Here is a 69333-nt window from a genome sequence, read left to right as displayed (position 1 = left end):
GTAATCCCCACGCTTGGGAGGCGGAGACAGGAGGATCGCGCAGGTTCAAAGCCAGCCTCTCTGGCTTAAGAGACCCTGTTTCAAAAAGTGTGTGTGTGTGTGTGTGTGTGTGTGTAGCCCAAGAAGGGTTCCATCCCCAGTACCACCAAATAAATAAATAAATAAAAATTAAAAAAATAAAGAATATAAAATAGGGCAGGGGGTATAACTCGGAGGTCAAATGCCCCTGGGTTCATCCCCAGACCTGGAAAAAAGAAAAAAAAAAAGAAATATATAAAACCGGACTGAGGATATAGGTCAGAGATAGACTGCCCCAAGAAGAGCAGAAGGACAAGATGACAAAAGAGAAAGAAGAAAAAATGGAAGGAGAGATAGGAAGCTTTCTTTCAGGAAACTTGTGAGCAGAGAAAAGAGAGAGGAAGAGAGAGAGGGCACGAGAGAGAGGGCACAAGACTTTGAGGGCACAGGACCTGGGTTTTGGTAGATCCAAACACGGTTACGTAGCATTTACCTGATGAGGAGCAGGTGTCTGCCAGGTGCTGAAGGTCTGCAGATTTTAAAAAAAAAAAATGTAAGCCGGGCGTGGTGGTGCACACTTGCAATCCCAGCATTTGGGAGGCTGAGACCGGAGGATCGCGGTTTGTGGACAGCTTCAGCTACTTACTGAGGCCCTCTGCAAATCAGCGAGACCCTGTTTCAAAATAAAGAATAAAAATAGGGCAGGGGCAGTAGCTAGGAGGTCAAATGCCCTTGGGTTCCATCCCCAGACCCACAAAAAAATGAAATGAAATAAAATAATAATAATAATAATAATAATAATAATAATAATAATAATAGGGCAGGGGCAGTAGCTAGGAGGTCAAATGCCCTTGGGTTCCATTCCCAGACCCACAAAAAATGAATAAAATATAATAATAATAATAATAATAATAATAAATAATAATAATAATACCAACAACTTCTGGGAAAACCTAGAAGTGAATGACAGGCAGGAAATGAGACGTATAAACATGAGAACTGGCCCAGGTTAATAATACATTTCCTCCCTCACCTCCAAATCTGTCCCTGAAAAATACTTCAAAATTATCTCAGGAGCAAAATTGGATAATGGAAATTCTGGTTTTCCATATTCTAAGTGTGCTAAGTGTGGATTCATAGGTTTTCGTGGAAAACAAGGTCTGGAGTTTTAGTTTAGAGGAGCCTGGAGAATTAATACCATACACGTTAACACTGTTTCTATGGGAAAGTACTTTCAAAGACGGAACTGCCACCTTACAAACTAAGTGTAACCCAGTTACTATAGAGACAAATCTCCCAGCATCCAGGTTGGGGGATCCAGAGAAGTAGACTATGAGTAGCTCTGACTGCCACCTGTCTCCTACCGTTTCCTGAAATAAGTCACAGGATTACAGAACACCAGGAACAGGCAGGCTGATCGTTCTAAACCAAAAGCAAGAAAAAAATAAAATTGTAACGTTTTCCTTTAGAATAATCAGTGATTCTGAGAAAGTGGCTAGCTCAAAGAACAACAAAAAAGACAACCTGAAAACAATTAAAAGGATTTAAAAATTATTTATTCTTTTGCTTTTTATTACAATAAATATTTATCAATTAAAGAATTAAACAATTTTGAACTAAAACCTACCGCGTTACTTGTGGAGCTCAGAGCAGCTGACATGAACATAAATCCAGTTGGAAGGCCAAGGCTTCCAGAATCCAGTGACAAGAAACAGTCAGGTCTTGACTATCTGGGCTAGCAACCAGGAACAGTAATATAAATAACAAAAATGACACAGAAATGCACGGTCGTGCTCTATTGTACATCAAGTTTCTGAGACTTCACAACATTCTGGTGTAGTAATTTAAGCAAGCTGTAAAGCTCCATTTCGACACGAATGAGAATTCTCCCCAACAGAGCCCACGGGCACAACCGCTCCCAGAGCCGCCCCTCGCCAGAAATGGCCTCGGCCCTGGTGGGAGCAGCTGCTGCTCGAGAGCTGTGTTTATGGTTCACAGAATCCCTGGTGAAAGGGAAGTAGAGAGCGACATATAAAGAGATCTCCCAAGGACTGTGGGGAGCTGGCGGGAGAAAGGCTGACTGTGAGCCCCATGCACGCCGAGAAGGGTCTAATGAGGGCTTACCACTTGGCTGAGAACCAAAAGTCGGCTCCGTGTGTACACGATATCATACACATATATGCAGAGAATATGTGTGTAAATACTAAATATGTAAATACACAGAGTACACATAACCAGTTAAATAAATGTTGCATTATTTACTAAAAAACACTGCAAGTCCGAGACAGGACGGTTACTAATATGTTCAATTAAACTACTTGAAAGGGAAAAGGTGTCATTATGTCCCCTCACCACCCTAACATATTCTCTACTAGTAGCAAACACACTCTGCTCGCTCCAGCTAATTCTAGGTACCTGAGAAGAAATGCAATTTGTCCTCTGGTTTCAGAATACAGCAAAAAGCCGGCCGTGACAGGGCCGCGCTAAACAACCCAATGATCGGCTTGGCTGCGATTCCTGCCACTGCTCTCACCGTCACAGGGTGTGAGCCGTTACTCAGCAAACTGTTTCTTTTTCTACAACTGGCCACAAATCTAATCTATTTCGTCAAACAGAAAAGGAAGGGGAAAGGGTAGGGAGTGGAGTTTACCCCTCCACAGTTAACCGCTGGCTTTGCCTTCACCCTCAGGAAATGTTCTGTTGTTGTTAATAGGAATTCGGAGCTCGATACTGAATTCTGCTTTCTTGGGATATCCTGAAATGAACAAATCATCGCCTGGGCCTTTGCCTACTGAATGGCAGCTCCAAAGGGGATATCTAAACAAAAGTAACCTACAAAAAAAGTTAGTACTGTGAGCGGTCTTCTTCTGTAACCTGGCTAACAGTGCCAACTAACTAAACATGTTCCAGGTCAGGAACTTACTCTTTTGATATTAAAAACTGCTCAGTACGCCAGGTGTGGTAGTGCATGCCTGTAATCTCAGTACTTGGGAGGCTAAGACAGGAAGATCAGAGGTTAGAGGACAACCTCAGCAATGTAGCAAGACTCTAGGCAACCTATCAAGACCCTGTTTCAAAATAAAAACTAAAAAAAAGGTCTCAGGGTATAGCTTGGAGGAAGAATGCCCCTGAGTTCAATCCCCAGTACCATACAACACCCACACACAACCTGCTTGGTAAGAGTATCACAACCAAGGCTGGGCACAGTAGTGCACATCTGGAATCCCAGCTATTCAGAAAGTTGAGGCAGGAGAATCACAAGTTCAAGGCCCGTATGGGCAACTTAGTGAGACCCTGTCTCAAAATTTAAAAAGGCTCAGTGGTAAAGTGCTCCTGGGTTCAATCCCCAATAACAAAATAAAAGAATATCATAATCTAGAATTCATGGCCAATTGTGCATAGTTTAAATAAAAACCCAAATCAGTTCTATTTTTTTTTCTTTTTTTTTTTTTTTTGGTGGTACTGGGGTTCCTGGAAGCCCTTCTACCTCCAGGCTACGCTCCCAGACCTATTTTATATTTTTATTTGGAAACAGGGTCTCTTAAGCCAGAGAGGCTGGCTTCGAACCTGTGTGATCCTCCTGTCTCCGCCTCCCAAGCATGGGGATTACAAGCGTGCGCCACCACGCCCGGCATCAGTTCTAATTTTAATTGTTACTCATGGAAACTGCTTGAGAGACCTTGTGCCAAAGAGACACAAGATATCAATCGCATTTAGTCACTCTCTGGGGTCTTCAATACTGTCTCTGATTTCAATTTTAATGTCTCTGTGCGGCCAAAGCAAGCACTCTGTCTCTAATTTCAACGTAGCATCTAGGTCCTCTATGGCCATGATCCAATCTGCATGCTTTAAAAAACCGCACTACTCTGCTTTAGCCCAGCTTTCTAAGAATTCTTCTCTGAAGTGGAAGACAATGTGAATGGTCTGTGGGAGACCAGAACAACCCTTCTGTTGTGTCCAAACTGATTTTCCTAGAGACAAGCACTTGCTAAAGTATTCTAAAATCAGTTCAAACGTGCTTTGTAATTCTGAGAACTGGCCCTCCTGACCAAACGCAAGATAGTCCCTTGATCAGCCAACCCGTGAGAGGGCTCCAAGTAGCCACACTTCTTTTGCTATCCAAAATATGATCGTTTAAGATCAGTCCGTATAAAAGGCATTCCCTGCTTAGAAACAATCAAAAACCAGCTAGAGTACTATCTCTTACACGTTTGTTTATTAAAGAGCAAAGCATATTACTAGCATGCAGGTTAAAAAATAAGATTACATTTATTTTGCATTGTAGAAAACACTGGAAATGAATTAGCTAACAAATCCAATTTCCTGGCTTCCCGCAATGAAGAGCAAACATATCACCACTTTCTCTGAGAAATAGACAGCCATGATTTACCATACACCCTAAAGAAACGGACCGTTGTCAGTTATTTGTACCACTGCCAAAGATGAAGACCAAAATATACCAATCACACGGGTTACATAATTAATAAAGGAAAATCAGAAATTTCTGCAAGCGTCCTGAACTGCCCGGAGCATCATGCTTTCAAGTTTGACGGTGACTAACTTAACACTGTTTTACTGTTTAGACGGTCATTTTGATGTACCTGTTACGTGCTTCCTATGTGCCATATTAGTTAAAATTCTTCCTAGAGGGTTATGGAAGTGGCAGCAGCTCAGTAAGCTTAATTCACCCATAGGGTGTTCAAGAAAAGGACACGCTGCCTTACAAAGACACCTCACGGGACAAAGGAAATTCTGGTCTGACATTACACATTTCCTGGAGTGCTCGATCGAGTCCAGAACTGAGGCCCAGAAAAGGCCACTCTGCACACGGCCATCAGCACAGCCAAGGGCTTCTCCAGCTATTTTGGCTTGAGATGCAAAGGCCCAAGCCCCAGCCCACCACGTTTACTCTGCTCCGCGGACACAGTCCCCGTCCTTGACCACTCGAGAGACCTAAGGTGACCGGGGATCGGAGTGCCGCAGAACCTAGAAAGAACAAAGCCAGGCCTGAGTGGGCCGTCTCTGTCCAAGGTGGTGGCTAGTGGAGAGGAAACACAGGTGAATGAAGAATGAAAAAGGTGACTCACAAATAGGCTTCCAGTTAAAATATAAAGGGGAAGTGCCGGGCGTGGTGGGCACGCCTGTAATCCCAGCATTTGGGAGCCTTTGTAATTTAACCCTCCAGCTGAGACTGGAGGGTTGCACAGGTTCGAAGCCAGCCTCAGCTGCTCAGTGAAGCTCTCAGCAACTTAGTGAGACCCTGTTTCCAGGGGTCTGGGAGTATAGCCCGGAGGTAGAAAAGCCCCTGGGTTCCACCCCAGTACCAGAAAAATGTGTGTGTGTGTGTGTGTGTGTGTGTGTGTGTGTGTGTGAAGGGAAGGCGGGTAGGCATCTGATTTAAACACCTTCAGATTATCCTTTTATTCCCTATAGGCCACACAGTCTGTCTGCTTTGAAAAGCAAAGTATATTTCTTTGAAAACAAAATGCAGAAAACTTTCAAATGCCTAGAGTAATAAAGGGGGTCCCTTCTTCCCTTTAAAAAGGATAGCATGGGGCTGGGAATGAAGTTCACTGGTAGAGCCACATGCCAAGCGAGGCCCCAGCATCAGAAAAAAACAAAAAACAACATAAAACACCATGCCTTTGTTCCTCAACGTTCCCTGAATGTCCAGGCTCCAGGTCATCAGTAATACACTCTTTAGGTGTATCTACTTAAAATCTGGGTAATTCTAGACAAACACTCTTCTCAATACACAAAAATAAATGGCAAATTGGTAACAGCACTTTAACATCCTAGGCCATAGTCAGCATTCATTTTTCTTTTTAAAATTAGAATTAAAAATATTTTAATCATAATATTAAAATGCTACGGAAAAACATTTACTTTGCTATTTGAAAGTTATTCGCTCTATTACTTTAAAATTGAAACCCATAAGCTACATCTATTATTATTTGTAGAGGAAAGACACTTTAAATTGTGGCAAATTTCAAACCGTACACTGCGAGATCACAGATATCATGAAAGGATCACAAAAGTCATCCACAGCAAACTCCCTACAGGTTATTTGCAAACTTTTCTATCCCAAGTACCCCCTCGAATGCATGGGAAATATTTTCTGACAAGCCTTAAAGGGCATTTCTCTATCCTAACCTGAAAAGCAACTTCTCACAAGTATACGTAACTTTGGTTAGCAGAAACACAATGCAAACCTCCGGCTGGGCTAAGGCACTCTATTCTGCAAGTAGAGAAAACGTGCACGGATGCTCCTGACCGCGGCCCCGCTCCTGCCAGGCCGCTCGGCATGCACCGGGGAGAAAGGCTGGGGTGCGAGCTCACCCGAAATATCATGCAGAAGCTTCAAAGAGCTGTTCTGGTTTTAAAAGGTTACAGTAGTTGGCGTGACAGGAATGCAAAGAGCGACTGTTAACTGAGTCCTTGCATTAGCTGCTGTACCACTATGCTAAGTACGGGGCTCGTCAAGACAGCAGAGCAAGACGAAGCCAGCAGTGCGCACAGGCTCCCCAAGCCCAGGGCTCTGAGGCAGCTGCTCGGTCCCACTTTCCCCTGGTGACAGTCTCCTTTCTTTCGGCCGACAGCGTCAACAAAACTGACTAGGGCAAAATTCTTTACCACCACAGGGAAACATGTCAAGTGTGAGCACAAACAACTTCCAGACACAGTGGACGCAATAAAATGTGGGTAGAAACACATTTCAAAGTAAAATTACAGGATGCGGCCCTAATGTCAGAATTAAAGGGTAGTTTTTCAACTACATTGTACAAGGTGGGAAAAAAAAAAAAAAAACCTGTGGCCCAAATTATAAATATAAAACCTGTGTCATTTTATCAATAATTATCCGTTCTTTTCTTTCATACAAATTAATCTCATTCTTGGTGTATACAAGGTCAACAAAACAGTAAATGATTAGCTGAGGTATCTTAAAACAAAGTTTTGCCCCCGCTCCAAATGAACACTTTGAGTTCCGTCTTACAGATGGCGTAGAACAAGGCGTACAGAAGATTGTTACCTGCATTGAATTGGCTCACAGACATAGAATCACTGTCCACATTTTCCTGCATCAATTACTCATGAAAGTTACCAAATTCACCTAAACCGTTACCACTTTTTGTTTGTTTGTCTGTTTTTTGTGGTGGTGGCAATGAGGACTGAACCCAGGGTATCGCATCTCAAAGCTACGCCCCCAGCTCTAATGTTATTTCTATTTTGAAACAGGTTCTCAGCTGGCTGGTGAGTCTCACTATTTGCTGAGGCTGTCCTTGAGTCTGTGATTCTCCTACCTCGGCCTCCCCAGTGCTGGGATTGCAGGGTGTACGCCGCCACGCCTGGCTTACAAGTAAGTTTTAAAAATGAGCGAGCTCCTTAACTTGCTTCTAATAACCCTGATGACAATGATTAAAATTCAAAAATTAAGAAATTCAATCATCAATTACAGTTATCTTTTACAAAGCAGCAGAATGAAATTCAACAAAGGAATACACTAGAATATTTAACGATGGTCACATTCATAGATAAATAATGGTTAAGAATTTAATTACATATCAACACAGTGGTGCCTATTTTATCCAAGTGCAACCTGTCCAAAAGTAAAAAGGGTTTAAGATACACTCTTCATTCAAGCACATATTTCATTCAGGTGAAAAATAAAAGAAAATCAACAGGTATATTTCACCACCACCAAACTAAATGAAGACAAAGTCCAAAAGAAAGAGAAGAAAATATATACATTTATGAAAAGATGTAATATAAAATGACCACAATAAAGGGATTTTTTTGTGGTGTCAGTAAACCTTAAAAATAGAATTAGGTCATATTAAGGGAGTAAGTATTCAGTAAGGCATATATCAAAAGTTTCTTCAAATGGAGAAGTGGACAAGTTGGGGAAAAAGAGAATTTCTCTCTACTTTATGCCATTAAAACACACACACACACACACACACACACACACACACACACACACACACACACACAGCACCTCATCCCCCCGCAAAGAAAGTGAGAGAAAGCAAAGAGAGGCAGCCAGACGTCTGAGTCAGAAGACGGCTCCCGGTCACAGTGAGGTCCACGGGTCTGCACTCCCTCTTAGAAGGCAGCAGCTTACCTGCATCCCTCACAAGTACTTACCATGAGACTGAGGCTGCCACACACATCCTTACAACCACAGCCCCCAGGCACCAAACCCAGCAATCCTGAGCTGGGGGCGGGGGGAATGCCACATTTTAACAACAAACCATGACAATGTGTGTGATAATAACAATTATTCTCTACTCTGTATCAATAGAAGATTTCTCTTTAAAATAAAATTAAGCCGTTTATCAAGATCTGTTTCATAATAAGGAGAAGCAGAATCCTAGAGCATCTTTAGAGCCTGTGAGGACGAAAGGCATTTCGAAGGGAAAGAGAAAGCAGGATTTGGCAACTGCACACTGCTCTGCAGTCACTGGCATCTGGCTGAAGGTGACTTGCTTTTATCTTATCCCTGTATTCAATTTGGGCGGCCGATAATGTGCACAGCGAAAGGCCTATTATGAAATGCCAAACACAACAAACACATTGAGGTTTTCTGAATGTGTGACTAGTGTTCCTAAACCAATGTGGGGGTTTAAAAGTAAAAACAAAGCCTCTAACTCTGTATGAGCCAAACCATTATGGACTCATGAAGCTAAATCACTAGAGTTTGCTGGGCTAATGAACATTATGCTTAACCAAAATGTTACATGGCTTTACAAAAAATAAAATAAGCTGGGAGTTAGAAACTCCAACATTCCACAAGTTCAGATCACATGTTTCATCCCTGCTGTCCAAGTACCACACACACAGAGGAGGTCCCAAGTCTGTCGAGCAGATCAGTTTAGTTCAGTGGTGATGGATGAAATATTTACAGCATCTATTTACAGTACTTCTTTCTGAAGATTACAGGCCAATATTCTTTTCTTCCATTCCTAGTCAATCTGAGTTTGGTTTCTTCAACGAGAAAGGATAAATCTGAAAATGGTTGCTCAGCTGCTTTACCTATGGAAAACCAAACATGAGCGACAATGTCAAATGCGTACTTTATTTTTCTAAAAAGCACTCCGAATTCACCCCCTTGAGACAATACTTTACTGACATAGCAAAATCATCATAAATAACGAAGAGGTCATACTGGATTAAAACAGCTAAGGAAACAGCTATATAAAAGGAACTCGTAGGGCGGCCCGGGGGAGTCTGAACTTGCCTAGGTCTGCCTAGCTCCAAATCAAGTCTTCCCAGAGCCCGCTGGAAGAGAAATTCACATCTAAATTTACTGAAAAACTAAAGGACGACCTGATTCTGATATCCAGTCAACGGAATAATTACATGTAATAGCTGGACTCAATATTCAGCTTGATGGAACATTTCTCGATAATCATTCTTAATCCTGGTCAAACACTTTAAAACTGGTTCTGAGGATCTGGAGAGGCCACACTGACTGGGAGATCCCTAACGGGTAGCCAAAAGCTAAGCATATATTAAATTTGCACAAATAAGCTGGGTCTGGTGGCGCACACCTATAGTTCCAGTACCCAGGAGGCTGAAACAGGAGGATTGAAGGTTTGAGGACAGCCTCAGCAATGTTTTAAGACTCTTAGCCACCTTGCGAGACCCTGTTTCAAAATAAAATAAAAAGGGCTGGAGGTGTAACTTGGAGATAGAATACCCCTGGGTTCAATCCCCAGCACCCACCCTCCCCCCTGCGCGCTCGCACGCACGCACGCGCGCACACACACACACACACACACAAATTTACACACAAAAAAAGATAAACGATTATGTCCCACATCATCGGATTTATCATGGTTGTTTTTTCCGCAATAACTTCAACTGTTCGCTCCTAACAAGGGCTACTTTGGAGACAAATACCAAGAGAAGAAAGCCTAGGTGTGACAAGGAATAAGACACTACTAGACAAATGACAAGACAGATGACCCCATTTTTAAAAAAAGTGTGTGTAAGCCAGGTGTGGTGGAGCACGGTTATAATCCCCGTGTTTGGAAGGCCTCATGAGACAGGAGGATCGCGCAGGTTTGCAGCCAGCCTCAGCTACTTAGTGAGGCTCTCAGCTACTTAGTGAGACCCTGTTTCCAAATAAAATATAAAATAGGGCTGAGAGTATAGCCCAGAGGTAGAAAGCCCCTGGGTTCCATTCCAGGTACCATAAATAAATAAATAAATAAATAAATAAATAAATAAATAAATAAATGTGTGTGACAGTCCTTTCAAAACAAGAATACCAAATAGAAGCATTCTGAGAGTCATAACTGTGAATATCCTTTAAAATATTCTCATTTCAGCTGGGTGTGTTGGCATACATTTGTAATCCCAGCATTAGGGAGGTGGAGACCAGAGGACAGCCTCAGCGATTTAACGAAGCCCTTTGCAACTCAGTGAGACTGTTTCAAAAAATAAAAGACTAAAAAATGCTGAGGTGTAGCTCAGAGGTAGAATGCACCTGGGTTCAATCCCCAGCACCACCAAAATAATAATAATAATAATCTCATTCCTATGAAATTATTCTTTGAATATAAAACAAGTAAAAGAAAAACCATTATGCCAGGCTGTTCACACCAACATTATTTTAATGGTGGAAGTTTTGGAACAGCTTAAATTCTCAAAATAACAGGATTATGATTAGTAAATTAAGCAATCATTAAGATTATCTCCTTGGTGGAATATTGTACAACAATTAAAAAACATAATTATGAAACTATGCTAAAATATGTAAAATAACTAGATAAAAGCCAGGTATGATGGTGCAATTCTGTGCTGAGAGGCTGAGACAAAGAAGATCACAGGTTCGAGGACACCCTCAGCAACTTAGTGAGAATCTGTTTCAAAATAAAAAAAAAGGGGGGGGGGCTGGGGGTATAGCTCAGAGATAGAATGTCCCTGAATTCAATCCCCAGTACCACACATAAGCCAGAAATAAATAATAAATGGAAAACTGTTAAAGTGGGAGGAGGAAAATAAACTGCATGGTTCTTTTTTACTTTATCCATCCATTCATCCTGAAACTATTTTCTCATTTGAAAATATTAAGGTCTGGAGCTGGGCATGGTGGTGCACGCTTGTAATCCCAGTGCTTGGGAGGCTGAGACAGGAGGATCGCACAGGTTCAAAGCCAGCCTCAGCTACTTAGTGAGGCTCTCAGCAACTTAGTGAGACCCTGTTTCCAAATAAAAAATATAAAATAGGTCTGGGAGTATAGCCCGGAGGTAGAAAGCCTCTGGGTTCTGCCCCTAGTACCACCAAAAAAAAAAGAGAATATTAAGGTCTGAAAACCACTTGACAAATACACTTTCTTCTGTATTTCCCCCTTAACTATTATTCTGTTGATAAGGACATCAAGTAAAACCCAAAAAAACAGAAAAGCTTTCCTTTAGCCTGAGTGTCTAACTTCCCTTACTACATGGTTCACAGAACTGGGGAGAGAAGGGAAGTACCACAAAACCAATTTTCCTTTCTTTCTAAATTATGCTGAGCACTAAAACATCCCTAAAGCTAAAGCAGCAAGTGAAGAAGCAAATAACCAGGGGCTCGCGGTGCAGTGGCCAGTGCCGTGTGCGGGACTCACACACTGGGTTGGACCCAGCGGCGTTCCACCTGAGCTGAGCCTCCCGCCCTATTGTATTTATTTATTTATTTTACTTTGACACTGGATCTCATGAAGTTGCTGAAGCTGGCCGGGAACCCGAGATCCTCCTGTCTTGGCCTCTTAAGTACTAGAATTACAGGCCGGTGCCACCACACCCAATTTCCGTTTACACCGTAATCCCAGTATTTGGGAGGCTGAGAAAGGATTGCAGGCTTCAAGTCAGCCTCAACAACCTAGAAAGACCCTATTTCCAAATAAAAACTAAAAAGGGCTTAGGGTGTAGCTCAGAGGTAGAATTCCCGGGGTTCAATCCCTAGGACCAAAACACAAACAAATAAATAAAAACAGCAAAGGAGGTTATCTGGTCCCACTAATGATAAAAACACAGAACAGTTTATAATTCTACTCGACAAGAAAAAGGCTACATATATATCCACTTAAAATAAGAACTAATTTCCCATACTAATTATCAAGCTTTAAAATCACTTGTAGTCCCTGTGCCATAATCATCTGAGAAGCAGCATCGGAAATTACACAGCCGGATATTTAGGGAATACTCCCAAAGCTATCCAGCTACTACAGTAAGTAACTATCTTTCTTTTGAGACTTTTCCATTGTTTTTTCCAACTCTTACGGACAGCACCAGTTTTGCGTGCAATTACTCACCACCCGTACTCCGTAGTGGATGTGGGCCAGAGTGAAGACAGCTGTCAGCGCGTACAGGAGGGTGCTCTCCAGGTGAGAGGCTACTCCCAAGTTCACCGCCAAGACAATCAAGAAGAGAGGAACCAGCAGCCAGTTCAAAGTGGGGCACCGCGTGCTGCTCATCTGACAAACAATTAGCTGACACTTGAAGTTGGTTTAAAAAAGAAAAGAAAGTTTAATTGACAAAGCACATTCAAAAACAGTCACCCCAACACTTAAAAATTGGCACTCAGGAACTCGAGACAACACACCTACATCATTTAAGTTCAGTAATTCTCAACTACTAAAGGGTCCAATTGGACCCATTTCCCCACCCCAAACACACAGACTCTCAGAACGTGTCAGAAAAGACTGGCAGATATTGGCACAGTGGCACAGGCCTATGATCTGTTACTCGGTGGCTGAGGCAGGAGGGTCACAGGTTTGGCAACTCAGACCCTATCTCAAAATAAAAAGTTTAAATGGGCTGAAGATGTAGCTCAGTGGCAGAGCACTTGCAAAGTCCTGACTTCAATCCCCATCACCATCAAAACAAAAGAGGAGTTCAAAAGATAATTTAGTAAAGATGCAATAGAAGCATTATTCCACTCGTAACAACAGTTTGAACGGAAGAAATTTCCCTCAATTTTACTCTAAGCCAGGCTGGTGGTCCATGCCTGTGATCCCAGTACATGGGAGGCTGGAATAGGAGGATTGCAGGTTCAAGGCCAGCCTAAGCACCTTAGCAAGGACCTCCATAATTTAGTGAGATTCTGTTTCCAGATAAAAAGTAAAATAGGGTTGAGGGTATAGCTCAGCGGTAGAATGCCCCTGGGGTTCAATCCCCAGAGCCCCCCAAGACACGTGATTCTACGATTTTATGTGTGTGGTTGGGGGGAAGGTTCAAAATAGCTTCCTGCACCCACATACTACTGAATTTCTTCATGGTGATGAAGTGCTGCCTCTGATTCAGTGATCTATCCATATTTAACATCTCAACGCCTCTTTGGCTCCCTCTATACACCTTATGAACACTTCTTATACATTGCATTGATACTTTCAGATTTAGCCCTATAAAATTAGAACTTGGACATTAAACACATGTTATAGACTTGGAAACAAGCTCAGTGCTAAGTTAAGAATTAAAAAGTTATAAGATCCTATTGGTTACAAAGTGCAAAGCAATTTTCAGCATGTTCTGTTTCTTAGGTTATTAATTATTCTTTTAAATTTCTGATTTAAAATATCTTTAAAATTTATTTATTCTAATACTATGAGTTCTCAAATTATAAACTGTCATATTCCTAATATATATTGTAATTTTTTTTAAAATATCTTACTGTGATATTAGCAAAGGCTGTTCCAACCATAAAGTAGAATAATCTAGGATGTAACTCTAAAATATCTGAAGGTGACTGGAGGATCCAGGCCGTAGACAAAATGAAGAGCAAACATGGAGAAAAGAAGGGAACCATAGCTTCATAGATTGAACTGTGCTGCAAGGTGTTATTTTTATAGCTTCTGGAAAAAAAAGTAATACGAAAAAATTATTACATATAAAACTTGCCTTGTATAATACTTAGCCATTTCCAAAATACTTTTACATTTTGTACTTACAATAATCCTATGGCATAGAGAGAACCAACATTATTAACCCCCTTCACAAGCAAGCTAAGTGAGGATAAGACACAAATTTACATAACTTGCAAGAGGCAGGGCCCCTTGGTAGTAAAAGTCCTCTGATCCTACTGCCCTTTTTCTTCTTTAAATCAAACTACCGGTGCTGGGGCCAGCGAGGCCGGCATCGGAGCCTGCCATGAGACGAGGCCAGCATCAGAGCCTGCCGTGAGGTGAGGCCAGCATCGGAGCCTGCCGTGAGGCATGGCCAGTGCTGGGGCCTCCAAAGCCGGGATCGGAGCCTGCTGAGGGGTTAGGCCGGTGCTGGGGCCAGCGAGGCCGGCATCGGAGCCTGCCGTGAGGCAAGGCCGGTACTGGGGCCTCCAAGGCTAGGATAAGAGCCTGCCGAGGGGTTAGGCCAGTGCTGGGGCCAGCGAGGTCGGCATCGGAGCCTGCCGTGAGGCATGGCCGGTGCTGGGGCCTCCGAGGCCAGGATCAGAGCCTGCCGTGAGGCATGGCTGGTGCTGGGGCCTCCGAGGCCAGGATCAGAGCCTGCCGAGGGGTTAGGCCAGAGCTGGGGCCAGCAAGGCCGGCATCGGAGCCTGCCGTGAGACAAGGCCGGTACTGGGGCCTCCGAGGCCAGGATAAGAGCCTGCCGAGGGGTTAGGCCGGTGCTGGGGGCAGCGAGGCTGGCATTGGAGCCTGCCGTTTGAGGCATGGCCGGTGCTGGGGCCTCCGAGGCCAGGATCGGAGCCTGCCGAGGGGTTAGGCCGGAGCTGGGGCCAGTGAGGCCGGCATCGGAGCCTGCCGTGAGGCAAGACCGGTACTGGGGCCTCCGAGGCCAGGATAAGAGCCTGCCAAGGGGTTAGGCCGGTGCTGGGGCCAGCGAGGCCGGCATTGGAGCCTGCCGTGAGGCAAGGTCGGTACTGGGGCCTCCGAGGCTGGGATAAGAGCCTACCGAGGGGTTAGGCCGGTGCTGGGGCCAGCGAGGCCGGCATCAGAGCCTGCCGTGAAGCTGGGCCGGTGCTGGGGCCTCCGAGGCCGGGACTGGAATCCTGCCAAGGGGTTAGGCCGGTGCAGGGGCCAATGGCAAGCATCAGAGCCTGCCGTGAGGCAAGGCCACTCCTGCGGCCTCCAAGGCCAGGATTGAAGCCAGCTGAGGGGTTAGGCCAGTGTAGGGGCCAGTGAGACCAGAACCGGGGCCTCCCATGAGGCAAGGCCGCTGCTTGAGCCAGCGAGGTCTGGATCAGTCCACTGAGTAGCCAGGCCACTACTGGGGCCGTCAAGAGTGGGATCGGTACTTGCAACGCAGCATGCACAGAGAAATATCACAGAAAATATAAATCAGATGCTTCTCTTAATCAGCAATAACTAGGAGGAAAGGGGCAACAGGAAGAGGTTGAGCTATAGAAAGGGCCCTATAGTGAAGTAACTAATGTGACCAATCAGAGGGTATGTAATACTGGAGGACCGAGCCTCTTTAAAACGCAGGAGGTACATGAACAAATGTATCAAAGTTAATCACCAAAGAAGCGTGGGATGGAGGGAGGGGGAGGGAATGGGATGGGGGCTGGAGGAGGGCTAATTGTATGATGTGTGCTTGTATATCCTCTCAAGTCTTGTACTCCAATGTGATTGATATATGACTACAATACACCAATTTAAAAAATAAAATAATTAATTTTAAAAAAATCAAACTACCAACTCCCGTGTTTGGAATGTAAAGATAAATACAACTTGTTCTTTTTTTCTGAGATAATCTAGCAGTGGAAATAAAACGTACATGAAATATCAGAAAGGTACATAAGGGTGCTACTTTGATACAAAGCTACAGAGAAGTCCAAGTCAGCTGTAACTCATAAAGACCTGAGTGAGGCTGCCAATCACACCAACTGTTGTCTCTAGACACTCAGGAAGGAATCCAATGCGCTGCTCATCTGAACAGAGCCCAAATTCTAGTCCTGGTTCATGCCACTGATCACAGGACCATGGGCAGTATGTTTCCACCCAGACCCTCATCACTGGAGCTTCTGACTGGGTGAGGACTGAAAGAGTTCAAGTTTTATGGCTTCTATAAATGACTAAGAGCCACAATAAACGGGAAAGTTCATAGAGCTGGACGTAGGTAAGATTCTGTAAGAGATCTGAAATCTAAAGGATGAAATGGAAAGTACAACAAAGGGTTTCAAATAGAGGGAACAGGAGCAGAGGGAACAAGCCAGTGTAAAATTTCTGAGGAGGGAAACAGCAAATTATATTCAGGACACAGTAAGTCAATTCAAAGTGGCTGAGCAAAGGTGAAATGGCGCGCAGATCAGCCTGGAACTGCTAGGCAACTGCTGTTTCAGAAGGACCAGTCTAGTTTGGCCCTAACCTACACTCATTCAGGTATTTTGTTTTATGATCTTGACTATACTTACATATCAATACTTAACAGGAAAATAAATATTCTCTCCCTGTAGGTAGACTGACTCATAAAACCAACAAATTACAAAACTAGTGGCCACCAGGCGTGGTGGCGCACACTTGTAATCCCTGCGCTTGGGAGGCAGAAACAGGAGGATCACGCAGGTTTGAAGCCAGCCACGCGCGCTGGCTTAGGAGATCCTGTTTCCAAATTAAAATGTAAAAATAGTTCTGGAGTGTAGCCCGGAGGTAGAAGGGCTTCCAGGAACCCCAGTACCACCAAAAAGAAAAAAGAAAACTAGTGAGCCATAACAAAACTAGTAATACCATGCTATGGTTGAACTGGCTACATTAGCTACCATAGATCCCCTAAATTATCCTAACCTTTTTCTAGATTCAAAATACAGGTTTCAGCCAGGTGTGGTGGTGCACACTTGTAATCCCAGCATCTGGGAGGCTGAGACCGGAGGATCGTGGTTCAAGGACATCCTCAGCTACACTTCATGAGGCCTTTTGCAACTCAGTGAGACCCTGTTTCAAAATAAAGACTAAAAAGTAGGGCTGGGGGTATAACTTGGAGGTAGAATGTCCCTGGGTTCAATCCCCAGTACTGCAAAAAAAAAGAAAAAAAATTAGATTTCATGACTTTTTTGTGTGTGTGTGGTGGTAGTGGAGGTTGAACCCAGGGGCATTCTACCTCCAAGCTTATACCTCTAGCCCCATTTTTTTTATTCTTTATTTGGAAACAGGGTCTCACTGAGTTGCGGAGGGCCTCACTAAGTAATTGAGGCTGGCCACGAACCTGGATCCTCCGGTCTCAGCCTCCTGAATACTGGGATGACGAGCATGTGCCGCCACACCCGGCTTCTCATGACCTTTTTAAAATGCCCACACTACAAAAGGAGAATAGATACTTAGGTTTAGGTAAATTACAAGTGCTACAGATTTTCACATTTCTTGCCCAATTAAAAAAAATAAAATACTTACCTGAAAAAGTTCAATAAACTCATTGGAAGAGTCACAAATAATGCACAACCTGAAAGAAAAATATTTAAATTATTAATTACTCAAGAGTGATTATAGTAACTGAATCTATGCAAAATATGTAATGTTTTTTAGGTGCAATAATTTTCAGGTTCAAGTTTATTTCTATAATAAAACTAACTGCATTTCTAAATTACATTTATAACTGGAGAGTGCCAGCACACTCTGGCGGGTCAGAGCACAGACACTCAAGGTGCAAGTCTGGGCCCAAGTTTGGTTATACGATCACCTGGTTCCGTGACTTAGGAAAGTCAACATTCCTATGCCTCCATTCCTACGCCTGCCTCCGTTTCCTCATTTTAAAATACAGATAACGGCCAGGCGTGGTGGCGCACGCTTGTAATCCCCACGCTTGGGAGGCTGAGACAGGAGGATCGTATGGGTTTGAAGCCAGCCTCAGCTACTCAGTGAGGCTCTCAGCAACTTAGTGAGACCCTGTTTCCAAATAAAATATAAAAAATATCTGGGAGTATAGCCCTGGGAGGTAGAAAGCCTCTGGGTTCCACCCCCAGTACCACAAAAAAAAAAAAAAAAAAAAAATACAGATAACAGCCACATGCTTGTAATTCCAGTACTTGGGAGCCTGAGACAAGAACCAAGCCTTAGCAACTTAGCAAGACACCATATCAAAATCTTTTTAAAAGGGCCGGGCTAGGGTATAGCTCAGAGTTGAAAGCTACACCCTAGGATTCAATCCCAGTAGCAGCAGCAGTAGCAATAATAACAATAACAATAAAAACAGTACCAACCCCAAGGGTTTTGAGGACTGAATGAACTACTTAAAGACACCTGGAACAGTGCCTGTATAATACACTGCAAAATAAGCGTAAGCTACTAGAAGAAAGGACAATAAAGAATCCTGCTACTTCCTGTTTATACTTATTTTAAACCTCCCTAAAATTTTCCATTTCTCCCCTCCCCACCCTACCCACACCACGCTCTTCCCCCTCAAACCTAAACAACAATGGACACCTTCCCAAGAAATACTATCACTCATTTCTGCTGCCCCACCTAATATCTTACTCTACCATTTCCTGTCATTTGCCAAACTTTTCTGTTTAGTTTCAATTTTCTTAGCATTTTGTAATTCATTCTGCTCCTTACTCTGAAGAAATTACACTCTTGAAATTTGCCAAGTTTCCTAATGATTAAATTCTGTATCTTTTTTCATTCCTGACTTTTTTTTTTTTTTTTTTTTTTGGTACTGGGGAATTGACCCAGGGGCTACCTCTGAGCTACACCCCAAGCACTTTTTAAAAATTTTTAAAAATTTTAAAATTTTTATACATTTGACTTTGTACTCATGACTATTTTACACAACTATAAGGGAAAATAATTTTTTAAAAGCAATTCTTTTAAGTAAAAGTAAAACCAATAAACTAAATGTCCATATCCACAAATGGTGGCATAACCAGAGTGGGGACTTTAAAATAAGTAATCTGATTAGACATCACTAGTGGGATAACATAAGGACAAAGTATACTTAAAAAAAAATCACACAATTTTCAGCAATCATATTGTTGTGATCTGGGTATATTCTGGGACTGTTGTGTTTCATGGAATAAAATATTTTGTTCACTGAAAATCAAGATTTCTGTCACAGTCTGAAAGGAAATACCATGTTAGAATAATAAGGTTAAGTAAAAATTGTGTACTAACGAATGTGTTTTGGAATTATCAATGTAATTTGGGGTTTTTATCATAAAATTAGCAACAAAGTTTAGACCCCTAGCTAGCCATTTGAATGGATTCCTAAGCAGTATTTATCAATGAGTAACAAATGCTAACTTTGCAGCGGGTGGAACTGATATGCAATATTCCAATCTTCTGATCATTATTAACATCACAAGGAGACACAACTAGAGAGTGTGTTCCTGATGTAAGGCAATAGAAGCACAACTACCTACTACTGTTCCTACACCACATCCCCAGACCGAACTTGCATCTAGCCAAGCTCAGAAATTAACTTATAGAACACGAGGTACTGAGAAATGCGTTAAAGAACATAATGAGAATGCCTCCAGGAAAATAGAGTGTAAGCATTCCATAGGCCCAATAATTCACTTTTTATAACAAACTAATGGCAAAGAAAAAAGAAAGGAGGGAAGGAGGGAGGGAAGGAAAAGTAGGAAGAAAAAAGGGAAGGGAAGGGAAGAAAGGAAGGAAGGAAAAGGGGGAAGGGAGGAAGGAGAGAAGGAAAGAAGGGAGGGAAGGGGAGGGAGGGAGGGAGGGAGGGAGGGAGGGAGGGAGGAAGGAAGGAAGGAAGGAAGGAAGGAAGGAAGGAAGGAAGGAAGGAAACAAACTTATGTACATCCAAAGAGATTTAAAAGCCGAGCGTGGTGGTTTGCAGCAGCCTCAGCTACTTAGTGAGGCCCTTTACAACTCAGTGAGACCCTGTTTCAAAATAAAGAATTAAAAATAGGGCAGGGGGTGTAGCTTGGAGGTAGAATGCCCCTGGGTTCCATCCCCAGTACCAAAAAAAAATTAATTATAAAGGACTAACTATAAATTATAAAGGATAGATTACGATTTGAGATAATTATGGAAATCTAAGCACTGTCTACATATTTGGTGACATTAAGGAAATATTCGTTTCTTTGAGGCAGAAACTTGAGGATTTATACTTGAAACACTGGGGAACAACTCTCGACTTGAGGCTCGCCCAACCCTGTCCCAACCCAGGTGGCGGGAAGCCACAGGCCTCCCTTACCAGCTTGTGGAGACATACAGAATTTAGATCAGCGAAAGATTTGGAAACTTAGGGGGGAAAGGGGCATTTTAGGAGATATGGAAAAGGACTGAGATTCAAAGTCCAAGTATGAATTCTGCCCAATCCCTGGCTGCTTTCTAAATTAAGCAGGCAAACAGGGTATCCCAGGGTGCATACTGAGAAAGAGGGGAGAAACTAGAGGAGATGCTGTCCTGTGGAGGACAGAGGCGCCTTGGTTAGCTCTGTGAATCTGCGGTGCCGTGTGTGTTGCTGGGGGCAGAACCAAGGTCCTTAAACATCTAGCCTGGTGCGCTTCGCTGCTATGAGGATGGGGGCTCCACTGCGCTGCCTGCTAGGCCTTTCACTAAATGTGTTGCTTCAACTGAGAAAGCAAAACTCTGGTTTCCTTTTCTTTTCTTTCTTTCTTTCTTTCTTTCTTTCTTTCTTTCTTTCTTTTTTTTTTTTTTTTTTGGTACTGGCAATTGAGGCCAGGGGCATTCTACCTCTGAGCTACACCACCAGCCCTTTTATTATTTTTTTTTTTGCAGGGGCGGGGGTACCGGGGATTGAGCCCAGAGGCATTCTACCTTTGAGCTACACTCCCAGGCCAATTTTATTTGTTATTTGGAAACAGGGTCTTGCTAGGTTGCTAAGAGTTTCAGTACTTGCTTAGGCTGTTGTTGAACCTGTGATCCTCCTATCTCACTCAGCCTCCCAAGTACTGGGATCACAGGGAGGAGAGGCTGAATCTTGCTTTCTACCTGTTTCTAGCCTATTTGTTGTCCCCCAAATAGGTGATCTTCCATAATGGCAAGCGGGAGCCATCCCACACACACCCACTGTTTATCATCCTCCCCTCACACTGAGGCTCTAGCCACCAACCACCCAACCACCCGAGCACCACAAATTTTATCAGCAGAAACCACTGTTGTAGTCCCTATGGTCCTTCTATCCTTTTATATCTGCTAGACTGCAGTACTGGGAAAGCTGCTTATTTATAAGGAAACAAGTGGGTTTTTATTTTATTTCAGAGGAAAATTTTCAGATGAATTTAAGTTAAAAAAAAAAATTATGTGCCAGGCATGGTGGTGCACGCCTATAGGTCAAGTATGTGGGAGGCTGAGACAAGAGAACTACATGTTAAGAGGACAGCCTCAACAATTTGATAAGACCTTGTTTCAAAATTTAAAACAAACTTAAGGACTGGGGATTAGCCTGGAGGCAGAATGCCCCTGGGTTCAATCCACAGTACCAAAAAGAAAAAAGAAAAAAAGAAAGTAAGTTATGTTTATTAAATGGTTAACAAACAAAAATAAGCCTGAAAGCCGGGCATGGTGGCGCACGCTTGTAACCCCAGCATTTGGGAGGCTGAGACAGGAGGATCAGGGTTCGAGGACAGCCTCAGCTACTTAGTGAGGCCCTCTGCAACTCAGTGAGACCCTGTTTCAAAATAAAGACTAAAGCCGGGCGTGGTGGCGCATGCTTGTAATCCCCGCACTTGGGAGACAGAGACAGGAGGATCGCGCAGGTTCGAAGCCAGCCACGTGCGCTGGCTTAGGAGACCCTGTTTCCAAATAAAAATGTAAAAATGGGTCTGGGAGTGTAGCCCGGAAGTAGAAGGGCTTCCAGGAACCCCAGTAGTACCAAAACAAAAAACAAAAAACAAAATAAATAAATAAAGACTAAAAAATAGGGCTGGGGGTCTAGCTCAGAGGTAGAATGCCCCTGGGTTCCATCCCCAATACTGAAAAAAAAAAAAAAAAATGCAACAAACCTGCCAAAGGATGAGATGCTTAGATCAAAAGAGTGTGATGGTGATAAAAAAAAAGCCACCTTTTCAAGGTAAAGAATAATTTATACAGATACAAATTAAATAATCATTTGGTAGATTACAGGACAGTTTCTAAAACACGTACAGTACAGAGAAAGCCAAGAAAAAAAGTCCCAAACCATCCCTTCTCTGAAAGGGAGTGCCTAGTTTTTAACAAGTTCCAAGCCCTCCCTGATTTCCATTACATTACCACCAAAGTTCACCAATGGAACGAGAGGGTTATTTTTAGCGTCCTGGTGTCCCCAGAATAACTTAGACTCCTCTTCCTCTTTGCCTCTCTTCATACCACTTACACTCGCCTGCACTGGGGCAAGTATCCTAGAGATTTCCTCTTTGACTAAAATCAAAAAGGAAACATTAGCACTATTAAAAACCTTTAGCACTCAACAAAATAAGAAAGAGTATCTGAGAGGAAAAGAGGCTTCATTTTTATGTGAATTGATTATAAAATAATCTCCACGTTTCACCTACTCAATTTTATACAAACTTATAATCTTTAGCTTTTAAATAAGTATAATATCTACACCAAATATCCACCTAAATGTGGATCTTCCATACAGTCTAAAGTCATTTGAATAGTTACTTTACAAGGCTAGAATGATCTATGTTGGTATTTTCCACTACTTCAAAAAAGCCTAGAGCTAAACAAAAACAAGACAAAACAAAGAGATCTCATTTTCCCGAATGTTCAGGTTCGAGTCATATAGGGTCCAAGGGTTTCATGCTTACTGGAGGGCAGGGGCAGGGATGCTGTTACTTGTGACAGTCAGACACTGGCTTTTGATAACAAAATGATGGTTAAAACAGGCTTCGACATGGAGCTTCTTACCAATAATCATTGCAGTGAATAGGTCTCTATATAAGAAATTAAACAGGAAAGGTTCATACCAGGCCTCAACTCCCACAATCGCAGTCACTATGTAGACAAAAGAAATAGTCTGAAAGGAAAACACAGACAAACCATACGGAGGCATTAAGAGCTGAAAAGACCAGGAGTCCACATGCTCTGTGCAGCATTAAGTCCACTCAAGCAGTGTCAGTAAAAGCAAGAAGTACGTATAAATCTGGTTATGTGGCACATCTTCTTGCCTTTAAAAGAAAAAAATTTTTTTTGCTGACAATGCCATTAACATAACTAACTTCTAGACAGTACAGGCAACTGGCCATCACTCAGAGCACTTCAAAGACATCTCATACGTTGGCTAAATCCTAAGAAGCTCTAATTTGCCCACTCAACCACCTTCAACAGACAGACACATTCCGACTTCTGATTTCCTAATTGGGGACTTCGGTACAATGGGCAAAACGGCAATACAAAAAGCCGGACCCAAAGGCAGGCAGGGTTACTGGCAAGCCTACCAGAGCAAGACAAATGTCAGCCGGGCCGATGGTGCAGTAAGCCTGTAATTCCTGTAGATGAGAGGCTGAAAGGGTTCAAGGCCAGCATGTGGTAACTTAGCAAGACCCTATTTCAAAATAAAAATTAAAAAGGACTGGCTCAGTGACAGTCACCCCTGAGTTTAATCCCCAGTAACCCCATCCCATATGCACAAGAAAAATCTCTCTACTCACTGAAAAGTTGGCGATAAAGACAAAAAGCCAACAATTATATATGCATAGCTTTCTTTACAAAATCAATAGTTCAAACGAATGAACATGTAGTAGTCGTAACAAATTATTAAATTTTGTGCTATAATAGCATTATCATTATATTTTAAAAGAACTATTATCAATATAGATTATATAGCAAACTATTTGCCACATTTCCTTTAAAAGAATTGGGAAGGGGACTGAGGGAAAGTATATATGAAACTAGACTGGCCATAGGTTGCTAATTGCTGAAGCTAAGAAATGGGTACACAAAGGTCCACGAAAATATTTTACTTTTTTTTTTTTTTTTTTGGTGGTACTGGGAGTGGAACCCAGGGGCTTTCTATCTCCGGGCTATACTCCCAGACCTATTTCATATTTTTATTTGGAAACAGGGTCTCACTAAGTTACCAAGAGCCTCACTAAGTAGCTGAGGCTGGCTTCGAACCTGTGATCCTCCTGTCTCAGCCTCCCAAGCACAGGTATTACAGGCATGTGCCACCACGCCCGGCTAATATTTTACTTTTGAATACGTTTGAAATCTTCTATAAGAAAGTAAAAAATAAAACGAGAAAAACTTGTAACTTTTTAAAAAGTACACATCACTTCTAACCAAAAAAGCATTACGAACAACTTTAAGAGAGACAGAAGAGAGAGAGAGAGAGAGAGAGAGAGAGAGAGAGAGAGAGAGAGGCAGAGACAGAAAGAGACAGAGAGAGACAGAGAGAGAAAGAATGAATGACAAGCACTTTCCTAAAATATCATGGCAATGTTCAAAATTTCAAGTGGAACTCATACTCACCACCTGGCTGAGGTCATATCCCCATGGCAAGAAAAGAATTCCTGTGTTATACTTTTCCCAGTGGGACAGGATGAAAGAAAACAAAACTACCCATAGCAGGAGATAGAGAACAAAAACACTGACACCAGTTGGTCCTCGTCCAAAGATGGAATACACAGTTACCACAAAGTAAACACATGACCAACTGTCCAGGCCATGGTCAAAAAGCTCCCCTAAGGGGGTGCTGGAATTGGTTCTGCGGGCTTGTTTTCCGTCAACACCATCTGCAACAAAAACACAGAGCGCAAGAAAAGGTCAATGACATCGCTGTACCAGAGTAGGAAAAGTTGGCTTTTAAACAAACTGGTAGAAGCTGGGTATGGTGCTGCATGCCTGTAATCCCAGTACTTGGGAGGCTGAGCTAGGAGGATTGCAGGTTTAAGGCCAGTCTCAGCAACTTAGAGAGACTGTTTCAAAATCAAAAGTAAGAGGCCTGGTGTGTAGCTCAGAGGTAAAATGCCCCTGAATTCAATCCCCAGTACCTCCCCACACACAAGAAAACTGGTGGAAAAAACAAGTCAGTACATCACAGAACGTTAAGTACAGCTGCAGCTAGTACGATGAGAATCCCATTTTTACAATTCAAAGACTTCAGAAGTGAAATGTGTAATTTCTCAAAGTTTAATCTAAAAGTCAAATATGTGATATCACACTGAATGCTCTCAATCTTAGATCTAAGAAGCATTCTATGTGCCTGATTTCCTCCAAACCTGCCAACCAGTTGGGTCGTTGTACCAGCCGTGAATTCTCAAGCCTCCACCAAACACTCAATAGCTGCTCATCACAATTCATCTAACTAGTCCTTGTTCTAGGATCTGAAAGTACTTCAGTCATAACATCTATGTGGATTAGTCATTTCTTTTCTTTCCTTTCTTTTTTTGGCACTGGGGATGGAACTCAGAGGCATTCTACCCCAAGCTACACCCAAAGCCCAACTTTATTCCTTATTTGGAAACAGGGTCTCACTCGATTGCTGAGAACCTCACTAAGCTGCAGAGGCCGGCTTTGAGTCTGTGACCCCCCTGTCTTGGCTTCCCAAGTCCTGGGATTACAAGTGCGCGCCACCACGCCTAGCTGTGAAGTAGTCATTGCTTTAAGATGTCGGCTTCAGCCGGGCGTGGTGGCGCACGCTTGTAATCTCAGCACTCAGGAGGCTGAGACAGGAGGATCAGGGTTCACGGACAGCCTCAGCCAGTACTTTGCGAGGCCCTCTGCAACTCAGCGAGACGCTGTTTCAAAATACAGAATAAAAAATAGGGCTGGGGTGGAGCTTGGAGGTAGAATGCCCCTGGGTTCCATCCCCAGTACCGCGTGCGCGCACGCACACACACACACACACACACACACACACACACACACACACACACATCACTGCTCCCATAATTTTAAGAACTTAGAAAACATGCACATGGTAGGTGCTCAGCAAATATGAGAATTTAATGAACCCGTATAATACATTATTCTTTAAGATTACAAGGATCTTAGAATAAACTAAGTTTGCGGCCTCAGACTGTTTATACTTGAGAAAGGACAAAATACAATAATTAAAGGCACTGTAGGTCACAGGTGATAAGAGTCCAAAAAAGGAGAGGGTTCCCTTCGGGCTGCAGTAGTCTAGAATGGCTTCTGGGACAAGATGAAATCCGAGCGGGGACACAGAGAACGAGTGAGTTTCCGTGGAGCGTTAGAGATAACGGAGTGCGCCGTTTCGAGACGAGGGAGCGCAGCAGCCAACGCGAGTTCAGAGGCTGAGACGAACGCACGACGCAGGCGCAGGCGCTGCGAGCCCTTCAGCCTCACTGGAAGCCAGTTTAAGGAAGGCCAGGCCCGGCGTGTGGCACAGCTCGTGATCCCAGTACCCGAGAGGCCGAGACAGCAGGGCCGGGGTTCGCAGCCAGCCTCGGCTACTTAGTGAGGTCCTCCACAATTTAGTGAGACCTTGTTTCAAAATAAAATATAAGAACAGGGCTGGAGAGCCAGGCTTGTAATCCCAGCATTCGGGAGGCTGAGACCGAGAGATTGCGGTTCGCAGGCAGCCTCAGCTACTTAGTAAGACCCTGCTTCAAAACAAGAATAAAAACTAGGGCTGGAGGTGTAGCTCGGAGGTCGAATGCCCCTGGGTTCCATCCCCAGGGCCACAAAAATAAAAAGAATAGGGCTGGGGATATAGCTCAGAGAATGTCCCCAAGTTTAATCCTCAGGACAAAAAATAAATGTAAAACTAAAAGGCCAGAAAGTTGGTCTGGGGCAGTTACAGTTCAGGGGTACAGGGAAGGATGAGAGTGAACGCGTGCTTGAGGAAGGCCCCGGCACATCTGAATGGCAGGTAGAGAGGGCACTACCTAGAGGCCTCGACCAGGATGAGTCAGGGGGGTGAAGAGCTGGGGCAGAAAGGGAAACAGAGAACGCTGCAAGCGATGCAGCGGAAGGCCAAAGAAGACAATCTGCCAAGTTTCTGTTTTTCTTTCTTTCTTTTTTTTTTTTTTTTGCGGGTCTGGGGATGGAACCCGGGGGCGTTCGACCTCCAAGCTACCCCCCCTGCCCTGTTTTTTATTCTTTATTTTGAAACCGGGCCTCACTGAGTTGCGGAGGGCCTCACTAAGTAGCTGAGGCTGTGCGCGAACCGCGATCCTCCGGTCTCAGCCTCCCCAATGGCTGGGATTACAAGCGTGCGCCACCACGCCCAGCTTAAGCAAAGTTTCTTGTCTGGGTAACTAAGGGAGGAAGTAGCACGAAAGAGGCGGTGGCAGCAGCAGCAGCAAGAGCGAGAGAAGAGAGACTGAGCGTGATTTTAGAGACGGTGACCGCAGAGCTGCCGGGAGCTCGGCAGTAACACCCAGGGTGCTCACGGCAACCCAGAAGACTGCTGAGAGCTGGATACAAAGAAGGAAATGATCTGAAGTAAGAATAAGGAGTAAAGGGAATGAAGAGAAAGATAAAGCCCAGTAAAACCCCTTTAACAGGGGCAGAAACTGAGGAGACTGCCATAAAGAGAGATACTGTAAAACCTAGTTAAAGAGGAAGAAAGGGGTCGGGGTGCAGCTCGATGGCAGAGCACTTGTGTCTGGCAGGGGTGAGCCCTGGGTCTACCCCCAGCACAGAAAAAGGAAAAAAAGAAGAAATTCCAGCCAGGAGTGGAACCCTACACCAGTAAGCCCAGTTACTCAGGAGACTGAGGTGGGAGAGTTGCAAGTTCAAGACCAGACTGGGCAACCTCTAAGACCATGTCTCAAAATAAAAATTAAGGCCAGGCGTGGTGGCGCACGCTTGTAATCACCGCGCTTGGGAGGCAGAGACAGGAGGATCGCACAGGTTCGAAGCCAGCCATGCGCGCGCTGGCTTAGGAGACCCTGCTTCCAAATAAAAATGTAAAAATAGGTCTGGGAGTGTAGCCCGGAGGTAGATGGGCTTCCAGGAACCCCAGTACCACCAAAAAAAATAATAATAATAAGGCTGGGTATGTAACTCAGTGGCAGAAATCTTGTCTAGTATACACAAGGCCCTGAATCTAATCTCCAGTAGTACAAAAAAAAGAAAAAGAAAAAACTCCTATAATTACTGCATTTATCTTCCTCACCACGGTATTACTTCCAGTGTCTAGACGTAGAGTCTTTATGAATATTGTTGAAGAAATATATAAAAAGATAAACTCCTGCCTAAACCCTGCAGATCTGTTATAATAGACTTGGAAAATTTTCTGCCCTTATGTAACTTAAATATAAAAGTATTTTCTCACTTATCACTTGTTTAACAATTTCCATATTCAGTGCAACTCCTATGTAATTATAACATACTGAAGTCCTAAAATACCTATTAATAGGTTTTTACATTCTCTCACTGAACCCATTCCAGAATGTTCCCAAGTCCAGGTATGTTTCAGATTTTTTCCCCCCTTTAAAAAAGGGTAACTCTTGGCTGGCTGTGGTGGCGCACGCTTGTAATCATCGCGCTTGGGAGGCGGAGACAGAAGGATCACGCAGGTTCGAAGCCAGCCTCATTGGCTTAAGAGACCCTGTTTCAAAAAATATATAAAATAGGTCTGGGAGTATAGCCCGGAGGTAGAAGGGTTTCCAGGAACCCCAGCACGAAAGCAAGAAAGCAAGAAAGCAAGAAAGCAAGAAAACAAGAAAGCAAGAAAGAAAGAAAGAAAGGAAGAAAGAAAGGAAAAGAAACTCTGAAGCTGGGCAAGATGGCACATGCCTGTAATTCCAGTACTTGAGAGGCTGAGACAGGAGGGTTGCAGGTTTGCAGTCAGTCTCAGCAACTTAGTGAGACCCTGTTTCAAAATTAAAAAAATAAAATAGGAGGCCGGGCGTGGTGGCGCACGCTTGTAATCCCAGTGCTTGGGAGGCTGAGACAGGAGGATCACACGGGTTCGAAGCCAGCCTCAGCTACTTAGTGAGGCTCTCAGCAACTTAGTGAGACCCTGTTTCCAAATAAAATATAAAAAAAGTCTGGGAGTATAGCCCGGAGGTAGAAGGAGTATAGCCCGGAGGTAGAAAGCCTCTGGGTTCCACCCCCAGTACCACCAAAAAAATAAATAAATAAATAAAATAAAATAGGGGCGTGGGTACAGCTCAATTTAGTGAAACTCTGTTTTCAAAATTAAAAAATAAAATAGGGCTAGAGCTACAGCCCCTAAACGCAATCAATTCTCAGTATCACACACAGAAGAAAGAAAGAAAGAAAGAAAGAAAGAAAGAAAGAAAGAAAGAAAGAAAGGAAAGAATTCAGGAGCTATCCCATACATTATGAAAGATATCCCTTGTCCCCACAGGACCTAGGACAGCACAGTGATCAAGCATCATTGCTATTTCTGCACCAGAGCACATGCAGAGTCACACTTAGTAGGATAAAGATTATAAACTGCCTCATGTTATTTCAAGACAGGCCTTGCAAATAATAGTTGATGTTAGGTCAGAATTCTTTCTAGAAAATTATAAAGCTTAGCCAGGCCTGGTGGCACACGCCTGTCATCCCAGCACTTGAGAGGCTAAAACAGGAGGACCACAGGTTCGAGGCCAGCCTCAGCAAGTAGTGAGGCTCTCACCAACCTAGCAAAACCTTGTTTCAAAATAAAAAAAAAAAAAAGTGGGCTGGGGATGTAGCACAGAGGTACAATGCCCCTGGGTTCAATCCCCAGTACTACAAAATAAAAAAAGAAAGAAAGAAAAGAAAATTGTGGACCTGAAACAGCAGGTAGGTGGCACACTACATTAAAAGGCTCTTATGAAATGCTGTTTAAAAAGTCAGCGCTCAGAGGCCGCCCTCATTTCTCCTATTCCTTGCAGCAGTCCTTGGCAACCAAATCCAATAGCAACATTTCAAAACCTACTCATTTCTTAATAACAGACATACAAAAGCCTCGACCTAAATATGTTTATCTGGGCATTTGTAAGCCCAGCATTCGGGAGGCTGAGACAGGAGGATCGCACAGATTCGAAGCCAGCTTCAGCTACTTAGTGAGGCCCTCTGCAACTTAGTGAGATCCTGTTTCCAAATAAAGAATTAAAAAAATGGAGCAAGGGGTATAGCTCAGAGGTCAAACACCCCTGGGTTCAATCCCCAGACCCGCCCCCAAAAAAAGAAAAAAAATCGGGCTGGGAGTGGAGCTCGGAGGTAGAATGCCCCTGGGTTCCATCCCTAGAGCTACACACATACACACACACACACACACACACACACACACACACACACACACCAGGTGTGGTGGTGCACACTTGTGATACCAGCATTTGGGAGGCTGAAACAGGAGGATCACAGACAGCCTCAGGTACTTAGTGGGGCCTTTGCAACTTAGTGAGACCCTGTTTCAAAATAAAGAATAAAAAATAGAGCTGGGAGTGTAGCTCAGAGGTAGAATGTCTGTGGGTTCCATCCCCAGTACTGCAATAAATAAATAATAAATACGAATATGTAACTTTTAACTAAAGTTTCCCTCAATTCTTCTAGACATCACTGACCCCTTTCTTCTCTAAACTCTAAATTCTAGCCACCCGTCAAGGCAACATTAATACCAGGTTATACTGGTTTTATGACAAGTCATTTTTATTTGAAGAGATCTAAGCAAATAGAAATCACTGTCTGCTCTTCCATATGCATTTAAAAATTATACATACTGAGTGCCAACTAGGCCCTGCTCTGGACGCCGAGGATACAGCAGTCACTAAAGCAGTACTCAGTCGCAAGACAGAAAACAAGCAAGCCGGCAAGTAAAAATAAAGTATTAGTCTTAAGAGCTATGGAGAAAGAACGGGAAAGGAGGTTAAAAGGTTGAAAGACAAGGCACATAGACAACCCTCCTGGAAAGCACTCCCGGCAGGACGAGCACAGGACGAGCACGCCGTGCTCCTCCCACCTGCGCTCTTGCTGTGCTCCCTTCAGCATCGCTCACCATCCTGTAAGCACCACCATGTCACAAACAACGTCTAACTCCAGAGGCTGGCAATTTTGTTTTTTTTTTTTTTTTGGTGGTAGTAGAGATTGAACTCAGGGGCATTCCACCTCTGAGCTTCACCTCCCTTTTTTTTTTTTGGTGGTACTGGGCATGGAACCCAGGGGCATTCTACCTCCCCCTGCCCTATTTTTTATTCTTTATTTTGAAACAGGGTCTCGCTGAGTTGCAGAGGCCGTCCGCGAACCACGGTCCTCCTCAGCCTCCCGAATGCTGGGATTACAAGTGTGCGCCACCGTGCCCGGCTTGGCAAATCTTTTGTGTTGAGGCCATGTAATCAATATTTTAGGCTTTGTTGGCCGTGCCCTGTGCAAGTCTCTGTGGCAACTACTCAACTGTGTAAAGGTATGAAATGTACCTGTATTCCAGTACAATTTCTCTTACAAAAATAGACAACAAGCCAGATTTAGCCTGTAAGTAACTGGTCGCTGACTCCTATCTTATTCTGTGAATCCCTGGCAGTAAATGATACGTGTTTCATAGAGACTCAAAACTATGTGCCAATTGGAACAGGCTATGAATAAGTCCTAGTTAAAATGAATTAAGCAGGGTACTGGGGCCAGCGAGGCCGGGATCGGAGCCTGCCGCGAGGCAAGGCCGATGCTGTGGCCTCCGAGGTCGGGATCAGAGCCTGGTGAGGGGTTAGGCCAGTGCCGGGGCCACTGGTCAGCATCGGAGCCTTCCATGAGGCAAAGCCACTATTGAGGCCTCCGAGGCCTGGATCGGAGCCTGCCGAGGGGTTAGGCCGATGCCGGAGCCATCGGCTAACATTGGAGCCTGCCGTGAGGAAGGCTGATGCTGGGGCCTCCGAGGCCGGGATTGGAGCCTGCCAAGGGGTTAGGCCGGTGCTGGGGCCAACAGCTGGCATCGGAGCCTTCCGTGAGGCAAGGCCGTTATTGAGGCCTCCGAGGCCGGGATTGGAGCCTGCCGCGAGGCAAGGCCGATGCTGGGGCCTCCGAGGCTGGGATCAGAGCCTGCTGAGGGGTTAGGCCGGTGCTGGGGCCACTGGCTGGCATCAGAGCCTTCCGTGAGGCAAAGCCACTATTGAGGCCTCTGAGGCCGGGATCGGAGCCTGCTGAGGGGTTAGGCCAGTGCTGGGGCCAGGGAGGCCAGGATCGGAGCCTGCCGTGAGGAAAGGCCGGTGCTGGGGCCTCCGAGGCTGAGATCAGAGCCTACTGAGGGGTTAGGCCGGTGCCGGGGCCACTGACCAGCATCGGAGCCTTCCGTGAGGCAAGGCTGCTACTGAGGCCTCCGAGGCCTGGATCAGAGCCTGCCGAGGGGTTAGGCCGATGCCGGGGCCATCAGCTAACATGGGAGCCTGCCGTGAGGAAGGCCGGTGCTGGGGCCTCCGAGGCCGGGATCGGAGCCAGCCGAGGGGTTAGGCCAGTGTCGGGGCCAGTGAGGCCAGAACCAGGGCCTTCCGTGAGGCAAGGCCGCTGCTTGAGCCAGTGAGGTCTGGATCAGTCCACCGGGTAGCCAGGCCACAACTGGAGGCATCAAAAGTGGGATCGGTATTTGCAATGCGGCATGCACAGAGAAATATCGCAGAAAATTAAAACCAGATGCTTCCCCTAATCAGCAATAACTAGGAGGAAACGGGCAACAGGAAGTGGTCGAGCTATAGAAAGGGCCCTATAGTGAACCAATTAAGGTAACCAATCAGAGGGTATGGAATAGGGGAGGATGGAGCCTCTTTAAAAAGCAGGAGGTAGCCGGGCGTGGTGGCGCATGCTTGTAATCCCCGCGCTTGGAAGGCAGAAACAGGAGGATCGCGCAGGTTTGAAGCCAGCCGCGCACGCTGGCTTAGGAGACCCTGTTTCCAAATAAAAACTCTAAAATAGGTCTGGGAGTGTAGCCTGGAAGTAGAATGGCTTCCAGGAACCCCAGTACAAAAAAAAAAAAAAAAAAGCAGGAGGTACATTAACACATGTATCAAAGTTAATCACCAAACAAGCATGGGATCGAGGGAGGGGGAGGGAATGGGATGGGGACTGGATGAGAGCTAATTGGATGATGTGTGCTTGTATATCCTCTCAAGTCTTATATTCCAATGTGATGTATGATTACAATGCACCAATAAAAATAAATTTAAAAAAATAAAATAAAATAACCTTACAATAGGAAAAAAATGAATTAAGCAGAAGAGAAAGTATTAATTTAGCAGTGGCTATTCTTGTCAGCATCACTAACCAAAATGAGTAATTGCCAGTTCCTTACCTAGAGTGTAGGCCATAAAGTTGAGGATCCCCACCACGATCCAGACCCAGTCAGGTACATGCTTGTGACCTGGGGCTGCAAAGGAGAGCGGAGAAGACGTTACCCCAGTCAAACTGCAATAGGCTCGCCAGGGCCTTTGCTGCCACTAACGTGCTCCTAGTCATTAATTAGAGGTTAAGGTACTTCACAATGTACTCTGAATGCAGAACTAAATAAATATTAAAATTTACCAGTAAACCGCCGAAACCAAAGAAGAAACTCAAGAACCTATCGTTAACAATAAGTAATTATACCAAGCTTTTATTACAACTCAAAAACTATTTTTCTTTATTTGAAAATTACTTATAACCCCAGAAGGAAAAATACTATCTTTTTGGAATTTAAAAAGTAGCTGCAGGACTGGGGATGCAGCTCAGAGGCCAAGCATTTGCCTCGCATGCATGAGGCCGTGCGTTCAATCCCCAGTACTGCAGAAACAAAACAAAAAATAAAAAATGACCGCATTTAATCAAATTCTTATTGTTTATAGTTACACTACAAGGATGTGTTGAGCCTTCCCTCTATACTTTCTCACTGTATTATTAATTAGCTAAACAAAAGCCCTTTTGATTTGGGTATATAGCCAGATTCCCTCAACTGGATGACTTGGGCAGCAGGATCATTGGGAATGTCTGGCCCTCACTTTGTCCCTTTAGTTGACAAAAGAACTGAGAATCGGGAGTCTGGGTTCTAGGCCTGGCTCTGTGATCAATCTGCCTAATAACTCTGAATATATGATTTAATCTTTCCTATCTTGCACTTCCCAAATGTACTGGGACTAGATTCAAGTTCTATGAATTTGGAAAATATATATAACATTTACAGATTTTTTTAGTTCTTTTAATAACTAAGTAAATAATGAATCTTACTCAGAATAGGCAAAGAAAATAGTACTTCTAGTTATGAAAATACATTCTTAGACGGTCTTGAGGATTAAAACAAAACAGACCCAAAAAATCACAATATAAAAATATAACATAGCCGGGTGTGGTGGCGCATACTTGTAATCCCCACACTCGGGAGGCTGAGACAGGAGGATCACGCAGGTTCGAAGCCAGCCTAGACTACTTAGTGAGGCTCTCAACAACTTAGTGAGACCCTGTTTCCAAATAAAATATAAAATAGGTCTGTGAGTGTAGTCCAAAGGTAGAAAGCCTCTAGGTTCCACCCCCAGCACCACAAAATAAATAATAAATAAGTAATAAAATAAAATAAAAATATAACATAGTTAACCTGGCCACTCAGTATTGGGAGGGAGTTAAAATGGAAAGGGGGGGGACCAAGTACTGTGTGAATATATGCCACCGTCAACATAATCCACGTTATGATTGGAGACTATAACGCACCAATAAAATAAAAAAATATGAATAAAGCTTAAAAATAAAAATACTTTGTTTCTCACAAAAAAATAAAAACTATGCCAAATTTTACTGATTATTCATGTAGTACTTTCAGAGTTTTTCGGGTTGCAGAATTGGCATTAAGATTTTAATTGCCTTTTTATTATATATACAGAGGCTGTGGCTGAATATTTTGGTTGATAAACTTCAGCATGTACAATTTCAATATCAAAATTTCTATAATGTCAAAAGTCCCAAGTGTCTGAAAACTACAGATTTTCCTACAAAAATAATATTTTCAGTGTGATTTTCAGCATCTTAACAGAACCAGAAAATAACCAATCAAACCTCATTTTTCTCCACTCAGATATTTAAAATTTTATATTAAAGTAATGTTCTTACCTGAAGCATAAAAGTCAGGATCGAAGTAGGCCATAAGTAGAAAATTAAATACAACCAGCAGGAAGCCAGAGAAGGTTATCAGATTGGGAGCCAACCACGTAGGGAATGCCTGCATTTAGAGAATAATTATAAAATAACTGGATAAAGGAATCTGCCCAATAAACACCACAACATACAAACGTAAGTCATAATGAAACCTATAAATGTGAAAGATTATATGCAAGAGTTAGATGTATTAATATACAGACCCTAATCTCCAGTTGATAGAAATAAGTATCTGTTTCTTTTTCCTGTCCTCCTTTCTTTTTCTCCCCCCAGCACTGGGGACGCAACCCCGGGGCAGTCTACTCCCAAGCCACATCCCCAGCCCTATTTTTTATTCTTTATTTTGAAAACGCATCTCACTAAGTAGCTGAGGCTGGCTGCAAACCCGTGATCCTCCTGTCTCAGCCTCCCAAGTACTGGGATTACAAGTGTGCACCACCACACCCAGCTCCCTGTCCTCTATATTTTAAATAATTCTAAAACCCAATTCCTTTATGTTATAATTACCACATTAAATTTCATTCTTGGAAAAAATTTAAAGGCATATTACATAAAAGATAAATTACAGTGTCTACACTTAATTCTGACCATGGGATAAACCAAAAGATATGTGCCTAAAAGAAGGTAAGAAAAGGTAGCATCTCTAGATAGCTTCTCAAACTGAGAGTCGTATCCTTAGTACTTCATAAAATAGGTTAAAATGCTTAAGCCTGACAAAAACAAAATCTGCCTGCCTACTAATTGTCTTACCTTCACTATAGTGTTCCAAAATGGATGCATGATATACAGAGAGATTGGATTGGTATCCACAGCACTGTACTGTTAAGAAAAGAGATATTCAGAGTTAATCCTTGCATGCTAGCACATAGGGCTATTTCACAAATGAAAATAGCACAGAATTACCTGGAGAGTATGTCTACCTCTATAATGTCCTCATGTGAATAACAAAACACAGTAGCGATCCAGAGAGGGCAAACACTGTCCAGCACAGTCGTTATTTTTAAGGCAAGAGAGCAGGGTCACTGGTGGAGTCTAAAGATCAGTCCTAAACTATGGAGTTAATCATACAGTGGTTGCTTAATTCACATATCCTCATCCAGAATCCAAACTGCTAGGAGAATCACTGGCTCATCCTCCTCTCTCGATCAGCTTTTACATTACAATGTTGCAATAAAGAAATATATAGTGCTTACATGTTTCTATTATGCAGAATCAGTAAAACACACACTGCACACAAACACCAACCATACACCTTTTCTCCACCTCCTCCACTTCTCTCAATTTACAGGAATCTAGTTATTTACCCCCTAATACCATTCCTGTACACCTAGTACTTGTGCAGCCTTGGGCAAGTTACCTAACCTCTGACTTAGTTTATTCACCTGCAAAATGAATGACAGTGCCTTACCTCCAGGACTGTCAACAAGGGCTATTAATAGTATATGTGAAATAGTAGAATACCTGGACCACAGTAAGTACAATTACTAAATGTATTAAATGGACCACTAAGTACAATTATTTATGTGTTTTGAGCACCAAAGAAATGACATATCCCTTTAGAGCAGAAAAGCAGACTGCACGAGAAAGCAAAAGAAGACAAAAAAAAAAGTGGTAATGGAGTTTATGCCCCAAATACTGAGCTATTTAGTAGGAATTTAAAGGAATTTTTGTAAATATGTACAAAAATATGTAAAACTTTTAAGAGTCATCACACACTGGAATAGCGAAGAGATACAAAATTGGTAAGAGACGATTCCCACCCTCAAGCAGTCCACAGGACTATTTAAGCTTATATTGCCTAATTCAGCCATCTGATATTTAAATGACCTTAGACTAGTTAAATGTTTGAAAAGGTTTGGTTATGGTTTATATTTATTAGGTATATAAAATTAGTAGTAGGACTTAAAATTAAAAATCATTTTCCTAAATGTTTTATAAACATATGGGAAGTACTTTCAGTGTTTCAAGACTTAAACACATGATGAAATTATAAAGCCGGGCATGGTGGCGCACACTTGTCATCCCAGCACTCGGGAGGCTGAGACCAAGGGACGGCGGTTTGCAGACGGCCTCGGCTACTTAGTGAGGCCCTCTGCAACTTAGTGAGACCCTGTTTCAAAATAAAATAAAAAATAGGGCTGGGGGTGTAGCTCGGAGGTAAAATGCCCCTGGGTTCCATTCCCAGACTCGCAAAAAAAAAAAGAAAAAAGAAATTATAAAGTAAATAAATAGAAAATGATTAAAAATACTTTTAGCAAAGAATTAACCAGTAACTCAAGCATCCATTCCACAGACTCCAAGCTGGAAGTTCCTCCATTTCTCCAACCCATTCAGCCTAAACGGGACCCCTGGGGCAAAAGCTCTGAGACAGGTGGTAGAAAGGAAATGATGGAGAAGGTGCCATGGAGAAGGTGCCGTGCTTCTCCCGGCCAGTCCGAGGCTGAGGAGCTGCAGCCAGGCTCTCGGGAGGAACCTCCTGAGGCAGGTCTCGCTGCTCTTACTAAATGGTTCCTGAACTTTCCCCTTTACCAGGCATTCAACCTCCACAGTGCTCTACGTTCTCAGGCCTTTTCCACAGGTGTCACGGCATCGGCACCTCTGCCGTCGAAGGGGCCTACACCGACGAGACAGCCTAAGTGGAAAGGAAGCCAGTACCAACCCGAGGCCGCCAACGGCAAGGCAGAAGGGTCCCGGCCTCCCCTGCTTCAAAACAGTCTGCACCCGAGGCATGGGATGCAGACAGCAGGCCAGGCGAACCAGGAAAACCACCCATTCCGGCCCATCCATCACCTACCGCAGCACAAAAGTTGTAAGAAGCTCAAATCGGGACGATTAGTGCATCACATGAATAGCTAATACAGTACACAAAGCACAATGCTCTTAACTCAAACGTTTACTGAATGACTTTCATTCAGCAGCCTTCTGTAATTTTAATTTTAAGTTTAATGAAGCTGAAGGATCCCGAGTTCCAGCCCAGCCTGGGCAACTAAGCGAGACCCTGTTTCAATATAAAATAAGACCCAGGGTTCAATCCCCAGTAATGTGGAAAGAAAGACTTTAAAGAGATGGTATTTCGTGTGTGTGTGTGTGTGTGTGTGTGTGTGTGTGTGTGTGTGTTACTGGAGATGGAACCCAGGGGCATTCTACCTCCGAGCTACACCAACCAGCCCTATTTTTTATTCTTTATTTTGAAACAGGGTCTCATTGATTTAGTGAAGGGCCTCACTAAGTGGCTGAGGCTGTCCTCACACTGTGATCCTCCTGTCTCAGCCTCCAAAACGCTGGGATTACAAGCATGCACCACCATCCCTGGCTAACAGATGGTATTTCAATGTGAAAAAAACTTTTTTTAATTCTGAAGTTTTTAACTCTAAATCACTACTTCAGAAAACCAGTAAAAGTAAGATAAGAATATAGAACTAGCCAGGCCCATACTTGTAATCCCAGTACTAGGAGGCTGAGAGAGGAGGCCTGCACAGGTTCAAAGCCAGCCTCAGCTACTTAGGCCCTGTGCAACTCAGTGAGACCCTGTTTCAAAATAAAGTACTGCAATCCCCATTACTGCAAAAAAAAAAAAAAAAAAAAGAAGACAGAACTAAACCAGGAGTGGTGGCACATGCCTCCAATCCCAGTACTTGGAAGGATGAAACAGGAGGATCGCAGGTTTGAGGAGAGCCTCGGCACCTTAGCAAGACCCTGTTTCAAAATATAAAGTAAAAAGGTGCTGGAGTAAACCTCTGAGGTAGAATGCCCCTGGGTCCAATCCTTCGTAGTCCCCACACCAAAAGAAAAGAATATAGTACTAGCTGGGTGCAGTGGTGCACGCCTGTGATCCCAGCGCTTGGGAGGCCGAGACAGTAGGATGACAGGGCAGGGCCAGTCTCAGCAACCTAGCAAGACCCTATTTCATAATTAAAAAATTAAAAGGTCTGGGAGTGTAGCTCAGAGGTAAAATATCCCTGGGTTTAATCCCTAATATCCCCTCAAAAAAATAAATAAATAAATACAAAAAGGCCAGTTTACCTACATGGATTTCAGTTATTTCACATTCAATAATAGCTGAAGGGATCAAGTATAGCAAGAAAGATTAATATGAGATTACAAAAGACATCACATAATAAACCTAAACAGCACTGGGCGCTCTAGCCTTACACACCTGAGTATTTGTTAAGGCTACATCTCAAACTCTAAATGGTACCGTGAATCAAAGAACGACTCAGATCTTCCACCTGCGTGAAGAACCAAAATGTGAACTTTAAAGGTGCTTCTTATTTGCACTGGAGGATGTTTTGCCAAACAGAAAATGTGAACCTGGTAACTAAACAGGTTAACACCTAACATGGCCGGTTGGCTCCATCATCTGTAAGCTTTTGTAAGTAGCAAAAAGCTCAAGCGATAAGAATGCCCAGAGGGTGTCTAAGCTCATACTCCATTGCATATGTGACCCTCTTCTAGAACAAGTCAAACAGTAACCCGGCCTTTTTAATGTCTCTGATGACCAAAAACAAAACGCATTACTTCAGAAGCAACCCCACCTGTATCTTCTATCCTGTGTTTCGCTCTACAAAGTTAAGCACTAAGGGTCTAATTTTCCTTCTAAGTAACTGTCCTTCAGGGATGTGGAGCCAGCCCCCTGCCACACCCAGGCCCCTCCACCTTTCCCACAGCCTTCCTGCTTTTTCTCGCTGGCTTCCATCTCCCTCATCACCTACGTTTAGTTCACTAGGCCAGGGCCGGAGTTTTTTCTGTAAAGGACCAAATATTTTAGGCTTTAGAGGCTGAATGGTTTCTGTAACAAATACAAAAGACCGACATTAAATCAGAAAAGCGGAGCCGGGCGTGGTGGCGCACGCTTGCAATCCCAGCATTGGGGAGGCTGAGACAGGAGGATCTTGGTTCGTGGCCAGCCTCAGCTGCTTAGTGAGGCCCTCTGCAACTCAGTGATACCCTGTTTCAAAATAAAGAATAAAAGATAGAGCAGGGGGTGTAGCTCGGAGGTTGAATGTCCCTGGGTTCCATCCCGACCCACCAAAAAAAAATATGTAAGAAAATAAGAATGACTTGTTCCAATAAACCTTCATTCACAAAAACAGGTTTGGGGGCTTTGGTTTGACAAGGCTTGCTACAATGTAATTTGTTCTTAATCCAACACACTGTGTTGACTCAGGACAAAAATAATAATGTTTCCAGTGGTGAGTGAGTGGGAAGAAGACCCTGCCATAAATCTCTTATTCAGCAATACATGCTCAAGATACTTGTAATTTCTTGAGGCAATAAAATCATTCTGGGGACATACACATGTGACACAGCTTTACAGTCTTCTGGACCCCTCGGGCCTTTCCCTCGTGGACTGTTAGGCCATCTTGCTCCAAGCTAGTATAATGCTGATCGCTGGAACCTGAGTGTGAGACTATACTGGTCATTTTAACATTTCTTCTTGCGGGAGTCAACTCATTTTCTGTCTTCTCCGGATTTTTTGGATCCTGACTCAATTATCCAAGAAAACAGGCGTGTTCTCCTAACTCTCCTCACGTACATCTGATTACGCTAACAATGCCTAAGATGCTGAGGGGGGCTTCAAACCTGAGATCCCAGCCAGGCGTGGTGGCGCACACTTAGAATCCCAGCATTTGGGAGGCTGAGACGGGAGGATCGCAGTTTGAGGACAAGCTCAGCTACTTAGTGAGGCCCTCTGCAACTCAGTGAGACCTTGTTTCAAAATAAAGAATAAAAAATAGGGCTGGGGTACAGCTCCGGAGGTAGAATGCCCCTGGGATCCATCCCCAGTACTGCCAAAAAAAACCCAACAACCTGAGCTCTGCCTGTCTCAGCATCCCAAGTACTGGGATTACTGGCCACACCCACCTGACTACACTATTTTATACATGGAAAATACAGACAGATCAGACTTTGGTGTGGGGGGATGTGCTGGAGACTGGACCTGGACGCTTATACATGGTGAACATGCACCTTATAACTGGCCTATACTCCCAACTTCTCTAATAAGAGACGTGTGTGTGTGTGTGTGTGTGTGTGTGTGTGTGTGTGTGTGTGTTGTGTGTTACTGGGAATTGAACCCAGGGGCATTCTACCTCCAAGCAATACCTCCATACCTCCGCCTCATTTTACTGTCTGGAAACAGGGTCTCATTAGGTTGCTGAGAGTCTCAGGAAGTAGCTGAGGCAATCCTCAAACCTGCAATCCTTCTGTCACAGCTTTCCAAGTTTTGGGACTACAGGTGTGGGCTACCACACCCAGCTACAGTGAGAGATCCGGAAGCTTAAAATCAAGACTCCCGGAAACGTGAGAGCTAACATATGAACAATGTAGTGATGTAACTTCTTACCCTTTAACACTGGTTTTATTAACTGCTTTTCAGATTATATAAGTCTTTGATGTAGTGGTTCTCAAAATGTAATAGCCAAACTGGATGAAAAGTACTGGACATCCGGATCTACAGAACATGACACTGCAGCTGGGCGTGGTAGCACATGCTTGGAATCCCAGTATTTGGGAGGCTGAGACAAGCAGATCACAGGCTTGAGGACAGTAAAAGTTGTAAGACTCTCGGCAGCCTAGCGAGACCTTGTTTCCAAATAAAAATTTAAAAATAGGGCTGGGGTGTAGCTCCGAGGTAGAATGTCCCTAGGTTCAATCCCCAGTGTCCCCCTCAAAAAATAAAAAAGAATCTGATACTGAGGGAATGGGACTAAGCAATCTGTCTTTTTACAAACTCTCCAAATGATTCTGATGTAAGACCACTGCTGTAATGAAAATGGACACAAAATTCTCCACCGTTGACGCCTAAATCTCCTTGTGGTGAGTTCAAATACTGCATTTCAAACAAGAGGCAAAATAGAATTTCAGCAGGTATCCACTAAATGCAAGGAGGTATGGTGCTCCAGTCTACTGAGACAGAAAACAATAAAACTAAACTTTCAAAAGGGGGGGGGGATTATATTAACACCAGGACAGAAATAAATTTTACAGTTGTTTTTTTTTTTTTTTTTTTTTTTTGCAGTACTAAGGATGGAACCCAAGGGGGGGGGGCATTCTACCTCCGAGCTACACTCCCAGCCCTATTTTTTTATTCTTTATTTTTGGAACAGGGTCTCACTGAGTTGCAGAGGGCCTCACTAAGTAGCTGAGGCTGTCTGCAAACCGTGATCCTCCTGTCTCAGCCTCCCACATGCTAGGATTACAAGCGTGCGCCACCACGCCTGGCTCTTACAGTTTTTTTCTTTTTTATCAATACATGTCTTTAGGAACTGCACCCACAGAGAACATGACTCAGTGAGCAATGAATACTCATTTCAGAAACCGTGTTCCCAGATAAAATATAAAATAGGTCTGGAAGTGTAGCCCAGAGGTATAAAGCCCCTGGTTCCATTCCCAGTACCAACAAAAATAAAAAGGGGGGGGGAGGAGTTAAGAGGGTTAATACAAGATACTGAGACAATGTTCTCATAACTTTTATTACAGTACGTTGTCATAATTATTCCAGTTTATTCTTAGTTTTTGTTAATCTCTTGCTGTGCCTAATTTAAAATTAAGCTTCATCATGAGTTTGTACATTATGTAAAGGAAAACTACTATATATACTGCTCAATACTATCTGAGGTTTCAGGCATCCTCTGAAGGTCCCGGAGAGCCCCTATGGATAAGGGGAACCACTACACTCAACTAAATGCATGACTAGTAAACATAAGCCCCCCTGTCTCTATTAATAAATTTAAAACTGGGAAAACAGTACACAAAATCAATTTGTTTCTGCTATACGTTTTCCTCATCTATAAACATTAGACATATAATCAATTAAAAATGTCATCAAAGATCTTTATTCTGATGCTTATGTATCTTAAATAAAAACAGCTAGTTCCTACAGGGCAGAGAGTTTTCTGAGGTTTTTTTTTGTTGTTGTTGTTGTTTTTGGTGGGGTTTTTTTTGTTTTGTTTTGTTTTGTTTTGTTTTGTTTTTGGTAGTGGTACTGGGAATGGAACCCAAGGGCCTTCTACCTCCAGGCTTGACCCCCCAGGCCTAATTTATTTTTTATTTGGAAACAGAGCCTAAGTTGTTGAGAGCTTCACTAAATTGCCGAAGCTGGCTTCAAACCTGCAATCCTCCTGTTTCAACCTCCCAAGTACTGGGGTAACAGGCAAGTGTCACCACACCTGGCTCATTCTTAGTTTGAAGAGGCAGCACAGCATGCTTGTAATTCCAGTATTTGGGAGGCTGGGACAGGAGGATCACAGATTTGAGGTCAGCCTCAGCAATTTAGAGAGATCTTTTTTTTTTGGGGGGGGCAGAGCTGAGGATTAAAGCCAGGGGTATTTTACCTCTGAGCTACACACCCAGCACTTTTTTTATTTTTTTAGAAATAGATTCTTGCTAAGTTGATATGAACCTCACTGAGTTGCTGAGCCTGGCTTTGAACCTGTGATCTTCCTGTCTTGGCTTCCCAAGTCCTGGGATTACAGACATGAGCCATCAGGCCCAGCTAGCAAGACCCTATTTCAAACTAAAAAAGGAAAACAAAATAGGCCTGGGGCCAGGTGTGGTGGTGCATGCTTGTAATCCCAGTTCGAGTCCAGCCTTAGCAATTTAATAAGGCCCCTCCACAACTTACAGCCTGTTTCAAAATAAAAGAATAAAATAGAGCTGGGGGTATAGTTTAGCGGTAGAATGCCCCTGGGTTCCATCCCCAGTACCACAATATAAACAAACAAACAAACAAACAAACCTACCTCTGTGTCTCAGTACAAGATAAAATAATAGTCCCTCTACCTGAATATTAAATGAGACAATATATGTAAAGGCACCTCCGCAGTGCCTAGCATACAGCACATGATATACAGATGTCTGCTATTGTTACCCTGACTATTTAGCACTTATGGTGATACTGCTTAGCTAAGCTCCTGAGGCTCGGCGGTCCCTCACCTGCCCACCACTTCCTGTGCCTCTAATACACCATCTCTCTTTGGACCTCTAGGCCTCAGTCTCCATAGTTCTCTCTGATTGGAGCATTTTTACCATGTCTCCTTTAGGCAGCAAGCAAACTCCTATGCAGCAACGTTTGTAACATTTAAGTATCACAACAGTGAGAGAAACAAGCTATCAGTGAACTGAGAGTTCAGAAGGTAGAAAAAATCCATACAAAAAGTTTCCTGCACAGAGAACCTAAAGATGTAGTAATCTCCTCCCTACCGCGAAATGTCCTTCCCCTTCACTCCACAGAACTCCTCACCCATCCTCCTTCCACTCCGTCAAAAGGACTCCTCTCAACTGGGCCTGAGAGCACATGCCTGCAATCCCAGGACTTGGGCAGCTGAGACAGGAGGACCTCAAGTTTGAGGCCAATATCAGCAAGTAGTAAGACTCGTCAACCTAACAAGACTCTGTTTCAACAATAAAAATAAAATACAGCTAAGCCAGGCACGCTTGTGATCCCAGCATTCGGGAGGCTGAGACCAGAGGACCGCGGTTGGCAGCCAGCCTCAGCTACTTAGTGAGGCCCTCTGCAACTCAGTGAGACCTGGTTTCAAAATAAAGAATAAAAAATGGGGCAGGAGGTGTAGCTCGGAGTTCAAATGCCCCTGGGTTCCACCCCCAGACCAGCCAAAAAAAACAAATAAAATAAAATGAAATATGGCTAAGGTATAGCTCAGAGGTTGAATGTCCCTGGGTTCAATCACCAGTAACACACACACACACACACACACACACACACACACACACACACACACACACGACTCACTCACACCTCCACCAACTACAGAAAACAATTCTATGAAATGTCTGTAAAGCTTTACCTAAGGCCACTAGAACATTTTTCAAGCTTTATCAATATACTTAGAGGAAGAATCTAGTCAAGGAAATCAAAGCAGGACTCAAGATGAGTTATGCTAGGATTAACTGTAACATCCAGGCAATGCCAATTAACGCTGTACTGTAGTCAGCTTGCAGTCATAATAAATGAAAATCAAAAGATTGGAAATTTCTGAATGTTTCCACGGTGGCTCGGGAGGAAAAGTATTCTGATATTTGAAAGTATTGCAAAAACTTTCTTAGTAGACAAATGATCGCTTTCTAAACAAGAAGATTTCTTTCTTTTAATTCCAAATTCACTAACCACACCTTCATTGGCCCCATCCAACAGAATTGTCCAGACAAAAGGTTACCTTATAAACATTTTTTTTTGGGGGGGGGGGCACTAGAGATTGAACTCAGGAGCATTCTACCTCTGAGATACACCCCCAACCTTTATTATTTTGAAACAGGGTCTCACTAAGTTGCTGAGGCTGACCTCAAACCTGTAATCCTGTCTAGGCTTCCCAAGTACTGCAATTACAGGTGCGCACTACCACATCTGTAAAACATTACGATTAAAAACTTTTTTTAAAAAAGCATGACAGTCCAGTAGTTCATGAAACCCTGCCTCAGTGACCGCCACCTCTACCCACAGCCGTACTGCAAGACCGAGTCATCCAATCCCCCACTATCTCCACAGCCCCCATACCACCTCCAGCGCGCCAGTCACCACGTTCTATCAATCTTAAATCAAGGGTCACAGGGATCAAGCAGGTAACCTGAACAAAGCAAACCCGCATGAGGCACGCGGACCGCAAGGGAAACGGCAAACTAGAGGGCAAATAACAGGGTTTTCTTGTTTGGTTTGGTCCTGGGAATTGAACTGAACCCAGGGGCACTCTGCCTCTGAACTACACCCTCAACCTTATTTATTCAGAAACGGGGTCTCACTAAGTCGCAGAAGGCCTAAGTTGCTAAGGCTGGCTGCAAACCTGCGATCATCCTGTTTCAGTGTACACCACCAAGCCTGGCCTTTATTTATTTTCAAACAGGATCTCACTGACTTTTGAGGCTGGCCTCTAACCTGCAATCCTCCTGTCTCAGCTTCCCAAGTACTCAGATTCCAAGCATACACCACGATGCTCATTTTTATTTTTAGTCTGAAACAAGGTCTAAGTTGCTGAGGCTGGCCTCACACCTGTGATCCTCCTGTGTCCGCCTCTCAAGTACTGGGACTACAAGCGTGTACCAACATGCCTTTTTTTTTTTTTTTTTTTTTTTGAAACAGCGTCTCACTAACTTGCTAAGGCCGGCCTCAAACCTACGATCCTTCTGTCTCAACTTCCCAAGTACTGAGATTATAGGCACACACCACCATGCCCAGCTCAAATGCCAGTTCTTAAAAAGTCAAAAGCCAAGGGTGATGTATTCATTTCGAGTCACCCCCCCCATGCCATTTTGGCATGGGGCTGTATTTCTATTTTCTGGATTTCTATCTTTCTAATAAACTTCTTTAAATCTTAAAAAAAATAAAAATACAATAAAAAGTCAAAAGCCAAGAGTGGTGGTGCATGCTTATAATCTCAGTACTTGGGAGGCTGAGACAGGAGGATTGCAGGTTTGCAGTTAGCCTCAGCCACTTAGTGAGGCCTTCTGCAACTTAATGAGACCCTGTTTCAAAATAAAGAGTAAAAACAGAGATGGGGGTGTAGCTTCGAGGTAGAATGCCCTGGATTCAAGCCCCAGTGCTGCAAAAATAAATTAACGATAATTAATAGATAAATAAAAGTCTTCAGTACCCCCTGTAAAACCCGTAGCCTTATGATGTGCCTAGGAACCATCAGAGATATTAAACATAAAGATAAGAATAATCTATCCAATCTGAATCTCCTAAGGAGCCCCTAGAACTTGCTGAACACTTTCCCCAGGTGATCCTGATGCCAATAACCCTTGGACCACAGAAACACTGATCCACAGAGTAAAGCCAGACCAAGCCCAGGGCGGTGGTGCATGCCTTTCATACTTGGAGAGCTGAGACAAGAGAACTGCAGGTGTGAGGTCAGCCTCAACAACTTAATGATACCCTCAGCGACCCTCAGCAACGTGAAGAGATCCTGTTTCTAAATAAAAAGTAATTTTAAGAAGAGGGCTAGACATGTAGTTCAAAGGTAGTATACCCCTGGGTTCAACCCCCAGTACCAAAAAAAAAAGTCAGATTAAACCATCCCTTTCTTCCAGGACCCAGCCTTCTCTTCATTCAGTCTTATCTCTTGTCACTCCACAATTACACCTAAATATCTTATCTAATTCCTTGTGTGGTGTGGTGGCGCATGCTTGTAATCCCAGCGCTTGGGAGGCTGAGACAGGAGGATCACACAGGTTCGAAGCCAGCCTCAGCTACTTAGTGAGGCTTTCAGCTACTTAGTGAGGCTCTCAGCAACTTAGACCCTGTTTCAAAATAAAATATAAAATAGGTCTGGGAGTATAGCCTGGAGGTAGAGAGCCTCTGGGTTCCACCCCCAGTACCACAAAAAAATAATGATAATAATAATTCCTTGCAGTTCCCTGAAAACACTCTCTCCGGCCTCCATCACTGCACTCCACTGCTCTCGTCTCTGGTGCCCTTTCTCGCTCTTCACCTGGTAGTGCTCCACCTTCAGCTTCCTAGACTCAACTCTGCCTTCATCTCCAGCCCTTCTGAAGCCTTTCTCGGCTCTAACCCACTCTCACACCACTGCCTAAGTGGCCTCCTCTCCTCTCCCAAACACTCAGCACTTACTATTTATAACTTCTTTTTTCAGTACTAGTCATTGAATCCAGGACCTCCAGGCTATACCCTCAGCCATATTTTTATTTTTTATCTGGAAACGGGGTCTCACTAAGTTGTTAAGGCTAACTTCAAACCTTCCATCCTCCCATCTCAGCCTCCCAAGCACTGGGATTACAGCAATGTACCACTACACCCAGCTCCATTTTCATTTCTGCAATATTTATTAAGCACCTCTGTGTAGGACCAGTACCATGTGGTCATGTTTAACAAGACAGCTATCAGCCTGCCCCCTTTAGAGCTCACGTCCTAAATGAGAAGCCCAGCCCTAGTTTTTATTCTTTATTTTGAAACAAGATCTCACTGAGTTGCAAAGGGCCTCACTAAGGAGCTGAGGCTGCCTGCTAACTGCGACCCTCCTCCCAAATGCTGAGAGTAAAAGTGAGTGCCACCACACCTGGCTCTCAGCTCTCTATTTGAAAGAAGTGTTGTGGCCAGGGGTGGTGAACCACACTTGTAATTCCAGTACCTGGGTGGCTGAGACAGGAGGATCACAGGTTCATGGCCAGCCTCAGCAACTTGGTCAGACCCTGTTTCAAAATAAAATAGGGCTGGGGATATAGTTGAGAGGTAGATTGCCCCTGGGTTCAATTCCCAGTACCATTAATAAAAAGGCAGAATCGTTTTAAGTACCACAAGGAAGAATACAAATGTTAAGAGAGCATATAGAAGCCAGGTATAGTGGCCCGTGCCTGGAATCCCAGGACTTGGGAGGCTGAGACAGGAGGATGACACATTTGCAGTTAGACTCAGAAACTTAGTGAGGCCCTCCACAAGTTAGTAAGACTCTGTTTCAATATAAAAAATAAGCCGGGCGTGGTGGCGCACGCTTGTAATCCCCGCGCTTGGGAGGCTGAGCGGATCGCACGGGTTCGAAGTCAGCCTCAGCTACTTAGTGAGGCGCTCAGAAACTTAGTGAGACCCTGTTTCCAAATAAAATATTAAAAAAAAAAGGTCTGGGAGTATAGCCCAGAGGTAGAAAGCCTCTGGGTTCTACCCCCAGTACCACCAAAAATAAAAATAAAAAATAAAAGAGCTGATAGTATAACTCAAATGTAGAATGCCTCTGGGTTCAATGGTTTTTTCTTTACTAAAAATCAATTGTCTTGCAATTTCTTACTAGGGAAACCTAGTTACCACTCTATGCATGCACCCCTTTTAGCAACTATTGTGTATCTGCCAGGTTTCCAACTGTGGCTCTCAGGTGTACGGCTAGGGAAAATTAAAGAAATTAAATTGCTCCTAAAGTAATTTTTCCACCATCTGCTTTTACAGTATTAATTTTTCCGTTTCTCATTGCTCTATTATAAAGGGTCACAGCAGGGAATAAAAATCTCTTTGAGTGTTTCAAATCTTATCCATTTATGGGGGGGGGAGAATGTTTTTATTCAAGAAGCTTATAAAGCACTTACTATCTGAAGACCACACAATGGGAATGCAATGACAGAAAGAAAAGATCTCTGTGTGCAATTCACATTCCAACAGAACCGACCACACAGATTTTCCTCCGGACACCTCTGGATTCTTATTTTTAACAAGGATGCAGTAATGAGTAAAGAACCTCCTACTAGAAGAATGTTTATGCTAGAAACTTGTGCTCTTCTTTCCAAGGCCACACTGTAACTAAAATAACATCAACAAATTGTATTTTAGTGAACATTGGACACTTGCTAAATTGACCTTTGTTTTCCAGGGTGATAGGAAATCTGCTGTCAGACACCGGAACTGAGTCAGACGTGGGAAGAAAGAAAAAGATAGGGAGAGAAAATTGCACTAAAATTTCTGGTGAATTAGGACATCTGTCTAGCTCAAAATATAAATCTAGAAAAGACTGCTTATAAGAAAAAGACTCCCTAGCCAGGCGTGGCGGCACATGCTTGTAATTCCAGCATTCGGGAGGCTGAGAGCAGAGGTTTGTGGTTCACAGGCAGCCTCAGTTATTTAGTGAGGCCCTCTCCAACTTAGCGAAACCCTGTTTCAAAAAAAGAATAAAAAATAGGGCTGCGGGTGTAGCTCAGAGGTAGATTGCCCCTGGGTTCCATCCCCAGTACCGCCAAAAAAAAAAAGAAAGAATAAGACTCTCTATTCAACACTGCTATAAATAAAACAGCTATTCTATTAGCATTTACTCAGAAAGTCAGATCCTAGTAAGGAAGAAAATGCTTTCTATGTCAATATTTGCAGTGTAGAGCAGATAACAAAACGGTATCCAGGTTAATAGCCTTTTTTTTTTTTTTTTTTTTTGGTGGTACTGCCGCCAGGTGCTCCATTCTTCCGAAGAAGCTAAGCCATACCTCCGGGCTATACTCCCAGACCTATTTTATACTTTATTTGGAAACAGGGTCTCATAAGTTGCTGAGAGCCTCACTAAGTAGCTGAGGCTGACTTCGAACCTGTGTGATCCTCCTGTCTCAGCCTCCCAAGCGCAGGGATTACAACATGCACCACCATGCCCGGCTAGGTTAATAGCCTTCTGAAATGAAAGTTGTAAAGCCCTAGCCTGAGTTACCAAGGCAGCACTGGAACCGCTTTCCACTTAAAATTTTAAGTCAAGTCATCACAGTTAAGAATAGTATGGCACAGTGTTACTTGAAAGCAGAGGCACATACTATGTGGCCTTCTACTGCCACTTTCAGTTTTTTTTTTTTTTTCTATTCCAATTAAACAAAATCTACTGCCAGACGTGGTGGCGCATGCTTGTAAGCCCAGCATTCAGGAGGCTGAGACAAGAGGACTGCGGTTTGCGACAGCCTCAGCTACTTAGTGAGGCCCTCTGCAACTTAGTGAGACCCAGTTTCAAAATAAAGAATAAAAAATAGGGCAGGGGGTGTAGCTTGGAGGTCGAATGCCCCTGGGTTCCATCCCAAGACCCGGGAAAAAAAATCTACTATAATTTTTCCAGGAATTCATTCCACAAATGTTTATCGGGTGCCTAATACTGTGGCACTAAGCTCAGGCGATGTGGTCTGTAAAACAAGTCTCATTGATAAGGCATTATATTCTAATGGAGGAACGTAGTAAGAATAATTTCAGAACTGTGCCAAGAGCACTCTTAAGAGAGGGTAGTGGTGCCACAAACCTACAATCACAGTACGTGGGAAGCTAAGACAGGAAGATTACATGTAGGTTCGCAGCCAGCCTCAGCAACTTAGCAAGAGCCTCGGCAACTTAGACCCTGTTCCAAAATGTAAAATAAAATAGGGCTGTGGGTGTAGCTTAGAAGTAGAATGCCCCTGGTTTAATCCCCAGTACCACACCCCAAAAAAGAGGAAAGGGGTACTCATGGAAGTCTTCTCCGAGGAAGTAGCATTTAAACTAAGATGTGATGATAAGCAGGTAACAAGGAAGAAAAGTTAAAGCCCATATTCCAGGCTTGGGCGACTGGATAGTGAGTGGAGTCATTCACTGTCAAGGGAATGGCGCAAGGAAACTAGATTTACTAATTAATAATCAGAATTTACTAGGCGTTCATTACGTGCCAGGCGGTTCTCAGATCCTTATAATTACTTTGCACGATAGAAACCCTTATTTCCAGTTGCCTAACGTAAAAGAGAGAATGAAATGACTTGCTCAAGGCAAAAAATAATGAAACTTGACTTTGGCATCGGATGTATATGCATTCGAAAGCCCGCGCGCGCTCTATCCACTACACAGGCAACCCCAACGCCACAAGCTACCTGCCAGAAAACCTCTTTACTCGGAAAAAGAGGCGCTCGTCCGCAGTAAGGCCGCAGTCACTCCCCCTCCCCGGGCCTCATCGGCCAGGCGACGGTCTCCGTCTCCGAAGTTGTATGCAAGAAGGGTAGGTAGAAAGTTCATTCAAATGAAGGCAATTACACCATCGCAGGAGGCGACCGCATCCTTCAGGCGGCCAACGAAATGCTAACAAGTAAAAGGAGCGAAGGGGATTCTCTGGCTCCACTCTCATCCAGCGCTCTCCTAAGGGAATCTCCCGGGAAGGTGCCGAGTCGGGGCGATCGGCCTGCGGACCCCACGCCCCCCGACCCCTACCCCCCAGAATCGCGGGACCCCAAAGAAACGCCCGCCAGCGCGCCACAGCCACGCGGCACAAGGTGACACGGACCGCACCGGCCCTCGGGCGCCGGGCGCGGCCAGGGCGACTCGGGACCGGGAGCCCGCTGCCCGCGGTACCTTGTACTTATCAAAGCCAGCCAGCTGCTCCGGGCTCACGTATTCGTAACCAGCCATGACGACCCGAAAACCCAGCGCCCACTCGGCAGCGACTCTCCGCGAGGCGGCTGCGAAACGCGAGCACCACACTGGCGGGGCCAGACTGGGAAAGACGGGGCTGGCAGAGAAGGTGGGAGCCACGCTCCGCCCACCGCGCACGCGTAGCCGCCCAGGCCACTTCCGCCGCCTCGACGCGCATGCGCAGCCTCCGCTTCTCCCCGCCCACCGGGGGAGGGGCGCCGCCCACTCGCGGGACCCGCCCCCTGGCGCCGTCGCAGCCCAATTGGCGTGGATCAGGCAACGCTAAGTCCCGCCTTCCGGCTTTCTGCGTCGTTTCATTCGCTAGCGTCAAAATTGGTGAGTTGAGGTAAGGCCGGAGGGGCTGAAAGGTCAGCTTCCCAGAGGGCCTTGCTCTTATCTTGGGGAAGGAGTGCGTTTCTAGGGTACTGCTTCTGCGTAGAGATAAGGGGTACTCTCGCAGTCCTGTTGTGGGGTGAGTGCGCGCGAGACAGTTCAGATAAGAAGGCCTCGTTCCCTCGCCACGGTAAAATAAAAGAGCAGAGGGAAGGCTGTGTTGCGACTTGCTTTCAGCTCCTGGTACTGTGCGCTGTGTGCAGTGGGCGCTGAATAAACATACTTTGATGTAGAGAAGGCTGATGGGAGGCTTTGTACATCAGTGAAGGAACGTGAACCGCCAGTGAAAGGACATCGGAGGCTCGTCCTTCAGATCTACGTTGCCTGTGAACCTTGGACCGCCTCTGCACGCTGCGCCTCACCAACCCGTTCCGAACTTTAGATTGCTGATGTCTCCCAACCAGATAGCAGTGACCTCTCGGTCTCGTCGAGTCCTTAACTGCGTTTCCGAGAAGTATTTTACGTAACGGGAGCCGGCCAAATGGAGAAAGAACCCGAGAGCCGGAAATTGTTGTGCATGTCCGTAATCCTAGTACTTGGGAGGCTGAGACAGGGGGATCGCAGGTTCAAGACCAGCCTCAGCGACTTATCGGAAGCCCTGTTTCAAAATAAAAAGGGCAGCGGGCGTAGCTCAGAGGTAGAGCACCCCTGGGTCTCAGCCCCAATACCACACCAAAAAAAAATTTTTTTGAGATTTCTTTTTATGTTCTTTTCATTCATTCAATAAATTAAATACTTGTTGGAGGCCAAGATATACCCAGTGTATTTTTATTTCTGCCTTTTCTTATCGCCCCTCCTGAACTAGAGGTACCTCTTATTAGGTAATAGATATTATCTAATATCTATTATATTAGACTTCATATTTATTACGGCCAGCCTCAGCTACTTAAGCCCTCCGCAACTTAGTGAGACCCCATATGCTTAATATATGGTAGATAACCAATGAACTTCAGTGACCTTTACCATGCTTGGCCCTCAAGGGGAGGATTTATATCTTATACATCTTAATTATCCTTAGGACCCAGTGACTTACAAACTGTACCTGGTCAGTACATTTTAGTGATTATTGATGAACAAAGATAGTTCACATGTTGTGAAATGCCCATGCCCATTTTGAGAGGACATTAGAATGATTTAAGAAGGAAATTTGCTCTAGTGAAAGGAAAATGAAACAGCGTCCCAGGACCTTAGTTTCTTTATGTAACTTCTGTATTTAAATCTCTCTTTGTAGCTGGGCATGGTGGTGCACACCTATATCTCAGTACTTGAGAGGATTGCTGGTTTGAGACCGGTATCAGCAATTTACAGAGACCCTGTTTCAAAATAAAAAAGACTGGGGGTGTAGCTTAGAGGTAGGATGCCCCGAGATTCAATCCCCAAGACCAAAAAATTTAAATATCTGTCTATATAAGACAGAAAACTGAACTGATATACCTCTGAGTTAAGTATAGAGCCTTGGGCTATTTGTTAATAAAACAGGCTAGCTGGGAGTGGTGGCACAAGCTTGTAATTCCAGTACTTGGGCAGCTGAGACAGGAGGATTACAGGTTTGAAGCCCACCTCAGCTACTAAGTGAGGTTCTCAACAACTTAGACTCTGTTTCCAAATAGAATATAAAATAGGTCTGGGATGTAGCCCGGAGGTAGAAAGCCCCTGGTTCCCATCCCCAGTACCACACACACACACACACACACACACACACACACACACACACTACATATATATATATATATATATATATATATATATATATATATGTATGTATTATACCAGACTGAGGCTACTAAGAAATGTTTAATACTATAATCAGGAGCAAATTTCCTGTTATGTGTTCTTCCTAGTCAATGCAAATATAATAAAGAGAATAAGATTCTTACTATCAAATGATTTTTAATACAGTCGGGCATGGTGGCGCACGCTAGTAATCCCAGTATTTGGGAGGCTGAGACAGGAGAATCAAGGTTCCCATACAGCCTCAGATACTTAGCCCTCCTGAGACCTTGTTTTAAAATAAAGAATAAAAAATAGGGGGTATAGCTCAGAAGTAGAATGCCCCTGTGTTTCACCCCAAGTACCACAAAAAAAGAAAAATATAATGCTTATGCTTAACCCTCTGAAAAATTAACTTAATACTTACAAAAGATACTTTAGAAGGCTGAGACAGAAGGTTTGCAGCCAGCCTCAGCTACTGAGTGAGGCCCTCCACAACTTAGACCCTGTTTCAAAATAAAGCATAAAATGGTGCTTGGAGTATAGCTCAGAGGTAGAATGCCCTTGGGTTCCATCCCAGTACCACACACACACACACGCCAAAAGACTTTAGTTAATTATAGAAAGCCATAAAATGTGACCTGAGTACAAAGTAACGCTAAAGTTTATAAACTGCACTTTTTTATCACTTGAGACATAAACTCAAATGACATTTTTAATTTTTAAATATTTGGGAGGCAAGAGGATCATCTAAGTCCAGGAGTTTGAAACCACTACATATTGAGAGCCTCGAATCAGGAAAAAAAAAAAAAAAAAGATTTCCTACCTCTCTATTTTCTTCAAAAGCAATTTAAATAAAAGCAACTCTTTTTTTTTACATTTTTAAGGGAGGAGGCTTGCTTTTCTTCTTAATATAACACTAATAATTAATTTTCTATTTTAAAATATTGGAAATAATTCCACTTAACATAAAAATTTTACCAGGTGTGTAGCACATGCCTATGATCCCACTACATGAGAGGCTGGGTCAGGAGGATGGCTGGTTGAAAGCCAGATACTTATAGTCAGGTACTATTTCAAAATATAACAAAGGTCTAGGGATGAGACAGGAAGATTGCTGGTCCAAGGTCAATGCCAGCCATTTAGACCTGTTTCAAAATTTAAAAATGGTCTGGGGAGACGGGTGTGGTGGCACATGCCTGTAATCTCAGTACTTAGGAGGCTGAGACAAAAGGACTACAGATTCAAGGACAGCCTCAGAAAGTAGTGAGACTTACCAGCCTAGCGAGATCACTGTTTAAAAAATAAGCCAGGCGTGGCGGCGCATGCTTGTAATCTCAGCATTCGGGAGGCTGAGACAGGAGGGTCACAGTTCCAAGGACAGCCTCAGCTACTTAGTGAGGCCCTTTGCATCTCAGTGAGACCCTGTTTCAACATAAAGAATAAAAAGTAGGGCTGGGGGTATAGCTCGGAGGTAGAATGCACCTAGGTTCAATCCCCAGTAAGGCAAAAAAATAAAAAATAAAAAATAAAATGTCGTACTTCGGTCACAATGTCATGTAAACTGTACAGAGCTAAAACTACGGCACTCTAAAGTTGTACAGTTTATAAAGCAGGAGGGGCTACGTCATCGTGTTAATACAATGCCTGGTAAATCAGCCTTTGTTTCCCTGCTAGGTAGATGGTCATAGGGATTGATGTAAGCGTCAGTAAATTACCCATATGGGATTTCTCTTTCTGATTTGACATAAGAATTGGAACACGAGAAGCTAAAGGAATAATTTGAGACGCAGGCCCTCAGCCCCCTCTTTTTTATTTTTGTTTTAAAACAAGATCTCACTAGGTCACTGAGGCTATCCTGGAACCTGTGATCCTCCTGTCTCATTCCCAAATACTGAGAGTATAGGTACCACGGTACCTGTCTTCTTTTACACAGCCCCTTGGAATCTCTCCGCAACAGTTGCAGTGGGGGTTCATAGGAGCTTAAAACCCTGAGAGAGAGGAAGCCTTCCTGGTAAGAAGTGTGGTGCCAGGAGGGTGGAGCCACCCTCCATTGCTAGCTCTCGCTCCCCCACCCCCGCTTTGCGAGGCCCCAGAGTGAGCAGTCTCAGGAAGTGCTTAGCAAAGCAGATGAATAAAACCCCACATTTCTAGGCAAAGGACCAAGAAGGGGAGTCCCAGGGAACAGGAAAATACTAGAATTAGAAGACGTGTTCAAGAAGATGGCCCTATAAAATTTCATGAAGCCCTAGAATCACGTGCCAGTTGTACGTGCTTGGAGGCATGGATCTGACCCAAACCATACACAACTGCTCTAACGTGGACCTTCGTGCAAGTTCCAGACTGACAACTGAGAGGCACACATCCCCCCAGTTCTGAATAGCCCTGAAAGGCTTTGAAAACACTTGATACTAGCTGGGCGAGGTGGTAATCCCAGCATCTGGGAGGCTGAGACAGAAGGATCACAGTTTGCAGACAGCCTCAGCTACTTGGTGAGGCCCTTTGCAACTCAGTGAGACTCTGTTTCAAAATAAAGAATAAAAAAAAGGGCTAGGTGTAGCTCAGAGGTAGAATGCACCTGGGTTCCATCCCCAGTACCACAAAAAAAGGAGGAGGAGGAGGGGGAGGAAGAGGGGGAGGAGGAGGAGGGGGAGGAGGAGGGGGAGGAGGAAGAGTAGAAGGAGGGGGAGGAGGAGGAAGAGCAGGAGAAGAAGGGGAGGAGGAGGAAGAGAAAGAGGAGGAGAAGGAGGGGGAGGGGGAAGAGGAAGAGGAAGAGGAGGAGGAGGAGGGGGAGGAGGAGGGGGGAGGAGGAAGAGTAGAAGGAGGGGGAGGAGGAGGAAGAGCAGGAGAAGAAGGGGAGGAGGAGGAAGAGAAAGAGGAGGAGAAGGAGGGGGAGGGGGAAGAGGAAGAGGAAGAGGAAGAGGAGGAGGAGGAGAAGACAATCCCAGTACTTGGGAGGCTGAGACAGAAGGATCATAGATTCAAGGCCAGCCTCAGCAACTTAGTGAGACTCTGTTTTAAAACAAAACATAAAATAGGGCTGAGGATGCAGCTCAAAGGTAGAATGTCCCTGGGTTCAAATCCCCAGCACAAACAAACAAACAAACCTGTAAAGATCATATAATTAAACTCCTTGACTTGGTTGTTGAGAAAACTGAAGTATAAAAAGAGAAAGTAAAGCCGGGCGTGGTGGCGCACACTTGTAATCCCCGCCCTTAGGAGGAGGAGACAGGAGGATCCAGCAGGTTCGAAGCCAGCAGCGCATGCTGGCTTAGGCGACCCTGTTTCCAAATAAAAATGTAAAAATAGGTCTGGGAGTGTAGCCCGGAGGTAGAAGGGCTTCCAGGAACCCCAGTACCACCAAAAATAAAATAAAATAAAATAAAATAAAATAAGGCCGGGCGTGGTGGCGCACGCTTGTAATCCCCGCGCTTGGGAGGCGGAGACAGGAGGATCGCACAGGTTCGAAGCCAGCCGCACGTGCTGGCTTAGGCGACCCTGTTTCCAAATTTAAAAAAATATAAAATAGGTCTGGGAGTGTAGCCCAGAGGTAGAAGGGCTTCCAGGAACCCCAGTACCACCAAAAATAAATAAATAAAAAATAAAATAAAATAAGACAGTGATTGTCTTGAATTAAAGGGACATTCATCCAGTGTCCTAAGATAATGACTTCACCATGGAGAGGCCTCCTTGGCTTTTCTTAGCACTTGGTCAGATATATTCCTTTTGCTAACAATAACAGAAACCTGCTCTGACTAGCTCAAGTGAAAGAGGGAAATAATTTGAAGCAGTTGGAATCTGCAATGCTTTAAATGTGTCCTCCAAACCTCGTGTGTTGGAAACTTCATCCCAGCGCACCGGTGTTGAGAGGCAGGACCTTTAAGTGGGGGTCACATCACAAGGGCTCGGCTTGGGGTTGTTACTGCAGGAGAGAGCGCCTCGCTGCAGGAGCAGGAGCGGGCTCCTGTAAAAGGGTGGGTCTGGCCCCTTCCCCCCCCCTCAGATGATCTCTTGTCGCGTTCCCACACAAGAAGGCCCCCACAGGGGCAGCCTCTCAGATTTGAACCACCCAGCCTCCGGGACAGCCAAAATGAGTTTCTATTCATTATAAAATTTCCAGCCTGTGGCATTCTGTTATGGCCTCACAGGGAGACTAAGAAAATACCTCAGATGGAGCTCAAGGTCAAGGTTCAAATGGAGCTCAAGGTCAAGGTTCAAATGAGCACCAGGGATGGACGGAAGTGGGATTTAGGAATTCTCCTCATGCTTGTCTCTGTTTCTGTCTACACTGCAGCTCTCTATTTTTTTTTTCCTTTGAACTCAGATCATTTTCTCCAAATGCCAGAAAACCTACAGCTGCCAACCTCAGCTTCTCCCTGAAACCCAGTTCCAAAATTACCCCAGAAGAGAGAAATTGTCCCAACTTGGTGTTACAGTCAGGGTCACTGGAAGTGGTATGAAATGGCCACTCTCATGGTCAACCTGTGGTCACGAGTAGAGAGCAATGAAAATGAGTCAGAAAATAGGTGGACTATAAATAGAAACAGTAAGATGGTGTGGTGGCGCATGCTTGTAATCCTAGTATTTGGGAGGCTGAGACAGGAGCATCACAGGTTCAAGGACAGCCACAGCACCTTAGTGAGATTCTCAGCAACTTAGCAAGACCCTATTACAGCCGAAAGTGGTGGCGCACGCTTGTAATCCCGGCATTCGGGAGGCTGAGACAGGATGATTCAGGTTCCCAGACAGCCTCAGCTATTTAGTGAGGCCCTTTGCAACTCAGTGAGACCCTGTTTCCAAATAAAGAATAAAAAACAGGGCTGGGGGTGTAGCTCAGAGGTAGAATGCCCCTGGATTCCATCCCCAGTACTGCAAAAAAAAAAAAAAAAAAAAAAGTCTTCTAAGTTTATAGACTTTATAAAATTGACCTGTGTATATATTTTGTCATTACTTAAGTGATTTTATTCAGTTTCCCCTTCCACTAAAATATTGAAATGAATTTTATTACAAGCCAAGCATGGTGGTGCACACCTGTGATCCCAGTGCCTGGCAGGCTGAGACAGGAGGATCTCAAGTTTGAATCCAGCCTCAACAAGTTAGCAAGACCCTCAACTTAGTGAAACTGACCCTGTTTCAAAATAAGAACTAAAAAGGAGTGAGAGTGTAGCTTGGAGTTAGAATGTCCCTGGGTTCGATCTCCAGTAACCTCCCCCCCAAAAAAATCATTATGCTCAATACTGACTGCATATTGTTGGCAGGAAATGTTTATTTCCTTTTCAGGTGTTCACAGATGGGAATGAACTTCTAGCCCCCAGAAGGACCTGGTCTCTGTTCCCTGTCCTTACCGCCCCCCACAAGAGAAAAGTGACTCACCTGATTGGTAAGATGGAGAATAGGATGTGGGGGCTCCTCTTTTGGAATGCCCAGTCCTGCACACATGTTCTCAAATAAAGAGGCCTGGGGTTGCCCCACAAGCCAGGGACTCGACCATTCAAACCATAGCGAGGTGATATGTTGGGAAGAGCTCGGGGCTCAGCTCCACACCGCCTGTCCCTCGGCGTTTGCAGAAACGAAGCTGACTCTGATCGCCAGCTGCCTGACCCTGTGTCTGCTTTTCCCCTTCCCAAACCTGTGCACGCAGAGGAAATTGTTCTTGTTTCATGGAGTAATATAACCATCCTTACAGCCCTCTGTGATTTGTATAATACATCTCATATTTTCATATTCAAATTAGTTATCTTTCCAGTATGCTTTCAGGATTTCATTTCATGCTTACAAAGGCCATTTATACCTCCAAAATTATATAAAATAAATTTTAAAGGTGGGTAGAAAGAGAATGAAATCTAGTGATAGTTAAGCCTGAATTGTACATTAAAATAAAGCAGGAGTTGTGTGTGGTAGGATGTCCCTGGGTTCAATCCTCAACAAGCGTAAGTGTGTGCATGTGCACACACACACACACACACACACACACACACACACACCACAAAAAGAAGCCAGGTATGTTAGTACACGCATGTAATCCTAGTACTTGAGAGGCTGAGACAGGAGGATAGCAGGTTAATGGCCAGTCTCAGCAATTTAGTGAGGCCCTTAGCAACTCAGTGAGATCTTGTTTCCAAATAAAAAATAAAATAGCAGAGATAGAATGCTCCTGGGTTCGATCCTCAGCAAGAAAGGAGAGAGAGAGAGAGAGAGAGAGAGAGAGAGAGAGAGAGAGAGAGAGAGAGAGAGGAAGAAGAAGGAAGGAAGGAAGTTTTATTTATTTATTTATTTATTTATTTATTTATTTATTTTTGATGGCACTGGGGGTGGAACCCAGAGGCTTTCTACCTGCAGGCTATACTCCCAGACCTTTTTAATATTTTTATTTGGAAACAGGGTCTCACTAAGTTGCTGAGAGCCTCACTAAGTAGCTGAGGCTGGCTTCACAACTGTACAATCCTCCTGTCTCAGCCTCCCAAGCGCGGGGATTACAAGCGTGCGCCACCACACCCGGCAGGAAGGAAGTTTTAGATCACACACACACACACACACATTGGTACTGGGGATTGAACCTCTGAGCTATACCTGCAGCCTGTTATATTTCTTACTTTGAAACAGGGCCTCACTAAGTTGCTGAGGCTGGCTGCAAACCTGTGATCCTCCTGTTTCTCAGTCTCCTAAGTACTGAGATTATAGGTGTGCACCACCATGCCTGGCTATAATTTGAGCATTTAACTCTGAATCCTATATTTGCTTCCTGAAATAGAACAGAAAACCTGCTCCAGAATTATTTATGTTTAAGTAATTGCTCATAGCCAGGCGTGGTGGCGCACGCTTGTAATCCCAGCGTTTGCGAGGCTGAGATAGGAGGATCGCACAGAAGCCAGCCTCAGCTACTGAGTGAGGCTCTCAGCTACTTAGTGAGACCCTGTTTCCAAATAAAGTATAAAAATAGGTCTGAGAGTATAGCCCGGAGATAGAAAGCCCTGGGTTCTACCCTCAGTACCACACACACACACAAAAAAGTAATTGTTTATGGGCACAACTAAGAGAAGTTGAAAAAACTCACAAAGTTTCTGAAGCTTTCTTTCTTTCTTTCTTTCTTTCTTTCTTTCTTTCTTTCTTTCTTTCTTTCTTTCTTTCTTTCTTTCTTTCTTTCTTTCTTTTTCAGTACTGGGGATGGAACCCAGGGGCATTCTACCTACACCCCCAGCCCTACTTTTTTATTCTTTTTTTTTTTTTTTTTTTTTTTTGCGGGTCTGGGGATGGAACCCAGGGGCGTTTGACCTTCGAGCTACACCCCTGCCCTATTTTTTTATTCTTTATTTTGAAACCAGGTCTCACTGAGTTGAAGAGGGCCTCACTATGTGGCTGAGACTGTCTGTGAACCGCGATCCTCCAGGTCTCAGCCTTCCAAATGCTGGGATTACAAGCGTGCGCCACCACACCCGGCTTTATTCTTTATTTTGAAACAGGGTCTCACTGAGTCGCAAAGGGCCTAAGTAGTAGCTGAGGCTGTCCGCGAACCGCTATCCTCCTATCTCAGCCTCCAGAATGCTGGGATTGTAGGTGTGCACTTCCGTGCCCGGCTCTGAAGCTTTCTTTGATTCCTCCAAGATACGAGAACGTCTCAGAAATTTTGTGCTGATCTTCTATGTGAATAAACATATAAAGAAGACCAAAAGCCAGGTGTGGTGGCACACGCTTATAATCCCAGCATTTGGGAGGCTGAGACTGGAGGATCACAATTCATGGATAGCCTCAGCTACTTAGTGAGGCCCTCTGCAACTTAGTGAGACCTTGTTTCAAATTAAAGAATAAAAAATAGGGCAAGGGGTGTAGCTCGGAGGTTGAATGCTCCCTGGGTTCTATCCTCAGACCCGCAAATAAATAAATAAATAAATAAATAACCAGAACGCCAGAGTGAAGGAGAATGGCTTCTTCCAAAGATAAAATAATTTCAAAATTTTTAAACCTGGGCCTGCTTGAACATATCCTCAGCCTAAAAAAAATAAAGATATTTCTGACATCAAAATTTTGCAAGAAATGATATGACGTGCTTCAGAAAGAGCGGTGAGAACCAGGTGTGCTGGTGCATGCCTGTAATCCCTGTAACTCCCATTTGTACTATGCCTGTAGTACTTGGGAGGCTGGGACAGACCATCACGGGTTTGAGATCAGCTTTAGCAGTATAGTGAGATCCTCAACAACTTGTCAAGACCCTGTCTCAGAAAAAGGGAGTGAGCCGGGCGTGGTGGCGCACGCTTGTCATCCCCGCACCTGGGAGGCTGAGACAGGAGGATCACACGGGTTCGAAGCCAGCCTCAGCTACTTAGTGAGGCTCTCAGCAACTTAGTGAGACCCTGTTTCCAAATAAAATATAAAAAAGGTTTGGGAGTATAGCCCGGAGGTAGAAAGCCTCTGGGTTCCACCCCCAGTATCACCACCAAAAATAAATAAATAAATAAATAAATAAATAAATAAATAAATAAAAAAAATAGGGGTGGGGTATAGCTTGGAAGTAGAATGCCTCTGGGCTCCATCCCCAGTGCCATAAATAAATAAAATTAATTAATTAATCCCCTAGGTTTTTGTTTTTAGTCCTGGGAATGTAAACCAGTGACACTGTACCTCTGAGCTATACTCCCAATCCTGTTTTGAATTTTATTTTGAAACAAGATCTCCCTAAGTTGCCCAGCTAGTTCACTTTTTTTTTTTCTACTGCTTTAATAATGTTGTGTGTTTGGAAATCCCAAGATTAATACAAATTCTCCCTCTCTCTTTTTTTATGTACTGGAGAATGAAGCCAGGAGCATACTACTTCAGAACTACACCCCGGCCCTTTTTATTTTTCATTTTGCAACAATGTCTCTCGAGGTTGCTCCGGTCTTGCTAAGTTGCTGAGACTGATATAAAATCTGTGATCTTTCTGGCTCAATTTCACAAGTTCGAGGATTACAAATGTGCACCGCCACACCTGGCTTTTTTTTTTTTTAAACAGGATCTCACTGTGTGGCTGCGGGTCTTCCTAAATTGCTGAACTTGGCCTGAAACCTACAATCTTCTGGTCTCAGCCTCCCAAGTACTGGGATTATAGGCATTTGTGACCAAACCCAGCTCAAACTGTCCCTTTTAACAGGCATTTTGATTGGTGGTACTGGGGGTGGAACCCAGAGGCTTTCTACCTCCGGGCTATACTCCCAGACCCCCCCCACACACACATGTGTGTGTGTGTGTGTGTGTGTGTGTATATTTTTTTTTAATTTGGAAACAGGGTCTCACTAAGTTGCTGAGAGCCTCACTAAGTAGCTGAGGCTGGTTTCGAACCCGTGCGATCCTCCTGTCTCAGCCTCCCAAGCGCGGGGATTACAAGCGTGCGCCACCACGCCCGGCTCAACAGGCATTTTGATTGTTTAATTAATTTGCTATCACAAACACTTCTGCCTTGAACATCCTTCTACATATAATTCTACATATGATCCATGTATGACTAGTTTCAATATTAAACATAATCAGTATTTTATTTTGATAATTGATAGGTGAGAAGTAGTATCTTATTTTAATTTGCATTCTTTTTGTGTGAAGCTGGAGGTATTTTATATACTTATCAAATTATATTTCTTTTTCAATGAACAACTGTTTCTATCTTTTATCTATTTTCTATCTAATGTAAAGCTTTTATGCCAACTTTAAAACATTTTAGGCAAGCCAAATTTATTTACTTTTTGTCTTCTCAATTTTGTGTCTTGCTTAAAAAAAAACTTCACGTCAGGCTGTGGGGGCACATATCTGTAATCGCAGTACTTGTGAGGCTGACACAGGAGGATCACAGGCATGAGGGCAGCCTCAGCAGCATATTAAGACTCTCAGCAACTTCGTGAGACCCTCTTTCAAAAAAAAAAAATTAAAATGACTGGAGATATAGCTCAGAAGTAGAATGTTCCTGCATTCAAACCACAGTACCAAAAAACAAAAACAAAAAAAACCTTCTTTACTTCAAAATTATTTTGTGAAATTACTTGAAAATGTGTGTGTGTGTGTGTGTGTGTGTGTGTGTGTGTGTGTGTGTTTTCCTGGGGATTGAACTCAGGGGTATTCTACCTCCGAGCTATACCTCCAGCCCTATTTTATTTTTGTTTTAAAAGGGGGTCATGATAGGTTAATGAGAGTCTTACTACTTGCTGAAGCTGTCTTTGAATCTGCACTCCTTCTGTCTCAGCCTCCCAAGTACAGATATGTGCCACTACACCTGACTCCTCCTCCTCCTCCTCCTCCTCCTCCTTCTTTTTCTTCTTCTTTTGTGTATGATACTGATGGTTGAACCCAAATACATTCTTTTTTTGTGTGTGTGGTACTGGGGGTGGAACCCATGGATTTTTCTACCTCTGGGCTATACTCCCAGATCTATTTCATACTTTATTTGGAAACAGGGTCTCACTGAGTTGCTGAGAGCCTCACTACGTAGCTGAGGCTGGCTTCGAACCTGTGCGATCCTCCTGTCTCAGCCTCCCAAGTACTGGACTTAAGAGGCATGTGCCACCACACTCGACTTGATAATTTCTTGTTATTTTTTTAAGATTCCATTTAACATTTAAGACTGTAGTCTGTCTGGGATAGATATTACTTTAGGGTAGCATTCAGCTCTCATTTTTTTCTCTTCTTTTCTAACTTCGTTTCTTTGATCAATGATCCAGTTTCCAGAACAATTCAGATTTCTCAGATCCTTGGGAGCTGACACATCATTGGCTGGGACCTGGGGCCCCCGGGGTCCTCTTCTGCTTCCTGAGTCCTTGGTCCAGACCCTCTGGGGAGCCCAGGGCTCCACGTGGCCCCAGCGGCCTGGCTGTCCATTTGACGCAGAGTCTCACAGGCTGTCTCACTTCCTCTATAAATCCAACCCTGGCCGCTTTCCACTCTGCCCTCCCTCTCACCTGCGGCTGCCCTGCCAGCTCTTCTGCAGGCAATTTGCATCATGCAGCAGCGGGAGGGCTCTTGGGGACTGCTCCAGGGAGCCATGGCCTGTCCGGCTGCCCCCTGGCTGCTCCTGGCCATGACTCTTTCCCTGCGGGGCTCCCCGGTTGCCCCAGCATCCCAGCCTGTGAGTATGACCGGGGCAAGGACCCCGGAAAGGTAGACAGAGGCCACAAAGGGGGCTGAGGCTGTGAGAAGCAGCAGGGTGTGGGTGGAGGGACAGGAGGAGGGGAGCACCCAAGGACAGGCAGCTTCATGCAGGATTTCTTTTTCTTTTTCTTTTATTTTTCGGTACCGGGGATGGAGCCCAGGGGCATTCGACCCCTGAGCTACACCCCCTGCCCTAGATTTTATTCTTGATTTTGAAACAGGGTCTCGCTGAGTTGTGAAGGGCCTCACTAAGTAGCTGAGGCTGGCTGTGGTCTGTGGTCTGCGATCCTCCGGTCTCGGCCTCACAAATGCTGGGATGACAAGCGTGCGCCGCCACGCCCGGCTTGTTACAGGATTTCCACACGTCCTGCTGTGAGGTGCGGGGTGTGCGGCTTCCCCTGGCTTCTTTACCTGAGTTCCTGTGAGCTCCACTGATACCTGCTGCACTTTGGGAAAAGTCTCCCAGTTACGCTGGCAATTTAAAAATGAAAAGAAAAACTTTCCAGATTTGGGATTTATTAGCATAAAGGATGGGAGAGAGTCTCAGAAAGGCAACAGAGCCTTAGATTAGAACTTTTTAATCTTTTTCCCAGGAAGATGGCAATATATCTGTATTGCTAAAGCTGTTTCTTTCCTTTGTTTTGGAACTGGGGATTAAACACAATATTCTATCTCTGAGCTACACTCCCAACCCCATTTTAAAAATTATTATTATTATTATTTTGCGTGTGCGTGTGTGTGGTACTGGGAATTGAACCCAGAGGCACTCTACCTCCGAGCTATACCCCCGGACCAATTTTATTTTTCATTTGGAAACAGGGTCTTACTAGGTTTCTGAGAGCCCCCACTTAATTGCTGAGGCTATCCTTGGACCTTTGATCCTCCTGTGTCAGCCTCCCAAGTACTAGGATTACAAGGGTATGTCACCATACCAGGCTAATTTTTTTTGTTCTGTTTGTTTTGAAACAGGGTCTTGCTAGGTTGCTGAGAGTCTGTGTTGCTGAGGCTTGCTTTGTTGTTGAGGCGGTCCTCAAACTTGTGATCCTCCCGTCTCAGCCTTTTAGGAACTGGGATTACAGGTGTGTACCACCATGTCCAGCTCACTAAAGCTATTTCTGTCTCCAAAATATAAATCCCTGTCTGTATCTATGTCTAAATCTATATCTTAACAATATACAAATCTATCTAAATATTGTCCACATTAACAGCTATTTACCCACATGGTTTCAGATAGATACTCAGATGTGGATGCAATTTTGAGATGAGAACGAATTGGTGAGATATTCATTTTCAGGAGCCCAGGGCTAAGGAAGGATGCAGCCTCCTGCTCACCCTAGTGTCAAATCCTGTGGGAAGAATAAGATTCCCCACTACCTGGGCCCCGGCCAGCTCTGCCCAGCCTCCCTGCTGGAGCTGCAGATCGGCCATTTCCATTAGCCCAGAGGCCCAGGGGAAGGTAAATCCAGGAAGCAACTAAACAAAGCATGTTGACTCCCAGGGTGTATTGGGTTCCTGGTTTCCAGTGCGGCCTGCAGCCTCTGGTGGGGTGCCTACTGGTGTCCCTGGTATCCCAACTGGAAGCCTGCCTTCCCCTCTCTCCCAGCAAAAAGAAGAGCGCCCGAGAGACCAAGTCACGCCAGACTAGCCCGGCTGACCCTGAGGTGCCCCTGGGAGGAACTTGGGGTCCGCTTCTCCTCAGGGGTCTCCCCTCTGTGCTGTGTTCTAGGAGCAGGGGCAGGCTGGAGGGGAATCTGGGCAGCCACTGGACCAAGAGAATGCAGCAAGGGGTGAGTGGACACAGGGGCAGGAGGAGGAGGGCAGGAGAAATGGAACCAGGGGAGGAGGTAGAAAGGACCAGGAAGGGTCACGATAAGGAAGCGGCTGGACAGAGAGAGGATGGGTCCTGCAGGGGTCAGAGAGGTCCCTCAGCCAGAGGACAGGTCCAGTCGTCTAGCTTAGAAACATATTTATCTTCGGAGCCTCGTCTGGGCAACAGGGGTCGCCAGAGGATGATGTGGATTCCTGTATCCGAATGCCTGGCGCCTAGGCTCTGGGAAGGGAACCTGCTCGTGGGAGGCAAACGCGGGACTTGCATCCTTTCCAGCTGTTTCCCTCTGCTCCTACAGAATCAGTCCTGCTCTCCGTCTATGTGCGCCTGGAATTTTCAGACAAGACCTGGCCACCGGCATTCTCCACGGCCCTGACTCTGCCCCCTGCCTCAGCTTCCTCCTCCCCGAGAACACTCACTGGCCTCGACCTCACGACAGGTAGCCGTTGTAGGAAGGGGGCTCAGAGCGAAGGGAGCCGGGCTTCCCAGCTCTCCCCACCCCATCTTCTCTGTCCGTCCGGAGGGCTGCCTGGTTCAGCCCTGGCTCCTTCTTCACCTCCCCACCAGACAGAACTCTCCCCGCGTGTTCTCAGCCCAGCGCATCCTCCGCAGCTCCCAGCCCAGGCGCTGGCAGAGCGGATGTGGGCGTGGCCGGAGCTCGGGCTTCGGGATTGGTCCAGACACCCAGCCCTGAAGCATCGCGCGCCTCAGGCAGTCTCTGGTCCTGCTTTCTGGCTCGCTCCGCCCGCCCACTTCTGCTCTCTCCTGGGTCGCAGAGTGTGTGCACCTCCAGCAGAAGAGCCGCTGCTCCTGTCTCCCTGGGTACCGGTGGAACGCCAGCGTGTGCGCGCTCCACCAGCAATTCCAAAACTACTACAGCCTCCAGCCGTGCAGCTGCCTCGTCTTTTTCGGACATCCTGTCCCCGGATACTGCCAGTTGCTGCCACCTGGTGAGGAAGACTGGGAACTTGGAAATGATTGTCCACACGTGAAAGAAATGCTTTCTAATTTATTTTTTTCCTTCGTTGAAGCTATATATTTTTAAATTTTTAATTGTAAAGATTGATGGGATTTACTTTGATATTTCCATATATGCTTACAGCATGAATTGATCATGTCCACCCACCCTTCTACCTTCAGCTCCACCCCTGTTCCTAGCAATCTTTTTTTCTACTTTCTGAGCCTGCATTTTTGGCCAGGGGCCCAAGCGGAGCTGCTCCTCTGGGTCGACAGAAGATTGTCATCATACCTGATCATAGATCCTGATCTTGGGACCTAAGTGGTAGGGAGAAAGTAGTGGAGCCAGACCTGGTTTTGCACACCTGAGACAGGAGGATTGCAGGTTGAAGGACAGCCTCAGCAAGTAGTGACTCTCATCAACCTAATGAGATCCTGTTTCAAAATAAAAAGAGAATAGGGCTTGAGATGTAGCTCAGAGGTAAAATGCTTCTGGGTTCAAATGAGAGAGAGAGAGAGAGAGAGAGAGAGAGAGAGAGAGAGAGAGAGAGAGATCTAAAGGGAGAGAGATGAGAGAGAGAGAGGATATGAATGATAGAATGAGGGGGCAAGGTGGCTCACTTTTGTAATCCCAGCGTTTGGGAGGCTGAGACAGGAGGATCCCGGTTCACGGACAGTCTCAGCTACTACTTAGTGAGACCTTTTGCAACTCAGTGAGACCCTGTCTCAAAATAAAGAATAAAAAATAAGGTTGGGAGTGTAGCTCAGAGGTAGAATACCCCTGGGTTCCATCCCCAGTACCGCAAAAAAAAAAAAAAGGAAAATGATAGAATGACGTGTGTGTGTGTGTGTGTGTGTGTGTGTGTGTGCGTGCGCGCACGTGCTTGTGTTTGCACACACGCACATGGGCTTGGGGAATAAATAAAAAAAGTTAGGCAGAGAGGAGTGTGGAGGGATGGGCTTTAGGAGGCGGGGAGGAGCCGTTGCAGGAGTCCCTCCAGGCTGCTCTGTCTCCTGCCTCCCTGCAGTCCCCGGGAACCTGAGCCTGGACTCCCAGCTGCAGAAGCCTGGTGATACACTGGCCCTGACTCTCAACCTGAACCGAGAGGCCACCAAAGTGAGGTGGTTCCTGAGGCGTCCGGGGAATCCAAGGCCTGTCCTCCTGCAGTCAGGGGCGCAAGTGTCCATCACCCACAGCCAGGGCCAGGCTGCCCTCAGCGTCAGCCAGATGTCCTGGGACTGGGCAGGTAGCCCTTCGGCTTCTCTGTCTCTTTCTTTCTCTCCCTCCCTTTCTGCTCTGCCTCACCCCTTCCTTCCACCTTCCAGTCTGCTCTTCCCTCCCTTCTTTTCCCTTTTGTCTTTTCACATCTTCTTTACCATTCCCCCCTTTTTCTTTGCAGTAGTGGGGATGGGACCCAGGGGCATTCTACCGCCGAGCTACACTCCCTGCCCTATTTTTATTCTTTATTTTGAAACTGGGTCTCTCTGAGTTGCAGAGGGCCTCACTAAGCAGCTGAGGCTGGCCGCGAACCGCGATCTTCCTGTCTCAGCCTCCTGAATGCTGGGATTACACGCGTGCGCCACCACGCCTGGCTCTACCATTCCCTTTTTTGTGTGGTA

The 69333-nt window shown here is 44.5% G+C and overlaps 2 protein-coding genes across 2 annotated transcripts in view; one reads left to right on the top strand and one right to left on the bottom strand.

The window, feature by feature from the left end:
• Positions 1-8952: 8952 nt before the first annotated feature.
• SELENOI (selenoprotein I) lies at positions 8953-51716 on the bottom strand (the record flags this gene model as incomplete). Its single annotated transcript, XM_080711217.1, has 10 exons — positions 8953-9051; positions 12320-12502; positions 13678-13858; positions 17348-17396; positions 22775-22883; positions 24338-24600; positions 33048-33122; positions 34829-34937; positions 35624-35692; positions 51660-51716. 10 exons carry the CDS (start codon positions 51714-51716, stop codon positions 8953-8955), a joined length of 1194 nt encoding a protein of 397 aa, XP_080567343.1.
• Positions 51717-64821: 13105 nt separating this feature from the next.
• ADGRF3 (adhesion G protein-coupled receptor F3) overlaps positions 64822-69333 on the top strand; it is a gene marked incomplete at both ends in the record, with an annotated part of 11770 nt that continues 7258 nt past the window's right edge. The window contains 5 exons of the mRNA XM_080711333.1: positions 64822-64905; positions 66655-66708; positions 67033-67195; positions 67533-67706; positions 68715-68960. Of these exons, the coding sequence (XP_080567459.1) occupies positions 64822-64905; positions 66655-66708; positions 67033-67195; positions 67533-67706; positions 68715-68960 (721 nt within the window). The remainder of the gene's footprint in view (positions 64906-66654; positions 66709-67032; positions 67196-67532; positions 67707-68714; positions 68961-69333) is intronic.

This window comes from Muscardinus avellanarius (genome assembly GCF_963383645.1).
Source record: "Muscardinus avellanarius genome assembly, chromosome: 15".
NCBI lineage: Eukaryota > Metazoa > Chordata > Mammalia > Rodentia > Gliridae > Muscardinus > Muscardinus avellanarius.
This window is presented reverse-complemented; position numbering and strand designations above follow the sequence as displayed.